The sequence below is a fragment of the Pholcus phalangioides genome, unplaced genomic scaffold (genome assembly GCF_987345545.1).
Source record: "Pholcus phalangioides strain wild (caught in Gottingen) unplaced genomic scaffold, Ppha-v1.0 ptg000015l_1, whole genome shotgun sequence".
NCBI lineage: Eukaryota > Metazoa > Arthropoda > Arachnida > Araneae > Pholcidae > Pholcus > Pholcus phalangioides.
Window position 1 is genome coordinate 88159899 of NW_028301608.1, and position 72089 is coordinate 88231987.

At 36.2% G+C, this 72089-nt stretch overlaps 1 protein-coding gene across 2 annotated transcripts; it reads left to right on the forward strand.

Moving 5' to 3' along the window:
- The first annotated feature begins 26314 nt into the window (after nucleotides 1-26314).
- LOC149076970 (uncharacterized) lies at nucleotides 26315-47974 on the forward strand. 2 transcript variants are annotated; one of them, XR_016194129.1, is made up of 3 exons: nucleotides 26315-26446; nucleotides 40498-41093; nucleotides 47583-47974. XR_016194129.1 is itself a non-coding variant. In XM_089244694.1 (2 exons), exon 2 carries the CDS (start codon nucleotides 40564-40566, stop codon nucleotides 41011-41013), a length of 450 nt encoding a protein of 149 aa, XP_089100820.1. In that variant the 5' UTR covers nucleotides 26315-26446; nucleotides 40498-40563; the 3' UTR covers nucleotides 41014-47974. The 2 variants fall into 2 exon arrangements, 1 of the variants encoding a protein (XP_089100820.1); XM_089244694.1 differs by having other exon boundaries at nucleotides 40498-47974.
- The last annotated feature ends 24115 nt before the right edge of the window (nucleotides 47975-72089 follow it).

The window sequence follows — 72089 nt, forward strand, 5'->3', positions numbered from 1 at the left end:
CAAGCATGCCAACATCTACACCACTGGAGGCACGACCAAAGATGGCAGGGTCGTGTCCCCCCCAGTGGTGTACTGGTGTACCCCTTCCTCTCTCCACCGTCCCACCTGGGGGTCGTTTGCTGAAGTTAAGAGAGGTACAACAGTGGAACCTCCCCTAACGGACACCTCCCGTTAACGGAAAATTTCTGATCCCCTGTCCCGTGGAATAGGACTTCAATGTATTTCACTCTCCGTTCGTAGACAGTTAAATCAGGCAAACTATGATTTTTTTTCTTCCAAACGATACTTTATTAACATTTTTTCATAAATCGAGAATTTATCTCATTTCTAATTGTTATTATGTATAATCGCAAGCTCGTATAGGTAAATATGATGATTCGTAAATTAATTACTTGATTAACTGAACATAACTATGGTCCATGATGCTGATCCCGAATGGTAATGTTGGGTGTCTGCGCATGTTGATACGTGTGAAGAAAGTCAACATTAAAAGACTTGTAATGGCTTTTATATACAGTTGAATCTCGTTTTAACGAAAACTTTTCCAATCCCCAAAAAAAGTTTACATAGGAACAATGAAAAAAAGCTGTAATTCCTTTATAACGAAATTTCGCTATAATGAAGTGATTTCTCCGGTCTCTTAGAGTTCATTATAATGGGATTCGACTGTATATGCTTTCTTCACACTTATTTTAATTTAAATAAATTTTTATTGCAATATGTGTGTAGTGCACGTATCATGTGCGGGTAAAAATAATTACTTGGTTTAATGAAGAGAAGAAACGTGGTAAAATTTTTTCCATATTTACCAGACTTCCTTTTTATTTGGGAATTATGCATAATCGCTGGTAAAAGTGATAAATGTAGTGAAATTTAATCGAATTTTCTTCACATCGAGATGATTGGTAATTATGCATATCCACTGGTGTATCACTTTTTACGTAGTAATATGTACATTTAAACCTTAAAAATGTATTGGAACCAATCGCGACCGAAAACAAACGTCGTATAAACGAGGTTCCGCTGTATATTTTACCTTCCCAACATAGCGGACAAAATTTACATTTTCCGTTATCGAGTAGTTCTACTGTAATGCCTCTACTTCAGCTCCTCACGCCACAGTGCATGAAATAAGGAAAGCAGGGTCGTGTCTTCAGTGGTGTAGGTGATATCATGCTTGACCGGTTTGCAAGAGGGGGCCTGGGTTCGAGTCCCGGAGGTGAAAAAGATAACTTTTTTTTCCGAGTTCACCTCGGGCATAATATCCACAATCTATCTGTTTCCTTTGCATTCATATATCTGCGAACTTCTACAAGAGGGGAAAAAAAAGTACCTATACATCCAAATATCGCAGCTGTACATCAAGAATCTCAGAAAGCACTATAACAAAGATAAGAAATTCCTTTTTTTGAATTTCGGAAATCTCATAGGCTTTCTTATGAAAACGGATATCTACTTGAGACTTACACATCGAACACAATAACACATTTCCAAATCCTATAGCGTTTCACAATCGACGGCGGTTATCTTCAAGTAGCAGACATTCCAACATGATAATACTGTTGCGGGTTCGTCCTCAAGGGATTAAGGCTCCGAAGGTCCTTTTTTTTTTTGTGCGTGTGTGTTATCTTCTTAGTGTTGTAACCGGAGGCGAAAGCCATTGGATTTATTTCGGTGAAAAATAAGATTTTACTCGTGGATAAGAAAGAAAGTCAACAGACAACGGATTATAGATACCCACTGAATTCTTATAAACTTATCTGAATCCGGCTTCTGTAACCGTACTCAGAGGATGTTTTTGAGATATGATATATCCTCTTCTATTTAGGGGGGAAAAAACATAGTTGCATGGAATTTTTGGTTAGAATAAAGCTTTTAGTAAGCCAAGATGAATGAGTCTATGTGCATAAGATTCCCCACCAATATATTAGGTTGCCCCAAAAGTTCTGTTTTTTTTTCCCCCGAAATCTATTATATCTAGTTTTCCACAAGTTCGAGCTACTTTTTAGGTACTTTTAAAATTCCATTCTTGCAGAATTTAGATTGTTTGGACATGAAAAATGGCATCTATCAGCAAATTATTTTCCCTCATAAACAATTGTTTAAAAGGAGCGAAACAAATCAAAGTGAGATGATGAATATATAGTGCCAGGAGTTAATGGACCGCTTGGGGGGGGGGGGACCAAAGTGATAAAACAATAGATTTGGCCATCTTTTTCCCTTTTTCGTTTTTTTCGGGGGGGGGGGGTCCCCCTAAGTTTACCCCTCCCCCCCTCCCCCCGCTACGTCCTTGGGGGGAATGTCATTAGAATGTTTTTCAAGGAGTCCGTCAGATTGGAGAAGAGATATTAACTTATTGTTTTAGCATTATTATCATCCGCTGAATATTATTGTTGAAGGGAGGTTATTATTCCGTTGCCTTCATTTTATTGGCACATGGGTGTAATGGCTAATGTCCATGATGTAAGGGGTTTCAGGCATCACCCTATATCGACAAAAATTCAAATGTTCAAAAATTCAATTTCTGTGCCAAAGAAAAGAATTTTGTTTGAATTTTGAAGTTGGAAATGGTATTAAAATAATTCTAGCGTATTCTGTAAAACAAAATAAGGGCGAAGTAGCCACAGGAGTATTAAAAAAAAATTCCTTTAATTTTTATGAATTTTTAAACCATTTAAGAATTTATGGGATTCCCTGTACTTTTTGTGCTTCGATGACTAAACGATAAAACCAGCGATTACAAGTAAAGAAAACCTAGAATGTGGCCATTTATAAAGACTTCTTGTAAATGTTCTTGTAATGCCACAAATTTTTTTTTAATAACCTTTTTAATAAACCGTAAAACTTCTCTTCTGCACACACCGGCGGGACAAAAGGATTCGTCCGTAAAAAAGGGGTTACCGATCAGGGGTTTGAAATGCGTACTTTAAATTATACAAGGAGGAATTGTAATTTGGCCATAAAAGAGGGCGACCGCATCTGAGGGTTGTCCATTAAGAGCGGGATTTACTGTAATTGTAAAAAAAACACCAATACACAACAGCGAATGTGCCTAATGCTCATAACAGTCACGACGACATAATACACATATATTCCACTATTTCCTGATTATGAATCGAAATAAAGCCGAGATCAATGCAATGCATAAATACTGTAGTTAAATACAATCTAGTCCAGAGGTTTTCAACCTTCCAGACACCGCAGGCCGCCAACTCGTTCTGAGGTACAGTCGGATCCCGTTTTAACGAATACCGATATAGCGAAAAGTTTTGTTTTAGTTATTCTCAAATTATTTTTCTCAAAAATTCTGAAATTATTTCTTTAATTTATTCTGAATTTCTATCAATTAATTCTAGAAATCTTTCATTAATTTCGAAATTATTTGATTAAAATTCTAGAATTAATCGTTTTTTCAATGTTTTCAACCATTTCCTGAAAATGATCGACCGAAAAGCTCCGAGTATCAAATGTGGCCCACGGGCAATACGTTGAAGACCCCTGAACGATTCAAAATAATTTTATACGCGATAACATAAATCTTCTGTTAATTCCACTTTCAGTTGCGATTCAAGAGCTTCAGTGGAGAAATCATACACCTCCTTCAGATTTCTCAAGACTCGGCGGTAAAGCCTTTTGATAACGCAGAATTTTGAAATACATAACTCTTTGTTGTTGAATATGAATACGATTCGAATACATCACTTGGAAACGATTCAATTGCGCCTCGTTGAGTTGCCATTGAGACTCAAAGGACTGTGATTAAGAGGTCTTTTTTAGTCCTCCTCCCTTCAAAAATACTTTCGAACGCGATTCCAATTCGCAGCATGCCCTCGGGGATTTCACAAAGGATTTCGCTTTTCAAGGAGAAGGAAAAGGGTTTTTTTTTGTCGTTCCTCTTGTTGTATCTATAGTACATAAATCACGGTCCCGATTGGCGAACTATTGTGGTACGATTCCTTAAATTTAGGTTAAGCAATCCCTCATATAAGATAAATATCTCTAGGGTAAGAATAGATGAATTCATTGTACAAACTGGGAAGAACTTTTCTCAAGACGTTTGCTTTGATCCGGATTTGATAATGTATAATTGGAGAAACATGAATCTCTCTCTCTTGTTGCACGTGCATCGTACGTGTGTGTGTGTGCTTATGCGTATGGATATTCTGAAAGTTCTCCGCTTAACGTGATAATTTCTAAAACTTTTCCCCCCGCTTAATCGAATATTGCAATTTACTCGTCAACTGTTAATATATATCAACCACTATGTAGCCTGCGCAATACTTTTATCAAATGAAGCATTCAGAAATTAAATAAAATTTAATTCGCGGAAAAAATCTCCAGAATCTTCATCTGTAATGTCACAGTTATCTTTAGTACATTTAATTATTTTATTTTTGTTCAGCCCCATAGAGGACGCTAACTTTTTAAATAAAAGAAAAAAAAATCTTCATAAACGCCATAGCTTCATGCAATGAATATCTTAAAATTAGAAAAGCTTACGAGAAAAGAAAGAATTTCTGTTCGTGAAACAGATGGAAAGTTTTGAATGCAAGAATAATAATATTAATATATATTAATAAGCTCAAACTGAAATTTCCAAACAGCAAGGAATTTTTCAAGTTCTGGTATCGAGCATTAAAAAATGTATAAGGATGAAATTGAAGATTTGCAAAAGAACGGAAGCTTAATCAGAAAGGAAGAGAAAATCAAATTCTCCGACGTGCACCGATTAATTTCTATTGCAATGGTTTTATGCTGAAAAATCAAAAATGCATCATTTAATCTCGCTATGATCAGGCAAAAAACAGGAAATTGCCGAAGATTTTGAAAACTGAGAATATACAGTATAAAAACATATATAAAATATGATAATTATAATTTTTCAATTTTAATTTTATTTCTGCTGATTCTCTCTCTCAGCAGTGAGCTAATTTGCTTTCTGGAGTCGCTTCGTCCTATACAGGGCGTTCCTAAACTCATGGGCTAAAGGTATCAAGGGAAGGTAAAATACACATAAAGAAGCATTTTCTGTATAGCAATGTGGGGGTCGGAAATGAAAAGTGTTGGCGGATCAAAAACCCAATTATAAAGTATTTGTGCTGCCTCTCCTGATGCCAACTAAAATAATTCCACTTTTCTAAGTGCAATATGAGACATTTGAATTTGAAAAACGGATGAAAGATGGGGGAAAAACAGCTTTAAATGCGAGGGAAACGGTTTAACCGCATTTAACGCTGTTTTTGCAGACCTGGCTGATAAGTCGCATTCTAGTGGCAATGTCAGCAATTGCGACCTTTAGCCTGAGTTAGGTCTGACCATTCATTTACGGTCCCGTTCACCACAACGAGCTCTGAGGAAAGATTGAGGTTCGTTGCCTTCGTAGCGCAGTGGTCTAGCGCACTCATCCTGTAAGTGAGAGGACGTGGGTGCGTTTCAAAAGCAGTTGAATTTTCTTTCCTAGTTCTCTTCCGATTTTTCTTCGCATCAGCCAGCTGTCGAAACCTTCGTAATATTAGCGGAGAGAGCTGTCGTCATCTTTGGACTGGTTTATTTGTTATTACTATTTTAAATATGTCTCTAGCATCCACCCTGTATATTTTGAATGCCTCTGATTAGAAGTGCCTTGACCTCGTAGTTTACTTGGGTGAATCCACCTAACAAAAAAAACTCGTATATAAAAATTGTGGTCTCGTTCAAAAATCTACTTCTGCACATAAAATTGCGACATATTTTAGACTGCTAATGCATTTCTGATGCCATCGGACGTCGTTAAAAGTCAATTTCATCCTACCCATATATCATGAATTTATGTAAAAAAATTTTCCCAATGTGATAACATACTTAAATTTTACTCTTTCTTCGGTGTCCTTCCATTTATTAAGTCGGTTCGGGTCCTTTCAAAAATGGCATCACAAAATTTGACTGTAATCGTGCAACTTTATTTTTCTGCTACATAATCGAGAATATATTGGAGTTTCATCGACAGTGATTATCTTCGATTTTCAAATTATGCCGTCATATTTGATGTCCTGATATGTTGTTGAAAAATATTGGTGAACTTTGATCATGACCCCCCCCCCCCCACACACACACACACACACACACACACACACACACACACACACACACGGGAAAGCTGATTGGGCTCCAGTACGTGATCCTTGGATGACCTCAAACCCAATTTTGTAAAAACGAACTAAGGCCGGGATTTACATTATAAACGTTTTAGAAATTTCTTTTATAAAACTTGAAAAATGCAGCCAATAAGCATATCGGTCGTGAGCGAATTCAGTTAACAGGCTCATTGGTCGTTTTCTCTCAAGTTTTGGAATAAAAAACCTTTTATGATACTTTTGTAGTGTAATCCCAGCCTATAACTACCAGGACATTTACAAATCAATTAAACTTAAGTGTCAATGGTGCAGTTCCACATCACTTAAGTCACCTGCGGCATATTTCCGGATCACTCCAGCGTCCCGCGGCACATTTACAAATAACTCGAGTGGTCCGCGACACAGTTCCAAATAATTTAAGTGACCCGCGCCACATTTCGAGATCATTCAAGTGGTCCGCGACATGTTTGTAAATAAATGAAGTGGCACGCACTCCTAATTGTCGAGTACCATTCAGGACCACAACAGGGGGGGGGGGGAGAGGAGGATGACTTCCGGACCTGATGCCCAGGCGCCGGAAAAGAGGGAAGTGAAAATTTCACCCACCCTTTAAGTCTTGAGTAAACGTTACGGGGTATGGGCACCAAAATGGCTGATTCTGGCTCACCAAGCATGTAGTTGCGGCCCTGGTACTATTGATGTAGAGCAGTGGTTCCCAACCTTTTTCAGGCGATGTCCCACCAAATTATCTCTGAAATAATGAAGTGCCCCTCCCTCGTATGTTTGTCGGACTCCCGGGGGTGGGGGTGGTACCGTCAAACCGAAAGATACCCAAGCCACATTGCCGTATGGCAATATCGGCTCATTGTCCTCACGGATTGGATACCTCTGGCAATTTATTCATAAAAAGATTACATTACAAAACATGCATTACAATCACAGCAACTATAAAATCATAAAATCAGTTGCGAGATCACAATCTACGTATACAATCGGAAATCAAGCATATAATCCTATATTACATGTTAAATCTTAATTCGAATATAAAATCCTAAATCGCATATTGATAATACTGATTTATTGAAATCAATAAATCAGAAAAAATTCATAATCGATTTGGGAATAAGGCCTTATCGGTTAAGTCGGGGTCTGCTGTTTCTTTCAATCGTTTCTCTTGCAGTTGTGTTCGGGGTATCTTCAGAGGTGACTATGGTAATACCGAGTGCAGATGACAACAATCCATGAACGACCTTCTCGTCGACACTCTGTAGTACCTGACTCACCTCTGAAGATACCTACCACAGCTGCCGGTGAAACATCGGAAAAAAATAGCAGAACCCGGCCTAACAGCCCGGTAAGTCCTCATTCTTAATTAACTCGTTGTCTGTACATTGCTATATGCAGAATATTATTTTGTAAAGGATTTCGTGGCCCTCATTTTATGGGCGTAAGGGGGGGGGGGGTCCGTGGACTTAATCTAGCTGGCACAAATTTTCTGTGAACCCTTAATCCAACCTCTTCCATTGAAAGAGAAAAGTAAAAGCAAAATGTTATATCAATAAATTGTTTAAAAATTTGAACTGACATAAAAAATGGAGGGAGTTTGGAAAATTCTAAGCCATAGAAAACTCAAATCCCCCCCCCCCCCAGAAAGCCAAATTGCCCCCTTGGTGGGGCTTGGACCCTACGTTGGGAATCACCGATGTAGAGCACTTATAAAAGATGAAACATTTTTTAGATTGAAATCTGCTATATTACTCTTATTTTCCCCAGATGGCAGCACACTATTGAGTTACGATACTATTAAATTATTGTAGTATTTGCTGTTTTATACGAAATTTTCACAAAAATTTAAATTTCCATCACGATCAACCAATCGGGAATGAATTTAATTGTCATCGTTATCATTTCTTTGCATTATGAATTTACGACTGAGGGGCAGTGCCATCTGGGCATGACCCGGGGGCCTCGGAAAAATTAGAAGTAGTTAAATTTTTCTGGAATTTTCCTGGTAGGGCCTCAGAAAAATGACTTGGCCCGGGGGCCCACGATGTTCTTAAGACGACGCTACTGAGGGGCCCACGGATGATGCTCGCCAAACATCGCTCCGGTTCGAGAATTGATGATGGGAGGTGTGAACCAAGGCCTAGGCTAAAACTTGTTTAAGGAAGAACACAAGTGATGCCTGATGCCCCGGGAACTTTACTAGTGGTGTGCGGCATTCAACCTTTAACCACTCCCTGTGCATGGATAGTATAGATCAGCTACGGAATAAGAAAGACCGCACCATCCAAGTGGTTGAAGACAGGGCTGTAGCTATAGCCATTTCTGTGCCCCGTGCAAGGATTCGAGTTTAGGCTCCTTCTGACCCCATTCTGGGCCCCCTCTTCTAAGTGGGCCCTGTGCGAGTGCACCTGCACGGCCCTGGTTGTAGAATCACAGCAGCCGAGGAGAGAGCGAGCGACTCAGGAACAGGGCAGAGATGGTACACACATAGTTGAGCATAGTTTTCTTTAGTGAACTGCATTTCTTGACCACCCACCAGTTTTCGCGATTAGTGTTTTCTCAGCAGTTTTAGCGATAGTTGGCAACTCTATTTGTTCTCTGACAATTCTTTAAATTATTTTCATGAAATAAATAAGCTCAGCACAGCTATTGTGGCATATTGTGTAATTTATACTTTTCTATCGGAATGACTTTAGCGGCGAAGATGGAAGCCACTGTGGGGGTCGAGTATTCATAGTGACGGCCTCGCATCGCGAGGACACGCGGTTCAAACTCCACCGGCTCCACAGTGGTGGTCGGCTGAAGCTGACTTTGTGTGGTTCCCAACTTCGAGGGGCGAATGCGAGCCGATCTCTCCGTTAAAAAGTCTCGCCACAGACAGCGCCTCTTCGACCACCTCTTCAGGCCTACAACGACACAAATCAAATCTCTAATCATTACACTTCACTCATAGTTCGAAAAATAGATGGAAGCACTACACATGACCAGCATCACACAGAAACAAACTTAACGTTATAGATTCACAACACTCACAATCACAGCTTCCAGCAGAGCGGCGGGCCATTTTCTGGTTAGGAGGAGTGGTACCGGATGGTACCCCTTGGCAGGACCGTCTTAAGAAAATCACGGCACCTCCGGCCAGGTGATTTTTCTGAGGCCTAACCTGGGAAATTCTCGAAGGTATCAACCAGATCTCATTTTTATGAGGGCCATGCACGGGTGGGCCCCATGCGTTAAAATGACGCTGCCGCTTGGAGGGGAGGAGGTTGTGCACCCCTGATCTAAACAACAACTCTGACATACGCTTGAAATGAAATCCGCATAATACTAAACCTTACATCCAAATTAAATGGAGGTGTTAATCAATAAGTACATCGGGAAAATGGATTGTAAAATGGATAGACCACCGATAGATGGCACCTCCATTTCCCACCCAACACCTCTGGTTGGAAACTACCGTACCGTAAGGCGATATATACACTGAAGAGCCAAAAAAACTAGTACACCTGCCTAATATCGTGTAGGGCCCCCGCGAGCACGCAGAAGTGCCGCAACACGACGTGGCATGGACTCGACTAATGTCTGAAGTAGTGCTGGAGGTAATTGACACCATGAATCCTGCAGGGCTGTCCATAAATCCGTAGGAGTAAGAGGGGGTGGAGATCTCTTCTGAACGGCACGTTGCAAGGCATCCCAGATATGTTCAATAATGTTCATGTCTGGGGATTTAGGTGGCCAGCGGAAGTGTCTAAAGTCAGAAGAGTGTTCCTGGAGCCACTTTGTAGCAATTCTGGACGTGTGGGGTGTCGCATTGTCCTGCTGAAATTGTTCAAGTCCGTCGGAATGCACAATGGACATGAATGGGTGCAGGTGATCAGACAGGATGGTTACGTACCTGTCACCTGTCAGAGTCGTATCTAGACGTATCGGGGTCCCATATCACGCCAACTGCAGACGCCCCATACCATCACAGAGCGTCCACCAGCTTGAACAGTCCCCTGTTGACATGTAGGGTCCATGGATTCATGAGGTTGTCTCCATACCCGTACACGTCCATCAGCTCGAAGCAATTGGAATCGAGACTCGTCAGACCAGACAACGTGTCTCCAGTCCTCAACAGTCCAGTGTCGGTGTTGTCGGGCCCAGGCGAGGCGTAAAGCTTTGTGTCGTGCAGTAATCAAGGATAATCACATTATATATACTTTCTCAACTGCTATACGAAACGCCATAATTATTGTTTTTCATCAATATATTCATGTATTCGAATGTATACCGCCGGTGAATCCACTAGTGCGCAACTGAACCTTGTATATTCAAGTGAACTTTGTACTTTCTCCGGACTTGATCTCGTCATTAGGTCTATAATATCCATATCTAAATAAGTCTCTAACTGGCAATGGAAAGTCCCCCCGGCTCCTTCAGCCTTGTGATATTATTAATACCAGCAATTGATCAATATTGATAATTCCCACTCACATATTTATAGTTCATTGGACCTGAATTTGTACATGTGTATCCCGTTTTTCATGTTCTATTTTCAGATTCGGACCTATGAAAAAAACCCTTCCAACAGAAGACAAGATGAGAGAAGTTGGTGTTGCAGATTGGTTGATGGTTGGGGACACAGCACAGTGATGAAGGCGGATGGCTCGGAATGTTTTCGTTGGCCTCTTGCGGGCGATCCGCCCGAGCTCCATGGCGGGGGTTTCCGGGGGGGGGGTGTGATTTTTGGGGATGTGATTGCCGTGATTCGGAGGCGATGGGGGCCTCGGCGGGGTTGGGCCCTGTGGCTTACGGTGTTTTTTTTTTTTTTTTTTTCCAGCATGGCCCAGCCGCAAGGTAGCCTGCTTATATCCCACAAGGGACAGAGCGGGGGCCATGTTTGGTGTTTGCAGTAATCAAGGGTACACGAGTGGGCCTTCGGCTCCGAAAGCCCGTATCGATGATGTTTCGTTGAATGGTTCACACGCTGACACTTGTTTATGGTCCAGCATTGAAATCTGCGGAAGGGTTGCACGTCTGTCACGTTTAATGATTCTCGTCAGTCGTCGTTGGTCCCGTTCTTGCATGATCTTTTTCGGCCGCAGCGATGTCGTAGATTTAATTTTTTACCGGATTCCCGATATTCACGGTGCACTCGTGGAGTGGTCGTACGTGAAAATCCAAATTTCATCGCTACCTCGGAGATGCTATGTCCCATCTCTCGTGCGCCGACTATAACACCCCGTTCAAACTCACTTAAATCTCGATAACCTGCCATTGTAGCAGCAGTAACCGATCTAACAACTATGCCAGACACTTGTTGTGTTATATAGGCGTTGCCGACCGCAGCGCCGTACTCTGATTGGTTCCATATCTCTTTATTTGCATACGCATGCCTGTGTACCAGTTTTTTTTGGCTCTTCAGTTTATATGACCAGAGCTGGTGTGCGGTAAAGTATAGCCTCTTGAATAGGGCTATTCTTAGGGCGAAACGATGTCAGTCCCCACTGTTCATACGAAGGCGTGGATAACCAAGCGGAGATCGAGTTGTTCGGATAGAAAATTGACATTCCTCTGTGGGGAATCGAACCACCAATCTCTCACTGTCCGGGCGAGTGTTCTAACCATTGAACTACATTTTCATTCCTTAGACCATATGTATGGAGTGGCATCGTTTCTCTCTATATGTCGCGTATGAGGAGTAAGAGGGGGTGGAGATCTCTATATGGCGCCATCCAGGGGGCTAACGTCGTAAGAGCTATTAGCTGAGCTAGGAGGCTGTCCATGCGCAGTCTCGTTCAGCATTCATACATATGCTCTAAGGAATGCATATGTCCGTCCTCTGTAGTTCAATGGTTAGAACACTCGCTCGGACAGTGAGAGATTGGTGGTTCGATTTCCCACACAACAATGGGAATTTTCTTTCCGAACTACTCGATCTCCGCTTGGTTATCCAGGCTCTCGTACTTCGTAATGTTAGGGCTCCTTACGATAAAGTAGTCGTCACGTATATACACTGGGCTTTAGCCAGCACCTCATAGAGATCTATCTCTAGGAGGTGCTGCTCTAGCACGTACGCAGGAGACAAGAGAGGTGCGTTGCACATTATTTATTCAATAATTATCGGTGGTTGGAGGGGTGGGGAAGGTCAGCAGCCCTCAACACAGAATTTGTCTCGGCGTCTATGCCTCGCCGGTATGGAATCCGGCACGAGCATCGAGTACTGTTGGGTGTTACACCGAGCATCATGGTGGTTGAGAGAAGAAAGTTAAAAAATATTTCCATTTTTTTCTTAAAATATTTAAATTTCGATATTTCTTTCAGAGCCGCGGAAATTCCTCACGACAAGTCTCAAGGATTTTTAAAATGAAAAAAAAAGAAGAATAATTCAGAACGGGAGTTAATTTTTTGTGCGTAGGAGAATTAATTAGAGACGGGAATTTACATTTCAATTAATTGACCTCGAACTTTACGAAAGTTTAAAAAAAAAACTTTCATAAAGAGTGAAATTTAATTTCTGGAAAGGAATAATTTCGCGATATTTTAGATAAATTTTTTGGCAGACGATTTCGATTTTCTAACATCTTTTAATTAATTGATTTCGATCCTCCGAGTTATTTTTGTTTAGTTCATTTCCTAATGTAAAATTTATTTATTTATTTTATTATAAATGTTGTTTATTTTCTTGATACCTTTGGTATTTTCTTAAAAATACAGAAATATTCGTTTGAAAGTTGCTTATTCCAGGAATTCAATATATATCTTCATGAAAATTCTTCATAAAAATTCTTCAAAAAAATACTTCAAAAAAATTGAATGAATGAGCTTCACCACTTAATTTCGTTCCTGCACCAGCAACCACCAGAAAAAAAAGAAGCCAATTTTGTTTTTCTGAAAATGGTATTTTGTTAACTTTTTTGTTGAACTTGAAAGTTAATAATTCCGGTATATGAAGGAAATTGTTTTCACTGTTTTACCCCCTCCCCCCGTGATGTCTGAATATACAGGGTGTTCAGGTTAAAGGTATTCAGAAGTAACTGCTTATAGTGAGAAAACCACGCATGATTAGTTATAAATTGAAGTGGCATTCAGAACCGGTGTCGGTAATTCTGCCGCCTAGAGATAGGTGGCACTTTTTGGAAGTGCAAGAACGGAAGTGTGTTGAAATGAATTAGGCATTGAGTGTGTAGAAAAGCATTATATTAAATTGCGCTTTTTTTATTTATCCACTCGCACTTTCCCTTTAAAAATTATGTAGATGATTTGTGCGCGCGCGAGAGTAAAAACCACCTTCATAATAAATGTAGTAAAAAAATGCTACCACTTAATTATGCGACCCTAGGCAGCCGCCTCGTTGCCGGCCCTGGTGGCATTGATGAGGGTAATTCCTCAAATTTATATTTACAAGTTAGTAAAGTTGAATGTGACACCCTTGAAGGCTCTGTAGATGTCCAAATAGTACTCAGTCTCTTGCCAAGTTTTTCATAGTATTTGAGGTTTTGTAAATCAACTGCTGCAGAGATACGATATTTCAAATCATATTGGGAGGCCCCACATTCCACTCAGTTTTTTTACACGGCGTCTAACACGCATCACTGATTTAAATGTCATTATTCTAAGCACCGTGGACGCATTGAACCTTACGTTGTGGCGTTAAAATTCTACTACTAAAACGCACATGCACCTCGTTAACATTCCTCTGAGAATTCCTAACGAATTGGCACATCTCTGAATATACCGGGAAAGACTATTGTGGTGGCTGATGTTTTTTTATTTGTATAGTAGTGCAATCTGTTTTGAAACTTGTCACTTGTTAAAAGTGACATTAACAAGAGTGCGAGGCTTTTGTACGGAGAGCTTCCTTCTTTCTGTTTTAGAACCTGCTAACAAACCTAAGTAGTGTTACCAGATTCGAAAACTGAGAAAGGAGGACGCCTTTTCTTCCTTCAAAAAAAAGGGAAAAAAAGAAACGTGCCACCAACACAATAATTTTTCCCAATTAAAAAAAAACCGAACCATTATACACGTTACGGCAAGTTGGTAAATCCAGTCCATAAGCACCGGCTATTATGCATAATTACCAACATTTTTGGAAGTTCAAAAAAATTTGTTTTTTCACATCTACCAATTATTATATGCAATCCCCAGCTCGTGTTGACAAATATGATAAATCGTTAATTAATTATTTAAATGTACCGGAAAGTTTGCTCAAATTTCAGTCTAAGGATTCGTTCAGTGATGTTGCTTTTGTTTAAAAATCTGAAGAAAGCTAGCATTACAATGCTGGTAATATAGTTTATGTTTTTTTATTCTTATAACACTTATTTTCATTTACCGTATTTTAATGTGTATAAGGAACAATTTTTGCCGAAAATTGGGTCCCAATAATAAGAGGGGGGTTCGTTTTACGTGTATAATATTATAGATTTATCTTTTGAACTTTTTTTTTTCTTCAAATTTTAAGCCCAAAAAAGCAGGGGTTTCTCCTTATACACATCAAAAAACTGTAATTTAGTCTTTAAAGCAAAATATAAGTGTTGCATCCATGACGTACGCGCGAAACTGATAAGTGGTTGAATTTAAGTACAATTTTCGCATGATTTCTTCTCAATATTTATCATATTTCATATTTACCAACTTCAATCGGGAATTATGCGTAATTGCCGGTAAAAGTGACAAAAACGTAGAAAAATTTACCAAACTTACCGAAACGATCTGTGGTTATGCATAATTAAGCTTGTTCAATGTTACCGTCCATTAGTTATTTTTTCCCCTTCAGAATTTCAGACCAGGCGGAACTGGGGGGTCGGGGGAGTAGGATGATGATGACCAAAAAGCTATACAATAGGTTTGGACTTGAAACGTCTTGACATTTTGACATATATGTCTAGCACAGACATATATGCATTGATTTGGAGATTTGGAGAGATTTCAGAGATTTGGAGCAAAAAAATATAAAAAAATAACGATCCGTCTCCCCTCGCTTTCAATGAATTGTGTCCATCGTCTGGTTGGTTTTATTACTTCGCTTGGAGCAGGGAGAAGTTGTTTTTAATCTTTTTGGCGTGTTGTTTTTTTTTTGCCAAAGGAATCAGCATATAGTGTTGTTTGCATCCTACGTATTTTCTTTATTTGTGAATGGAATAGGTAACCGTCCTTGCCATTTCAGTACACGGCATCTACTGTTGGTGACCAAATAATGGTATTCTCATAATGGTTATTGCAGTTTTTTTTCCCGAGCTGTTTTTCCGACTGTTTTTTTTTTAAATGTTATATTCGGGAAAGCTGGGCCATGGTTAGAATAGCATCTACCCCGCTTGGAGGCAACTTGGATTCGCCTGGGAATTTCGAGGGCGTTGGTCAAAGCGTGTAAACTTGTGAGAGGAGAAAAAACACGCACATACCAATTAAGAGATATATATATCTCAGAGTGCAAAAAAAAAATCCCATGTATAAAAAAAGAAAGTGATTCCGGAAACTGGGAAGATTCGAAAAGTGAGAAAGGAGGACGTCTTCATCCTTAAAAACGTCACTTTTCCCAATTTTCACAACAGCTAGCGTTACTATTCTGTCCAATGAAACCTGCCACAACAATAATTTTTCTCAACAAAATCGCTAAAAAAAGGAAAAAAGAGAAAAAATTGTGCGAATTCCAATGAAGAAATTTCTTCATTTAGAAACATATTTCTAGAATTACGTTTCAAATTCAAAAATAAATAAAATTCCCCAGAAAAAATGAAAAATGATTCTGGAAACCTGAAAAGAAGGACAAAAAGACGAATTTTCCGAAACTTAAGAGAACGCTTGAAATTACAGTCGCCCCCTTCCCCCGTATTCGCTGTTTCCATATTCGCGGTTTTTTTCCTTTATTGGAATTTTTTTTTTGGAAACACTCAGTAATCGTCGTTCACGTGTTTTGTTTACAAAATTTGAGTTGTGCGTGTTTAGGATGGCTCATTTTTCTAGTGCTACAGATAATGCTTCGGAAAGACAAAACAAAATGGAAGGTTTATAAGAAAAATTGGATATATTGACTATGTTTAGCGAAAGTAAGTCAATTGCTGCTATGGTCCACCATTACGGAATCAACGAATCTACGGTGAGATATATCAAGAAAAAGGAATATGAAATTCTATCAGCCGTGGCTGTAGCTGCACCTGGGGCAGCGAAAACTTTGCATCGCCCACGAGATCCATGTGTTTCTGGTACTGAAAATGTTGTTTTTTGTGTGTACAAGACTACTACAAAAAAGGTATTCCAATTGATTGAAATGCTATAATGGAAAATTCGATAACATTTTAAACTTTTATAAAGGGAAGGGCTGGTGAAACGTCTACTTCATCAAAATTTTATGCAAGTAAAGGTTTGTTTCATAGGTTTAAGAAACGATTCGGATTACGCAATGTAAAAATCGCTGGCGCAATGTAAAAAAAAGTAACAAACCTCTGCCGACCAGGAGGCAGAAGAGAAAGGATGTCAAAGCTCCCATTATTTTGGATGAACAATAAAAGGGCTTGGACTATGAAAACACTTTTCCTCGATTGGTTTAAACCAGTGATTCCCAACGTGGGCGTTAACACCCCCGGAAGGGGGGGGCGGTAGAAGCTACGGGTATAACATAGGATCCTATGGGTCGGATTGCGTTGGGGGGCGATGGGAGAAAAAAGGTTGGGAAACTATGGTTTAAACGGTGTTTCGTTCCGAAAATCAGGAGGTATCTTGAGAGTGAAGACATGTCATTTAAAGTTCTTTTGATACTGGATAATGCTCCTGGACAAGGTCAATGTGTTCGAAGCTGATGGTGTGGAAGTCATTTATATGCCTCCTAATTAACATCTATCATTCAGCCCCTTGATCAGGGTGTAAAGCGAGCATTCAAGGCTCACTATACACGCCACTCAATGGAGATGATTGTGCACGCAATAGAAGATGCCAATGCATAAAATTTCTTGAAGGTATGGAAGAATTACTCACTATCACTAATGTCATTACTGTCATAACTAGAGCCGTGACAGATCTTAAGTAGAAGACAAATTCACCATGTAATATAGTAACATAGCGAAAGTGCTTCGCAAGTTCAAATCAGCAATAGATTATTTTCATGACGTACGTTCTTTACATGTAGGAAGATTAGTAGAGGAAGCCTTGTCAACATATACCGACATACTTGATGTTGAAGAAAAAACATGATGAAGAAGAAAAAACAGCAAACAGAAACCACAACACGTTCTTTCAGAAAACATCGCCAACGACTCCCCCCCCCCCCCCCCCCCTGCATACTCTTTTACATTCCCTTCTATCTCTGCGTCACTCTGCTCTTCTCATGATGATAAACGAGCCAAACAAAAAAAACCTATGGTTTCGGTTATTCGCGGATTTCCGTATTCGCGGTCACCTGAGGAATGTAACCCCCGCGAATACGGGGGGGGGGGGGGAAGACTGTACGTCAAAAAGGGGACATGTATAAAAAGCTATATAAGCTCGATGTTAAGAATACCAAGTTCATGATGAATGTGTGTGCTGCCATCTACTGTAGAACTTATCAGGTTTGAAATGTTAAATATAATGTATGCGTTGTAATGTATATTTGCTATAAAATTCTTCGTTTTGTTTTAAATAATAAAAAAAATATTTTGTAAATAGTAGCATATCACAAACAATTAAAACTATTGATTACTCTAAACAGTATATTATAACCAAACAATAATAAAAATCTAATTTAAAAACATTTGCCAGGTGCTTGAAAAAAAAAGTTTGGTGATTAGAACCCCGTATCACCAATTATGATTTTCCGTCACATTATTCCTGTCATGCAAATATTGCATAATCTTTCACGTCGTCAAGCATCCATCATTAGAATTGAAGTTTCGTTGCTTGAAATTTATTCCTGAAAGTCACTGAGAGAGAGATACTCTAGGACTATTAAACGGTAATATTTTTTAGATAGTTTGTCTTCAAAATTTTCGAATTTTATCAATTTTTCCTTAAACCAACAAGAAAGAATCAACATTGTTTCATTTGTTGCGTACTTAGCATTCCAAATTGATACGTAATTAAAAAAAATGTATTTATCATACCAATGCAAAGTATTTTATGAGTGTATATGCTAGACTGAACATATTTCTTCAAGAAAAAATACGGGAAATCATTATTACAGATATGGGATCCAATTATGGCTAAAAATGACGTCAAGGTAAACGATAATTTCAGCAATTTTCGCAGTAGACTGCCAAGCAGGGTTGATAAAAACCGTTTTTTTGGTTTAAACCGGTTTTTTGTTTTAAATGATATTGACATTAAAAACAATAAAATTTCTGAAAAATCATTCAATTTAATTATTTTTTGCTCAACTCAATGGATTACTTTGTGTGTGTTTGAAAATTCTTTCAATCATATTATTAATCATATAATATAAAGATATTTTTCTCCAGTTACTGTCTGCTTAATTAGGAAGCTATTTTGCAAAAACTATAATAAAAATTAGGTGAATATAATGTATTTAATGAAGCATAAATAATGCAGATTAATTAGCGATGATTTACGATATACAAGGTGATTATAACTAAGGTTCTGATTTGAAAACACTGTAGAAAAAAATAACGATTGTCAGAATGACTTAAAAATTGACATGAATATTGCTGAGGCAATGGGATTTTATTAAGGAAAGGGGTAAAAAAATACTTAAAAATGTAAAATTAATGACATCATCCAACACGTGGGAAATTTGCTCACAGAATGGAAACAATAGCCAGTCATGGCAAAATGATAACTTAGTTATAGAATTACACGATTTTATAATTCATGGAAACAGCACAAAAAAGTGAAGTAATTGAACTATAACTTACTCAAGAAATGTCAAGTATGCTGTCCACCATGTTCTGGTTATGAGGTGAAAGCACAAAAATTCTTGTTCACCAACAGATCAGAGTATGCCATGACCATGATGTGAATGCGCTTGCAATTCACTTTTATTAAACCAAACGCGCCCCCACGTTAATATTCCTGAGGAACTACTAACATATAGATTGATGCGCTGAACCTTGCAATTCACCAAAGTTTGCAATCTGACTACTGTTCATAACATTTTGAGGTACTCCTCACAGCCAGAAGTTTCAAGGGTTAACTCAATTTTTTTTTCAAGTGAACTGATGGCCGGCCAGGTGTTGTGCCATCCTATTATTGTCAAAATGGGTCTTCAGCAGCTGCTTTGCTGGTATTGCAATGTGAATCTTGATAGAAGTTGTTCTATCCACACACTGATGCTGTGGAAGTGCCGAAATGATGTGGTTGTACTGCTGGCCAAGTACAGCATCATCTACTTGCACATTTTGCACTACTTGCACTTTTTTTTTCTTTTGCGAAAGAAAGTTCCATTGCTTCAGGAGTATCCATGCAAATTTTCAAGTCATTCTGACCAGTACTTATTATATAGTTTTGGAATCAAAACTCTTTAATTATAATCATCCTGTATATAGCTGATTATTTTTCATAAATCTGTTATTACTACTATACAGTAGAACCCTGATTAACTGGGCCTAACAGTGAAAGTATAAAAAAACAACAACTATTGAATATTAAGACTGGGACTATATACAGTAGGAGATGTGCTACTTCTTATGGGAAAGAAAATGAAAATATCTGTGAGGTAATGTAACTACTAGTACACTAGTCTTTGTCCTTTAGGGACAGCTGGTGTCTTTATTGGATTATAAGACCACCTGTGTGTGTGTGTGCCCCTAGCATGATAGTGTCACTACTGTTGCTGTTTCTTTGTGAAGGAAAAAAACAAAAAACCCTGAGAGATAAAACACCATTACATTTAGATGTGTGATGCAATTCTTATTCACACGAATTTGCTAAAGATAGAGCATTAGAATGTAGCCAAAGGTTGGAAAATGTATTAAGAATTTAGAAATTTTGGCTTCTGTATATTTTCATATGAATAACTAAGATATTTCATATGAAAAAAAAAAAATATATATATATATATATTCAGGTCACTTTTTTGTGAGACTTTTTGAAAAAAAACCCACTTATACCATCTTAGGCCATTTAAAGATATACCCCAAGAATATAAAATGTGGTAAAAATGAAAAATTTTGGCTAATAATGAACTAATATGATACTTTTAAAGGAAAAATATGATACTTAGGCCACTTTTATTTAATTTTTTGAAAAAAAACCAACGTGGTTTAAACCAAACAACCCTGCTGCCAAGTATTGCTAAAATCCCTTATGGTGGGAAATACAAATACAACGCCACAACAGGCAAAATGCCCAACGAGGTGACTGAGAAAAAGATGCCCATAACAAAAATATGGATGTCATATATTTCAAAAATACAGCAACCCAATTAAAAATGGAATTACAAACAATATATATGCATGATGAAATATTATACAATGCCCATAAAATGTATTTATGGTTGTCTAATTCTAAGTATGGATAGCTTCTCGATTTTCCCCAACATGTTTATCCTGCAAATGAGGCACTACTGCAAATTGCAGTTAAAATAAAATAAAACCTTTTTTTTCAGGCATGTTTCATGTTCTATTCGCGCTGCCATCTCCGTTCCATATTTTGGTGCATGAAAAGTACACAACAATGTTAATATTTACTCAGCAACGCGCGCTATTTGTATGTACCAAGTTCAGCAAAAAATGACTTTTCGATAACTTTGTAACTGATGAAAGTTTGGTGAATTGCAAGCTTCAGCGCTGTTCTGGTTATGAGGTGAAAGCACAAAAATTCTTGTTCAACAACAGATCAAAGTATGCCATGACCATGATGTGAATGCGCTTGCAATTCACTTTTATTAAACCAAACGCGCCCCACGTTAATATTCCTGAGGAACTGCTAACATATAGATTGATGCGCTGAACCTTGCAATTCACCAAAGTTTGCAATCTGACCACTGTTCATAACATTTTGAGGTACTCCTCACAGCCAGAAGTTTTCACCGAAAATTCCTTTTTTATTTTTAAATTCTTGGTACAATAGAATCTCTGGATAGTGGACACCCATGGGACCAAAACTTTTGTCCGCTAACGGGCAGTGTCCACTAATAGGGAGCTACGATATACAGTGGAACCTCATTTATAAAGGTCAAAATGGGATCCTATACATTATAATATTGAAATGTATATGTTGCTGTAAGAGTCACACACCGGTGGTTAGGCATAATCACCAATCGTCTCGATTAAGAAAATTTGATTAAATTTCGATACATTTATCACTTTTACCCGATTGTGCATAATTCCCAAATAAAATTGAAAAGTCTGATAAATATGGAAAAATGTATAATTTTTCTTCTCATAATTAAACCAATTAGTTGTTTTTACCCCTACGTTACACGCACAATTCACATATTTAGATATTTAGCAATAAAAATTAAATTAAAATAATTGTGAAAATATTCATAGTAACATTTCAATCTTGTAAATGTTAGCTTTCCTTCACACATATTAACAAATAAAGTAAACATTAGCCTTACCGCCATTAGTATACACCATAGTTTTTTGTCCCACAGCCCCATCTTCAGAATTTTTTTCTCCCATCGCCCCAGACGCAATCTAACCCATAGAATCCTACGTTTTGGTTTTCTGTGGTTCCCAACTTCGAGGCGCAAATGCGAGCCGATCTCCCCGTTAAAAAGTCTCGCCACAGAGAGCAACAGTCCTACAAACAGTACAAATATTCAGTCACTACACATCACTCACTTCACTTCTGAGATATAAATGGTAGCACTGAAAAATCATACACAACACTAGACACGCACTCAAACTGTTAGGTACACACACTTAACTTCCGGCACAACTCACTAGGTAGAAAATTGCCTATGGCGATAGACCTGAGTTGTGCTCGGTTTGAAAAAAAAAAAAAGAAAAAAGAATCCTACGTTACACCCGTAGCTTCTACCGCCCCCTTGGAACATTCTATCGCCACACTCCAGAGGGCGTTAACGCCCACGTTGGGGGAAATCACTAATATACACCATCCTGGACCATAGTTATGTTCAGTGAATTAGGTAATTAATTTAATTAACTATTTATCATATTCGCAAACACGATCTTGGAATCAAACATTATCTTAATTGAATGTATTAAATTCTCTGTTTATGACCAAAAACTAATAAATTTGAGTTTATAAAAAAATTAGTTTTCCTGATTTTGCCGTCGACTATCGAGTGCCCGCGAACGGGGAATGAAACACATCAAAGCCCTTTTTTTTAGGGGACCGGGAATCACAGAAAAGTGTCCGTTAACGGGAGGTGTTCGTTAGAGGAGGCTCCACTGGAGATGGAATTTATCAAAGATGAAAATCTTAATGTTATTATTTTTCGTAATTCACAAAAAAACGCCCGAATGACTGCTTTTTCGGTAAAAGTTTGCGATTTCAATCTAAAACTTTTCATTTCTTTCATCAGAATTACGTAACTGTCGGACACCCTTATAATTTCCGTGAATTTTCTTTTCTAAGACTTCACATAATATCATGATCGATTCATCACGTGTGTCCTCACCATATGAGAGAAAACTTTTCAATAATACCACCGTCTCTTTAAAGCAGGCCGGTAAAAGTTGACGGCAATTTTGTGTCTGACAGTTCCTCGTGAAGATGTCCAATCCATCTTTGTCACCGGCTTTACTCATCCGTTCGAGCGACAGCGATTCCTGTTCGTATATAATCCGGCTTCCACTAAACTCTTGAGTCCAGCAATTTCATGTGAGCAAATAACACTTTTTTTATGCTATAAAAACTCCATGTATACAGTGTGTCCTGTAAGTGCTAATGCGGCCTCTATCTCCTGAATCGTCCGTCGTAGAGGTATAGTTTCAATTTAAACAAAATGTTCAAACGACATTCAAAAATCACACTTTACCAGTTTTAGAGTGAAAATGGCGTCACAAAACAAAAAAAAAAATAAATAATAATAATAATACTAATAATAATAATAATAAATAATAATAATAAATTTGTATAGGGTCTTCTTGTCTCCTAACTTCCAGTTAGAAAGTTGTTGCCCTGTCTTTCCCGAGGCCAACAGAAAAAAAAAATTATTGTTTCTAACTGCAATATTCGCTAAGATATTTGAATTCGAAAATCTGAGAAATGTTATTAAAGAGCAGCAAAAACTAACGGACAACGCTTCTTTCCCTCATTTACACGCTGTCCTTTCCCAAATTTCCTCCGTTTCTCGAATTCGAATATCTCAGCGAATATTGCACTCAGAAAACTTGTAACTTTTTTTTTTGTTGGCCTCACGAGAGACAGGGTAACAACATTCTGTTTGGATTTTTGAAGACAGGGTGCCCGTATAAAAATTTATGTTTTTTACTTTGTTACAGCAATGTATTTTTTTTACCCTGGAAAGTTGCACAGAATAATTTTTGAAATTCTTTTGACCGTTTTTTTTTTAAATAGAAATTATACCTCTTACGACGGCCAATTAATGAGATAAAGGCCACATTAGCACTTACAGGACACCCTGTATAATCGGAAATTCATTCGAGAGTGATATATAATAAAATTGATACAGCACAGGATCAAATAATTGCGCGGGTTAAATCCATGAAAGATCTGTTTCTGGTGGAAGCCCCAAAAAGATTATGCCTCATGAGGATTTAAATGTTCATTAAGTACTATTAACCCTTTTAGCCATGACTAGCCCGTGGCCTGCGAATTAAATGTGGCCCTCGGAGTCATCTGATGTAGCCCGCGACCTCAAACCTGATTTTGTAAAATTGAACTGAGAGTTACATTTTTATATTATATACAGAGTTATATTTACGAAACACGTAAGTGGTCTACGGCGCAGTTCCAGAGCACTCAAACGGCCCAATTAAATTGCAAATCACCCAATTTACCCACGGCACTGTTCCAGATCATTTAAGTAAGTGGCCCGCACTCCTTCAAGTTGAGCATCTTTGCTTTAAGTCATTTTTAAAATTTTCCTGATCTGTATTATAACTGCTACAGTAGAAATAACTTAACCTTCTAGATATCGCCACCTATTATTTTCAAGAAGAGTATTTTTTCCGCGATTGCACATGAGCTGATAAATGTCTCTCCCCCCCCCCCCCAATACTGAAAATAACAGTAAAAAAAACTCTATCGTTTTCTGTTTCTTATGATGTGCACATGTATTCCTATAATACCTCGAAGAGAGAGAAAGGAAAAATATCGTCACACTTTCCTTCTGTTATCAAACTTTGAACAGAAACCGACCCCCATCCAATGACTTGGTTTTATTGTAAAAACAACTTCAACTCAGTGGCTGGGACTCGAATTTGCCGAAATAAGAAGGTTTTAAGAAGGCGAGATATTTTAGTATTGCTGAAATGAAAGGCAACAAGTTTGACGAGATATCTCGTCATAGACGCTGTAAGGGTTAAATAAAGTTTAAACCAAACTTTCATTAGTTAGAAAGAATAAGTGAAAGAATTTATTCTAAAATAAATGAAAGAAATAATTCCCGAATTGAAGAAAGAAATAATCGTAGAATTTTTTAAACAATTTCAGAATTAGTGGAAAAATAACGTAAATCAATGAGAGAAATAATTTCGTACTTTCTGATAGAAATTATTTCACAATCAATAAAAGAATAATTGCATGATTATTGAAAGAGATGATTTTTCGAGATATATTGAGAAGGAAAATAATTTCTCAGAATTACTAAAATAAATAATTAAAAAATCACATTTAAAGTGATTTAATATAAAAATTAATCTCAGAACTAAGTTTGTAATAAGTTATCTCTTTAACATTAGTTTGATTCTAACTTCGTTTTTCTAATAAAGATTCCCTGCTGTAAACGGCAACTTTGATTTTCTTTGACAATTTATTTGGAGATATCCCATATTTTTATGAAGGGAATATGATCAGCCTAGATATCCACCGTGTTGTGATATCGTATAACACCTTTCTAGGCGGCCCGCAGGCCGGGGCGTTGTTCCCCCCCCGGCTTCCGGTTTAAGATATCCGACTAGATTCGAGAGCACTTTTCTATAAAATGAAGAAAGAAATGGACTAAACATTTACTGAAATGAACTTCAATAACATTTTTTTGATAGAAAGTGTCCCAAATGATGAAAGCAATGATACATTTTGGACTCTTCCTTCACGTCATTTTCTATGAAAATGTCAAATTTCAAGCAAAATTTATGTGATATTCCAAACCCAATTCTAAAAATTCTATGAATGGAATATTTTGTTATTTTTTTCACTGTACATTCAGCTAATTTTTGAACAAAAATTTAAAGGATTGTATGGTATGCTCTCGAGTTACACTCAAATCTGTTAATGTACGTGTGGATTTTTTGAAATTTCATTTTACATATCGTGCATAAAAACCACTATAATTAGACAAATATATGTGGCAGACCTTAGATTTTGGTTCATATCCTTAACAATATGTAGCAAAATATTATATTGAAATTCTGTAATAATACAATGAATAGATTTTACGAAATAATGTTTCAAACTCTAGTAAAATTCCAAAAATAGCATTCTTCGTTTAAAGTTGCTATTCACGGATTACTTACACGTGCAACACTACATGGACGTAACTTCGATTTTAAGCCTCATATGTATACAAAATAAGACCTGTTTTGGAATCACAACAAATAGGGCTTTCATAAAAATATAAATTAATTTATGTGAAATGTCACTCGTATATATCTACCGAAATGACATTTTCAACGTAGTCGGATAGTTTAAAAGGTTAAAGCAGGAGGGCGCACTCAACATTCCTTTGAAGTAGGAAAGTTATTTTTCACCACCGCTTTTTGTACCAAAAGAAAAATCAGTTGTTTATTTGATCAGTCATCCAATATCTAGATTAATTGCTACCACGACGCAAACAACAACAAAAATCCAAATCTCAGTAGTTCCGTCGCTAAAAACCCCACCCACATCAATCATCCGGACGAAAAAGGTTTCCCGGACTACAAGGCCTACGTCACAACATGATTATCAGTAAATCTTGCAGTTCCTCTGGAGAGCGAGAGCGAGGGAATGTCTCTTGACTACCGACTTCACATTCTCCTCTTGGTGAATCGCGCACTATTCCTGATCCACACACTTTACAGCCACTTCCCATTCCGGTAGAGGGGGAAAAGCAAAAGGCTTTTTCCTCTCCCACCCACCTCCTCACCGTTTTAATAATTCCGTAAACGCTCCGGGACATGCATTCCGGAAGAAGCGTCGTCCGAGAGCAGTTGCACCAAGAAGCGTTTCTCCCCGCTCTATATCTCTTCGGAAATAGAATAAATACTCGCTTCTCTATTGCGGATGGACGGGCGGACAATCGCGTGCACGAGCAGTACGCGTTATTGAACGACGATGTAAGTACTTGTTGATACGTATATATAACATAATTTTTTACATTTATTTTACAGAAAGTCATGCCATTTGAAATATTAACTTTCCAGATAGAGTCACGCTACTCCGAGTTGCACGATTTCGGAGTTACGCGATTTTCTATGAAAAATGCACGTGTCCGAAATTTAATCATGATCACGGGATTATTGCTGAAATAGTAGAGATTTATATATTACGTGCTAATTAAGTAAATAATTGTTTTATTCGATAAGAGAACGTGATGTGTTATGAAACTACGCTGAATTTTGAAAGGCTACAATCCCCTATGTAAATTGGGAACTTTGAAAGGATTTAGAAATGAAATCCCTAAGCTTGTTTTTCAATATTTTTGTCATGAAAACATTTCCCTATGCACCGCCGCGCAGTATAACATTGGGCCACCATATGTAATGGTACAATCAGCATTCGTAATACATATTTGCTGTGAAAAACATGCGAAAGAAAAATTATAATACTTTGTAAATGAGAAAAATGATGGTTTTTTAAAGAAAAAATATAATAATAATAAAAATGATATTAAATAATAATAATAATAATAGTATGAAAAACAAATACAGTAATATGAAAAATAATAGTAATAAAAAATACAATAATAATTGAAGAAAATAAAAACAACCGAAAAAAGTAATAAAAAGAGGGAAAAAAATAGTGGAGGGAGTGAAAAAAAAATAGTAAGCATATAAATACAGAAAAGAAGTAGAATATAAGTATGTAAAAAGAAGAAGAAAACGAAATAATATATATATATATGATAGAAACAACACGAAAGAAAGAAATCAGAAGCCTGGGTTCTTAATGCTATGTAACAAATCTTCGAAAAGCACACTCTCTTTCGCGTACACCAATTTTGATGGTACCGGTGGCCATTGGATTGACAGTTTTCGCAGATCGCGTGCACACAATTGCAGTTCTCTGAATTCTCATATTTGAACACTCAAAGATTAGATGTTCGGGATCCTCCTTTTCTTTTCCACAACTGCATACAAGTCACTCTCTACCAGATCTCTTAGGATTTGAGGCTTCCTTATCCGGTTGAAAACTGGGTGAGATAGAAATCACAAGAAAAGTAAGGTCGCTTCAATCTATATTGTACGGTTGGGAAAAAGCGTTTAGTATATTTTGCAATATTGGATCTTAAATATTTGGTGTTCCAACTTTTTTCCATTTCTCTGCAGTAGAGGTGTTTCCAGAACGAATATGGTGTTTTAAATATTTTAGTAATTTTTTTTTCATATTATTATTATTATTTAATATTATTATTATTTAATATTTTTTTTAATATCATCATTATTATTATTATTTATTATTATTCTTGTAATTTTTTTATTATTATATTTTTTCTTTAAAAAAACCATCATTTTTCTCTTTTATAAAGTATTATAATTTTTCTTTCGTATGCTTTTCACAGCAAATATGTATTACGAATGCTGATGAGTAGTGGAGGATTTCCCCAAGGCTTGTTTTGTTACCGCATTCTTACAAATAAAGTCAGCATTTCATAAATGAAGTCCAAAAATAGTTTGAAATATGAAGTATTTTTTTTTAGTTGATTTACGGGCCCTAGTGAAGTTCTGGAACTTACCCACTGGCCAAAATTTGTACTCACGTGATACAGCATACTGAGAATAGCAACGTTAATATACTACAGCAGAACCCCTCACATTTTATGATAACATGAGTGAAATAGGAAAGGAAAAACTATTTGGGGTGGGGAGAAAAGTTTTATTTAAGTAAAATTATTTATTAATTAAAAGTTTTAGAGTATTTTTATTGAGTTTGTAACATTGATAGCAGTCAGCTCTAAATTTTGGTACAATAATTATTAACACTAAAAACTCCACTGCTCAATTAGAAATGAAAACAAGCCTCCCAAAAAGGGGAAAATGGTAAATTATGGGTTAAAACAGTTTATTTTCTGAACAATTTTTTGGGAATTTTAGAAAGTGCATTTTTAGTGCCCTTTCAGTACAAAATACGACTACATAGGGTGCATAGGCAACAGCACGTACGACATTTCACTGTCGAACCGTTGATCCTGCAGACATATGCTTCCAATTAGAAAAATGTATCCAAATAACGTGTAAGACCTCTGATACGTCATTCATGTTGCAAGGGGGTTGTATAGTTATTAAAATTAAAAAAAAAAAGCTTTTCATACGGACGCCCTGTGCTCAAAAATCTAATCAGAAAATTACCCTGTCTCTCCTGAGGCCAACGAAAAAAAAAATATTCTACGTTTCCAAATTTCACTTAATTTTTTAAGTGTTTTTTAAACCAATTTTTAAACCAACGATTTTTAAACCAACATGTTTTCATGGGGGTTGGAACCATAGAGTGTTAACAGTCACCTCTGTTTTACGGACGAATATTTTTGTTCCCCCCGGTATCCGTAAAAGAGGGGTTTACTGTAAATCGAAGAAATGAACTAAAAATTTTATTACAAAAACTACAATTAATTATTAATAGGGATACAGTAATTTCATTCTTATCGGCATTCAAAAATTTTTTGTTATATCACCTTAGAGACTGAAAACGATTGAGATTGTCGTCGTACTGTATTTATGTGATGCGTATTTTTTAATGAATGATTATATTCCAAAACCGTCGCGTTGAAATTCAAGTGTATTCAATATTTAGTGGACAATAGTGTATAATTTTTTGCGGAAATATATTTTTGTTTATTTTACGGACATACTAGAACGGTGATTCCCAACATGGGCGTTAACGCCCCCCTGGGGGCGATAGAATGTTCCAAGGGGCGGTAGAAGTTACGGGTATAACATAGGATCCTATGGGTTAGATTGCGTTGGGGGCGATGAGAGAAAAAAATTTCTGAAGAAAGGGGCGACGGGACGAAAAAGGTTGTTAAACTATGTACTAGAACATGCACCGTGAATGACATTTTTCCTCATTAAAATTGTAGAATAAAATTCTCATATCAGTCGTACAATATACTTCAAAGAATGTGTTTAAAATGTGCAAATTTTGATTTTCTTTCTCTCCTGTGCATTGTTTTAGTGCCTTAACTCGATGAAGCTCTCAAGCTACAGCAATATTTATGATCTATTTTTTGTATTTTTAACGAAACTTTTTTACATTATCCGTTACATTTCTATGTTTTGGTGGTGCAATCGAATTCCGTTAACGAATACCGATATAGCGAAATAAAGAAGGCGCTTTTTCGAACACTTCGCTAATCCTCCAGATAAGTTTACATAGGAACAATGCAAAAACTTTGAATTCAATTACAACGAAATTTCACTATAACAAAGTGATTTCTCCGGTCTCTTGGAGTTCGTTATAACGGGATTCGACTTCATATCTAAGTTTTTTTTTCTGTGGTACCCAACTTCGAGGCTCAAATGCGGGCCGATCTCTCCGTTAAGAAGACTCGCCACAGAGAGCAACAGGCCTACAATGATGCAATTATTCAATCATCACACTTCAATCATAGAGAAATGGGTAGTAGAGCTACACATAACAAGCATTAAACGGAAACAAACTCCACGTTAGGTTCACAACACTTGGTACATGTTGGAATACACGTGTATATTCCAACATGTACAAGTCATTAAAAGTTCCGCAGAGGAATATGGACGAAGTGCAGGTGCGGTTTAGTAGTAGTGGTATAACTAATTTAGAATGCATTATGGCTTAGGAAGTATATGCATAAAATAAATTGAGAATCTGTCAGGTTACAGAATACGTCTTCTGAATGAGATTGCTTTTAATAGGAAATGGTCCCCTAATTTTTGTTAGTAATTCGGTGGATATCGTGGATAGATTTTCAGAGAAAGGAGAATCATTCAAAATATTTATGGAATGTTATTACCATGATTAAGCATGAGTTAATGCAATGACCGCACGTTATTATTAGTAAATTACGAGGCGGAAAATTTAATATATAATTGACCTGAATAAAACGATTAATGGCGGTTCCGCGGCACGTTCGCCGTTCTACCGCACTTAACAAGCGGGCCAATGTGGTGGCCTATAGTAATATATAATTGTACAAAACGTGTTTTATCAAAAGTAATTTTACCTTAAAAATATGTCGCGGTTTGATTGAAATTACGGAAATTTATCAATAATTGATTTTGGAAGAAGTTTTATACTTAATTTATCTTACTGAAGGAATTAATTTAGAAGAAAATGTAACAACGTATTCATGTCGTCATAATTATGCGTGTTTCGTATTTTACCGGTGCTGCCATCTATGTTTCCATTTTTTGAAGGGAAAATAGCAGATGCTTTAAATTTTGCTTGTTATGTAAATATCGTGTTGATGGTCCACTTGTTCTCTGCGGAGAAACTTTTTTTTTTTTTCAAATAAGAGACCGCCACGCTCATTATAATCAGTCTACAGTGAGAAATTACATCCAAAAAAGAAAAAATCCGCTGATTTAAAACAATTATTCATACTTTGATATTTATCTTACTCTTTGAAAGACAGATGGCAGCACCTCCTGGAAAATCTAGGATTCAGATGAAGTACCATAATGTTAAGATTTCCAATATCATGTGAGTGTAATGCGTTAGCAAAGAAAACGTTTCCCAGACGCGAACACCGTCTATGGACCATTATCACAAGACCAACCATTTTGCAACTTAGATACATGCAAACACCAAACATGGCCCCCGCTCTGTCCCTTGTGGGATATAAGCAGGCTACCTTGCGGCTGGGCCATGCTGGAAAAAAGAAAATGCCCCGCTAGCCACCAAGACCACTGTCCGACCTCCAACCCACGGAAAGGAATACAGACACCAACACCAAACATGGCCCAGCTCTGAGGCAGATTACCCAGCGGCTGGGACATGCTGGAAAAACTATCTTGATGTTCGGGCCCGGCAGGCATCCCCGGCCCGTAAGCCACAGGACCCAATCCCGCCGAGGCCCCCCATCGCCCCCGACTCCTGGCAATTACACCCCCAAAGTCCCCGGAAACCCCCGCCAAGGAGCCCGGGCGAATCGCCCGCAAGAGGCCAACAAAAACATCTCGAGCCATCCGCCATCATCACTGTACTCTGTCCCCAACCATCAGCCAATCTGCAACACCAACTTCACTCATCTTGTCTTTTGTTGGAAGGGTTTTTTCATAGGTCCGAATCTGCAAATAGAACATGAAAAACAGGATACATGTACAAATTCAGGTCCAATGAACTATAAATATGTAAGTGGGAATTATCGATATTGATCAATTGCTGGTGTTAATAATATCACAAGACTGAAGGAGCCGGGGGGGGACTTTTCATTGCCAGTTAGAGACATGTTTAGATTTGGTTATTATAGTCCTAATGATGAGATCAAGTCCGAAGAAATTACAAAGTTCACTTGAACATACAAAGTTCAGCTGCGCACTAGTGGATTCACCGGTGGTATACATTGGAACACATGAATATATTGATGAATAACAAAAATTATGGCGTTTCATAGCAGTTGAGAAAGTATATAAAATGTGCTTATAAGCAGGTGTCCGGGTACAACGTCAGAGTTTTTATAACAGATGGGCTGTGGGAATGATCTAGACAAACAGCGATGCCACGAAACGTAAGATATATAGCGTACATGATGATATTATGTAAGCATTAAATAGTATATAACATGCATAGTAAATATACATGAAATGAGATAAAATTTAATTATGCTTACAGGACAACATCTGCAAACTACGCATGATTCAATAATAAAAATTTTGTGAACAATTCAATCAAAAAAAAAAATTAAAATTCAATCGACAATGCAAGTAATAATAAAATTCAATCAAAATTCAATCACAATCAATAATTCAATCAAAAATAAAATTCAATCAATAATTCAATCAAAAAAAAAATTCAATCAATAATTCAATCAAAAAAAATTCAATCAATAATTCAATCAACAATTGCGCTCAGCCCATCAAAGCAGAGCAGAAAAATTCAAACAGGATATTATTAAACATTGAATCTGAAGTAGATACTTTGGATACAAAAAATATATATGAACATGGAAAGAATACATATTGACATCACTGACAATGATAAATTTCATTAAAATATCACTATACATATTTTATAGCACATGGGGTTAGGAAAGACGTCGCAATTATGGTACATAGTCTGAGTCCGAATCAGAGTCCAAGGGATCTTCTCTGTCTTGATATGCCATAGGTCTCGGGAAGATGTATAACTCTTGATTATTTTCCATAAAGTTGATAAGATTTTTAATCTTATTATAACTGCCAGGATTTTGGAAGACCTTCAACTTCCAAGACTGTGTATCAGCAACAGGGATTTGTAAGTGGAAGTCTTTGGTGAACGGGCAGGCTGTAGAGTAGTGGATGACCGTGCCCTCCCCGCCACATTTGCATTTCTCAGTCTGTCGATGAAATCTCGCCAGATATGCTGGGAAAGGACCATGTTCGGAAAAGAATATAACCATTTCCCTGGTCAATTTCCTATATCCGTATCTTGCTGTGGGGAGGAGAGCATATATTTTCCTGCCAACTTTGCGTTCTGTCTGCCATCGATTTTGCCACTTCTGCATCATTTCCTCAGATAAGATGTTCTTTGCCCATGACTTAGGGAAGAGCAGCGAAAAGTCAGACGTCACTCTTGCAGTCGCAGCTTTTGCAAGTTGGTCTGCCTGTTCATTCCCATATGTTCCTGCATGAGCTTTCACCCAATTGAGACTGATTTGAGGATTGGCACACAGAACCTTTCTGATTTGCCTAGCGATGATGTGTTGAGACAGGGGATCCCTGATTGAGTGGAGTGATGAAAGTGAATCTGTGAAGATAGATGTTCTCTTCTGGAGTTCTTCCGCTTTCTTAATAGCCATAAGTAAAGCAAAAAGTTCGGCTTGGAATACTGTGTTATTGGTATTCAATTTACAAGACCATCTGTAGAAGATGTCATCTTTCTGAAGGATAGTAAAAGCTGCTGCAACTCCATTTTCCGTCTTTGAACCATCGGTATAGATGTCGAAATAGGGTTTTTTAAACAGTTCAGTGTCAGTCGGATCTGCAGACATTTGTCTATCATCAGGATATTCTGCCGGGTGTCTCGTCCATCCGGTGATTTTCCTTTGGATTTGAGTGTGACTGATGTGAGTTGCATCTTGTAGTTGGATATTGCGTTTGTTCCGAAGTGCCCCCATTTTAGCTTCGTACTCCACGATATATCTTAGTGGAGGCAGACCAGCCAAGATTTGCAGGGCGTTTGTTGGTGATGTCGAGTAAGCTTTGAGGATGTACAATAAGCAACCAAACTTAGATACATGATTAAAACAAAGCCAGCGTAATGCCAATTCGTGAATGCAACTTGTTTGGAGTATTATATTAATGAACACCTATGATGAACATCACCGAATTCCATCGAGCACCTCATTGCCCTTAAGCAACGTGCTTTAGATGCCCCTGTTAAGCACTTCGTAGGGCATCCTAGTTAGACTGACTACTACTTCTTAACCGAACATGCACCTCGTACACATTGTCCTACGGAATTTCTAACGAATCGGCCCATGCCGGAATGTATGATCTGAGTGTATGCTTGGCTCTAACGTATTTATGTTGTCGACTTGCGCTTGTTTCGTGTTCTTCCACTGCACTAAAGATGGAAATGCTTGAATTTTCATGTTTTGTTAGTATCCTGTTGTAGGCCTGCCTGCTCTCTGCGGAAAGACTCTGTTTATGTAGATTATGTAGTCTTATATCTGTTTATGTAGACTGCTTATGAGACTGTTTTTGTAGATAACTTCTTCCAAAAGCCAGTGTATTGTCGGGAGTGTTGTTTGTTTGTTTATAGTGCTGTGTATTTACGATCACTGCGTCGATCCCACTTTGCCGTATGCCTATAAAGGCAGAACCCATCGGATTTAAGATCTTCACTCTTCTAAATTTGGAAGACAGATAATAGCACCAGCAAAAACACGTGCCACGATCACACACACACAGATATATATATATATATATATATAGATAGATAGAGAGAGAGAGAGAGAGGAAGAAAATTAATTTTACATATGGGGCCATTCAAGTATTACGTAAGCAGATTTTTAGCCATTCTTGACCCCCTCTCCCCCCCCGTCAGCAAAATTTCGTCAGCAGCTTAGAATATTTCATATCTTCAAAAAGGGGTGGTTGATGACGTAAGCAACCTTCATAAACCCCTCTTCCCCCCTTGCTGACGTAATACTTGAATGACCCCCTATATAGATTGATTGGTATTATAGTCGAGGTGCCGTGGTGCCGTTATAACAGAGTTTGACTGTGCACACAATACCAAGTTCATTTCAAAGACAAGTTTCCAATAAAGAGGCCGTTCAATCGTCTTAGTCCAATAAACAAGAAAAAAAAAGCAATTAGTATTTATCCTTTTATTCTTTGGAAATTTCTATCCAAGTGCTTTCGAGACGAATGATTAATAATGAACGTAATAATTATCAGATGTACTTAATTCTCTAAATTTGCAATAATGAGATAATGTTAAAGACGATCGAAAATTTGATAAAGTTCATCTTCGATGATGGAGATGAGAATCTCTCTGTAGATAGAGAAAGAAATGAATACAATGAAGTAATGAAACAAAGTCATTGTCTTGGGAAATAGAAAAGGAAATGGATCCAAAAAGGAATTTCATCATCAGCTTCTTCAAGGTCTCAGTTTCGTCTGAGGAATAATTTGAATTACGAAGGCTTCTCAGAGTCTCGTGCGTGTCTGTTGATACTGTTCTTATAGCGTACGAAGCCGAAAGAAACACCATTAGTAACAAATTACGAATGGGAGCTTTCCCGGGGGATTGTGTGCCTGCGTTTGCTTTGTTAGTCCAGTTTTTTTGTACATGAATGTAGATATTTTCAAAAAGTAAATTAGTTACTATGTAAAGAAGTCATTTTCAATTTCAACATCAGTATTTTCCTAAAATGGAAAGAAATACAACGATTACTTTTGCACGACTTTTGCTGTTGCGATATTTTTCAGGGTGGTCACTTAATTCCTGTTGTTGAATTTTACTGGTGAACCGCTTATTGTAGAAGCATACTTCCAATTAGAAAAAAAATTATCCAAATAAAAACGTGTAAAACTCAGATACGTCATTCATGTTGCAAGGGGCTGTATAGTTATCCAAAAAAATTTATTTTTAATATATGCATCCTGTCCTCTAGCTTCCAATTAGAAAGTTGTTGTCCCGTCTCTCCTGAGGCCAACAACAACAACAAAAAAAAACTTCCACGTTTCTAAGTGCAATCTTCACTGAGATATTTGATTTTAAAAAATCGGAGGAAAGTTGGGGAAAGAACAGCAAAAACTAACGGAAAAACGCTTCTTTCCATTATTTATGCTGTTTTTCCCGCAACTTTCGTCCGATTTTTGAATTCTAATATCTCATCGAATATTTGTTGCACTTGGAAAAATGAAAATTATTTTTGTTGGCCTCAGGAGAGACAGGGAAGCAACATTTTATTTGGGTTTTTGAGGACAGGGTGTCCGTATAAAGAGTTCATTTTTCATTTTTATGTTAAGAACCAACTCCTAGCAATATTAATGGCGCATTTGAGTTATCTCCACACACTCGTTGTTCGGATAATTTTTCTAATTGGAAGTATGCCTCTAGGATTAATGACTTGACAGTAAAATGGGGAAAGGAAAATTTAGTATGAGAATGAATTTTTATTTGCAAGTAAAAAAAAATACACAACAAATATTTAAATTCATATATTTATTTATTCGTTTAGGCCGGAGCTCAGAATTTGTACAGAAAATTACTTTACAAATAAATACATAAGTTTAAGGCAACATCGAAGAGAAAAAAAAAATGACAAAGGTAAATACAGAGAGAAAGAAAATAATATTTAAACTCAGTGGTGCAAAAGGCGTAGGGAGACGGAAAAAAGTACATTGTGCAAAAAGGAGTGATTACAGAAAAGGTATTAAATGCAATAATACAACAAATATGTATTTAAGAAAAACAAAACAAATTATGATACAAAATATGTGTGTGTGTATAATCGAGTAAAAATATAACCTAGTGTTGAGCGAATTAAAAAACAATCTACAAGTTCACAAATATCAAACGAATATCAGCCCCAAAGGCAGCTGAAATATAAGTGTGATAATATATTTATATATAAACATTTTATCATCATCAACATCCTTATATCAACATAATACACAGGGTGATCAGTGAATAAGCCCTTATTTCAAAATTAAATATCTCTACAACAAAGATCAGTAGAATTATGCGGTAAACGGTACGTTTATTAGCAAAACTGTAAGAATGTTGTACAGAAATTTCGAAAATTTAGTTTTTTTTTTTTAATTTTTTAAAATTTAAAAAAAGAAAAAACAACGCTGGAGATTTTGGGGTTCCGAAAATCCTCACTTGTGTGAAGAGAAACCACTGCATTCGCCTAAAGTTACTGCATGGGCTGCGGTATGCGCCATGTGTGCTGACAAATTGTTCCAAAATTGTAACGTAACGTTCAGTAGTAATCGTTTCTCGCACGAAGAAGGGGCCGATAATGCCTCTGGAGCATACCCCAGCCCATGCAGTAACTTTAGGCGAATGCAGTGGTTTCTCTTCATACAAATGAGGATTTTCGGAACCCCAAAAATCTCCAGTTTTGTTTTATTTTAATTTTAAAAAATTAAAAAAAAAACCAAAATTTTCGAAATTTCTGTACAACATTCTTACAGTTTTGCTAATAAACGTACCGTTTACCGCATAATTCTATTGATCTTTGTTGTAGAGATATTTAATTTTGAAATAAGGGCTTATTCGCTGATCACCCTGTATATATGTGTGCGTGTAGACATATATACAAAAAAGAATTATTTTAAGAAAAAGGGAAAAAAATTGAATTTTATGAGAGTGAAATAGAACCTATGCAGTGGGTCTTCATCAGGGGGAACCCCATGCATGGTTCGAAAAGTGCGTGTCGTCTTATTTGCGACCGGGACATTTGCGACCGAGGAGAAAAACGTAGTGTTTGCGACCGAAAACACGGGGAAGCAGCTAAGGGACGATGATGGGGATCTAGGTCGTCTCATCTCTTTCCATTCTCAGGCATTTTCGGGTTGACCTTTAACCTATGGCCATCTGCGAATTTCCCTTTTCAGCTAGAACAGGAAATGAAGAAGGGTGAATCACGGTACGTGTAACAGCGCCCAAGTTCAAAATTTTCGAATCAGTTTTTACTATCAGTTTTTTTGTTACAAATCGGCTTCCGGAAAGTGTAGGCGTTTCTGAACGGTGGCTATGCTTAATTGCATTAAAAATGCCAACACTTGTTAAACGAGGCCTGCCTTCTCAAAAACATGTTGGACGAAAAAAGACAATGAAAAAATGTTAAAAATACAATATTAAAAAGAATATACACAGAGCTTCAGATTAACAAGCTCAAAGAAGCATGACAAAAATAAATAAAATATACAAAGTTACAGGAATAAAATAATTAGAGTGAATATTTTACAAGAATATCCTTGTTAGGTAAAAATGACAAGAGTTGTTGGAAGTGGCGGCTGCTGACGTCATTGCGCAGTCTACAACGACGCAAAAACGATTCCCGGACGCACTCGAAGAAACCAGGTATGCTTTTATACAGACGACACTCGTGTATCAGTTAGTTGTCTGTTTCAATGAGTATCGTAAATGGACTCCCGTTATATCGAGAGACAGCGATTTGACATTAGCGTAGAGACATTTCCAAACAAGACGAAAAATATCGCTGTAACGGGATTCCAGTTTCCGTACATGGGTATTTACCTCCAAAATGCAAGGGTCAAAAATCGTTCTTGCTTGGTTTGTCAAGAAATAGGAGACATGTATTTGTATAACGTACCTTTGAGTCATTCTGCTGGTAGTTATAATGGTTATTTATCCATGAACATCTCACAAATAAAAATGGAATGTTTAGGAGTTGCTTAGAATCATCAATGCCTAAATGAGCTCAAAAATACACAATGTCCCAATACGGTCGAGTAAAGAGTTAATAGCGGTATATGCCATGTCTCGCCTACTCTGGATACCTCTTCTTGGACTTGTATCTAGAAACGAAAATCTTCTAATCCAGTATCCATCATCTTCAGTATCCAGCCCGTAGCAACATTGAAAACGTTGAGAAAAATGAACTCATACTGACGACGACACCCGTGAAACTCTCTTTCAACCGCATATAATATTTCTATCAGTCGAGAAGAGACATTATTACTCAGCGTTGCCGAGACGTGAGAAATGCCACTTTTCCCCTATTAAGTAGAAAATATTCCAGCTACAAAACTCAACTTACAATTTCGCATAGGACATTGACTCAATTGCAATGAGTTAATCGTACAATAAAACGAATTACATATCATAATCGCAAATCTTACCCCGCGTTAAACACCCTTTGCATATCATTATTTGCATTTGTATCTTCATCATTTATGTAGGAAACGTTTAAACCGTTTTCAAATGTATTTTATTCCTTGCATTATCGATTCAATGATCGCTTAATATTCTTGTCTTGCTTTTGAGACGCTACCGATTTGATTCGAATGAATATTTACGAGTATCTCTGGTGTATAACCTTTTTTTTCGTTGCTCTAGGGAGCAAAAACCTCATTTAAATAGTGAAATTCTCGTATATGCTTAAGAGTACATCGACGTAAACGTGAGAAAACATATTGGAGTACGCAGAGCACTTTCTATAATTCTAAATATATCAAAATTTGTTCTTATAATGAATGCTATATAATAAGTAGATTGTTTTTTTTTTCCAAAATGAATTAAAATTTTATTAATAAAAATTTCTTAGTAGGCTTTTATGATTTATCACAGTATGCAATCGAAGTCCAGAAGCAGATTAAGGTCGGTTTGGTTGAGGCTCCGGACTCAAAAGGAAATATTGGGGTCCCTTAAATTACAAAGAGGTGTAAAGTTGAGGTTGTTTTCGGAACCTTTCAGAAGCCGGGGCAAAGGGCGTGCATACGACGCACACGCTGTTAAATCCAACTCGGACTAAGTCGCTTCACTGCCTAGTTTGTGATGCAATATCTATGAAAGTAAGACTATTTTATTATTGTCCCAGTTAAATTTTTGTTGTTGTCCCAGAACTAAAAAAATCATTTGGAGGAGAACGAATGAAGCATATTTTGCAAGTTGTTTTTTGACTAGACAGTTTAAATTATGAAGGGTGGACTAGAAGTCTTTTCACATTTAATTTTTTTAAATATCACATTTTAATATGAGCGCCACTTTTTGCAGCTCAGGCTGCGTCTAAACGGTTGAAAGGGTGCTCATGTTTCAATGTGATAGTTTTATGCAACGTAAATTGTTAATCATGCACTGTTTGGGTTGTATTTTATGTTATGTTGAGGTGTTTTTGTTTCACAGCGCAGATGGCACCACTGCACATAACAGGCATCACGCAGAAACAAACTTCACGTTACGTTCACGACACGTACACACACATTCCGGCTTGTATCCATTCGTTAGAAATGGATACAAGCCCCCCCCCCCCCCCCCGCTGCCGTCGCCACTGTGCTGGTCTGCTGAAGTTGGTTTTTTACCGTGGTTCCCAACTCCGAGACGCGAATGAGAGCCGATCTCCCCTTTGAGAAAGTCTCGCCACAGAGAGAAACAGGCCTACAACGGTATACTATACAATCATTATACTTCATACATAGTTTGAAAGATTGACGGCAGATGGTAGCACTACACATAACAAGCATTACACAGAAACAAACTTCACGGAAGATTCACTACACGCACAAAACACATTCCAACACAATTCGTTAGAAATTCCGCAGAGGAATATGGACAAGGTGCATGCGTTGTTTAGTAGCAGTAGAGCATTTCGTGATTTCCTCTGTGGCAGTTATAATGGGGATCAGCGAAATGTTAAAATCCGATCAAAGGGTTAAGGAAGCGAGAAAAATCGCAAATGCCGCTGAGAGGGTTAGTGTGCTTTACATATGGGATAACATAACGCACTGTGTTTTATGAGTGGCTGGAGCAGGTATCGAATTCCTAATTTCTCTCTACTCGATTATTTCAGGTGACCTCAGCATTGATGGATGCGCAACTGCCTCTGAAGGCAAAAGCGATCGTTTTTCCTTAATGAATGGAGAATTTGACTGATCTCGCATACACCGCCGATACTACTCAGATGAGGGTCATCTCGACGACAGAAAGGACGAAGATCACGACCCGCCTACAACGACCAGCTGTGCACAAGGATATCTTGGACATGCACGCGAACAGCGAGTCCAGCGCGTTGCTGTACGTCCTCGTCGTCCTCGCTCTGTACATCCTCGCGCTCTCTCTAGTCCTGAATAAATACCTCCGGACGGAACATTACGAGAGCAGATTGTCCAGGTTGTACGAAAACTTTCTGAGGAGGGATTCTTTTCTGGCGAGATGGTCGAAGAGGAGGCGAGAATCTCGTCATTCGTCGACGGTCAGTGTGGTTCCGAGTACCCAAACCTCTGCCGTACAAACGAGCAGGGACACCATCACCGTTGTTAATAACAATCTCGAGGATGAAGATTCGGTGCGGATGACGAGTGTTTAATGAGAGGATCTTCTGCTGATAAAAACTTTGTTCTGAGCGCAGATCATACTAAAAGATCAGTTTCAGCTGATTTATGCAGCGTAAGTACCGCATGAAAAATAATTTACAATGTATAGTAATGTGTGTCGCAATTTCAGAACGTGTCAGTTACAGAACAAAATTGCTTGCTATTTGATACCAATTGATGTGTATCATGTTCATAATATATTGCTTTAATATCGATATTGACTTTTATACAAAATTTGAGCGTTTTATACTATTGTTCAAATTGTTCATTGTTCGTATAATAATATACTAAGTTCTTGAAAATTTCGACATGATTGGAACACATCAGGGAATATAAATTAGAAGCAAATATAGTATATACTTCCTTTCAAATACTTCAGGTATACAATATACGTATTATACAGGGTGGTAACTATCGACCGTCCAATAATTACACGTGTGATTCCTTGTGAAAACTAATATAGAAAAGTGTTTTTTTTTTTTGTTTTTGGATCTGAGTGATTAGTAATGAGTTATAACACTTTAAAAAAAATTGATGACGTCACTTCAAAATCCTGCCAAATTCACCAATAATAAACGTAATTTTATACAACGTTCAAATTCAAACGTTATTCGTACATCAAACGTATAACTTGCCGTTTTTGGAAATGCTAAAAATATATTAACCCCCACACAGAAATCCAGAAGACGAAAGAGATATAAAAACATGTTTGTTTTTCCTCACACTTTTCAGGAAAGAGAATAAAACGTTTTTTACAAGTCAATCAGAATATGTTCTTTGCATCTCACAACGCCAGCCTCTAGAAATGTTGATCAACATGTAATCTGATTAAAACGTCAACGTAAAATAACGATCGCGCAGTAAACACGTACGCACTGTATGCACCTTCCCTCAAAAAGTTTGACTTGATATTGAAGGTAAACAAATTGCCACATTTTGGCAAAAAAGTGTTTATTTGGCTAAAAAAAATTTCAAACAGATCTCATTTGGCTAACACTTTACAAATCTGGTGAGAAATTTGCCAACATATAGGAGACGAAGTATGTTATACGTTATAACAAGGTTATAATATATAACATGGAGGGAAAAAGTGCCAAACGCGAAAGATGGCCGAACTTGGCATCTCTAATTAGATTGAATATTTCGGTTATTTTTCAAAAAGTGACAACCCGCTGCTGGCGGTAAAATATACCTTCGTTCAGAGAGTTGGGCACATAACTGACCGTTAGAAAAATGACACGTCACAAAATTTCAAAGCCTTTAACTCACTTAATATTTGTCCGATCTGAAAACGGAAAATACTTTCCTATATTAGTTTTCACAAGGAATCACGTGTGAAATTATTCGGCTGTCGGTAGTTACCACCCCGTATAAGGTGAATAGTACAGTGTTTAACCCGAAATAACTTGCAAAGGAAGAGAGCTACAACTATAAAAATTAGATGACAGTAAAATGACAATGCCAAGTGATGCAGCAAAAAGGCAGTGCCTCCAGCTGTGAATTTTGAAAGTTTGCGTTTGGAAATTGAAAACACAAAGGAAGATAAAGCAAAAAATCGAAATAGAAATTTGTTTTGATATCCTTTTATTAAAGTAAACATTTTTTTTTTGGATATGCCGAGGTGAACTGGGAAAGAAAAGTGAATAGTCGCCATTGAAATACGTAAAATAAATGCGCTTCGTTTCTGTGTCAATGCTTCAAAAGAAAAATAATTATTTTTGAAGAAATATATATGCAAAATTTTATCCACTTAATTGCGTGTATTATAACGCTTATGCTGTGAATTCTACCACAATATGGACATGTTTAAAATGAAATACGATATTCATGTTGGGGGTAAATCGAGAAGTTATCCAGACTTGAGAAGAAAACAACCATAACTTCTATGAGCAATTCATGATATAATCTCCTCACAGTTTTTAGTTTTTTTATGTGTGCTGCTGTGTGGTCGCGGGGTCATCGTGCTGGACTCTCATTTCGAGGATTCAGATTTGAGTCCCGTCGACGACACAGTGGTGGTCAGCTCAAGTTGGTTTGGTGAGGTTTTCCAAATTCGACACGGAAATGTGAGCCATCTCCCATTTCACAAAAAGGCTGTCCGCAGACAGAAGGCAGACCTTCAGCATGATGCTTACATAACATGAAAAAATTCAAAAATTCACCGTCTTCACTTCAAAATATGGAAGAGATATTACAGTACTAGCAAGGACACGAAACAAGCACAATTCTCGCAATACAAATATGCATACAGTCGGAACAGACATTCGGCATGTACCGATTCGTTTTAAATGCCGCAGAGGGATGTGTACGAGATGCATGTACTGTTAAGTAGTATTAAATTGTTGATGTGAATATTGTTTTTCCTTATTTTGCGGGGGAGGGGGGGGGTTGCTGTATTTTTAGTTTGTTTGGCATTCGTATTTTTACTGGCATTATTATGTTATGTATTTATTTTTTCCTCAGCCTCTTCGTTAGGCATTTTGCCTGTTGTGGCCCTTGAGTTTGCATTTGTATCAGCTTAATGCAATCAAATAACATAATAGAGCAAGTTAGTGTCGAGTGTGTTCGAAGAGACTACTAATACTATTACTAAACCACAAATGCACCTCGTCCATATTCCTCTGCGGAACTTTTAACGAACTGGTACATGTTGGAAGGTCCGTGTACATGTTATGAACCTAAAGTGAAGTTTGTTTCCGTGTAGTACCTGTTATAGTGCTGCCACCTGCCATCTAGTTTCTGAATTGTGAGTGAAGTGTAATGATTGAAAATTTGTTCGAAGAGGCTATCACCCATTCTGTAAGGTACATGTTTTTTTCCTCCAAAACGTCTCCTGCCAGCACAGTAATATTTTAGACATTTTACAGGTGACTATTTACCATAGGGTAACTGCATCTCATTCTGTGCTAACTAAATGATATGCTCTATATCTTTTACACTAAGTGTAAGTTTGGCTCCATTATTTTTTAATCAGTTTTAGATTCTCAGTTTTTCCAACTTCCGAAATTCTCTGCAAGAGAGAGAGAGAGACACTGCATCGAAACGGGCGTAGTCCACCATTTTGTTTCGTAAATTTCACAGCTGTAACTCTCTCCATGCACAGGTTTTTTTTCAAGTTAAAGGGACTCTCCTATGTACTCAGAATACCTAGCGATTTCTAAGAACGACATTACACTACAAAAGTTTCAGAAAAGTTCTTCTATTGGACTTGAAAAACTGAACCAATAAAAGTATCGGTTACATTCGAGTGAATGTAAAAAATCAATAGACTTATTGGGTTTTTTCAAGTTTTATAAAAGATTTTTTATCAAACTTTTATAGTGTAATACCGGCCTAAGACAAAAAGATGGAATAACTATTCTTTGTGAATCGCTTGTAATAAGGAATACACAGAATTAATATTTATATACTATTGATATTTCTTTTTCTTAGATTTCGTGTGAAACTATCATCAGTATTATGGTTTATGTCTATGTTACGATAATTCTGTTGTGGTTAACCGGTTATTATACATAACCGCCAATCATTATGGTAAGGTTTGATAAATTTCCCAAACTTCATTTTACCGGCGATTATGCATATCACTCCAATGATAAATCCTGCTAAATTCATTACCATTGTCAGTTATTATGCATAATCACCGTTTCGTATCAATGAATATGATAAATTGGTCTCATTACCAGGATAAGATTTATTATTTAGATTACCGTACTTATGAGCCAGTCTGAACCGGATATAATGAACTCTGATATAACGAATTTTTCGGAGCATCCCCGAAATATTTCCTAGGCCGGCATTAGGCTATAAAAGTTTTGTAAAAGTTCTTTGATAAAACTTGAAAAATGCATAGCACAGTCAGCAAGCCTATTGGTTGTATTTTTCATTTCATAAAAAAAAACCTTTATCAAACTTTTATAGTGTAATCCTGGCTTTATAATTAATTCCTATTTGATGAATTCTGAAATCGGACTTCTATATTACGAATTCCAATTTTACAAATTTTTCTATCCCACCACGATATTATGGTCTCTCATTCAACAAATTTGCCGATCGTACTCCGATATAACGAACATTCATTTAACAATTTTTTGATTTATCAGAGTTTTGCACGGTTTTTGTGTGTATACGATCAGATACCAATATTACGAATTCCTATTTGACAATCGGACAATTTCTACAATCGGACCTCGATATAACTAACCCCTATTTAACAAATTATGTGATTTTACCCCCTATGTAATGAACTCTCATTTAAAACAGCCAAGTATTAAAGTATGAACAATCGCCGGGTAAAAGTGATATATTTTTTTTGTATTTATCAAGTTTACCAACTACGCTTGGGGGGGGGGATGCATAATCGCTGGTAACTGTGATCAATTTATCAAAACTACCGAGACGATTGGTGGTTTTGAACAATAACAGATTATTATACATAATAACTGATTTCTCCCATTTACCGTAACATATAAATTATTAGTTTTATTTGATTTAATTACTAGGCTAAATACTATACTTTGATCGTTTCGAGAAAAAATGCATTGAGAAGATTTTTCGTTCAATAATAATAATAATAATTAATTGAGTCCCACTGAGGAAAAACTGTTAATGAGCTGTATAATGGGCAAATCCCGGAACTTTAAACGATCGAAATGTTCCTAATAATCGTAAAATTTTTAAACTCAGGTACTCTAGAGAGTTACCGAAAAATTGGGAACAAGATGATATTGATTAATGCTAGACTCGTTAAAATTTTGCTCATAATCGCTTTTCAAGTCATTATCTATTAGCGAAAGTGAAAAATCGAAAAATTTACCAGATGGCGCAGAGTTTATAAATTATGATGGAAAAAAAAGAAAATTAGAAATAAATCGATGAAAATAAACACATCCTTTCCAAAGAAGTGATATTTTTCATTTCCCATCCTAATTATCCTTACAAAAATATATAAAAAAGTGCATTGGAACAATATTTAGAGATTTTTATTGATCATTTACATGATCATTTCTTAATGAAAAATATATGACCGTAAATGTGCTAATCAGATAATGCATTGTGAATCCGACCCATTCTGCCAAACGAAAATAGGGAGTAGGGGTGATAGACGAGCCCAAGGGGATCATGAAACACCCGTCCCCTTCCCACCAACCTTGTCCTATCTCGAACCGTTTTCGAGCTGTGGTGGATAATCGTGAATAATAATAATGAAAAAAATAAAATGTACCAAGTCTGAAAATACCCAGAATTTTTGAAGTTTCTGAGAGACCTACACGCAAACTGAGCGCGCATTTGGAAAGCGCAGGAAAAAATCGTATAAAGTAATTCCAATTTCATTGAAATATCTGGATTTAATGGCGAGCTACATGATTGGCGTAGTTCAAAATCGAATTGTCGCAAAAATTTTTATAATGACTAATTCCACAAACACCCTTCTAGCTACAATCGGTAGAATTTGCCAAAAGTTTGCCCTTTCGTCCAGCTTTCGGAAAAGCTTAGAATAAACGAAATTGGCCTCCTAGTTCAGGAGGCATTTAGTCTTTTGTTTGCAATATACGTCACTGAAAGTCTGCTTTCGTCGAAGTAATTTTAGTAGGTTTTTTGGCGATAATTCGATTTTTTTATTTCACTGATCTCTCAGCGCTTGTATCTCGCCATTAAATACGGATGTGCTGTAGATAGAGGTAATGTTGTCACCTTATAGGATTTTTTGTGCAAAATCAAATTGTCGTCAAAATTTGTAACCACCAATTCCGAGTTTTCGTCTAATATCTACTGTACTTCGACAAACGCTGATTTCAGTGATGTATTGCAAACAAAAGACTAAATTTCCCCTGCACCAGAAAACCGATACGCGGTTTGTTGTAAGCTCTTCCGGAAGCTGTTGCAATTCACAAGTTTTTGGCAAATTTGACAGAATGTTGCTAGAAGGGTGTTTGCAGAATTGGCGATTAAAGATTTTGGCGACAAAATCGACGGTGTTTTGAACTTTGCCAATCTTTCAGTTTACAGATCTTTCCGATACTTCGACGAAATTGGTGTCACCCCTCTTATAGCACCTTTTCTGTTCTTTCCAAATAAGTGCTTAGTTTGCGTATAGGTCTTTCAGAAACTTCACAAATTCTGTTTTTTTCAGACTTGACGCATTTTTTTTCACAATCGATTACCCACCATAACTCGAAAACGGTTTGAGATAGGACCGGGTTGGTGAGGACGTTGTTCCAAGATCCACTTGGGCTCATCTATCAACCTTCTTTCATTTAGCGGGATAGGTCGGATTCACCCTGTAAAGCCGTTAGGTTAGATGATTGGACAAATTAAACTCAGGTTGAGCTTAACAAATAGACACACTTTATATTATAATGGTCTTTTTTTTTATTTCTTACGTTTCTTTTTATAATGGGAATTTTTTTTATAACGTATACGGAAAATTTTATTGTAACACCCGGCTTATTTGTGAATGCAATTTTTTTTAAATTATGAAAATAAAATTTGAATTTGTAACATACACTTATTATTAAAACTTCATAGACACTTTTTCATAACTGATGTTTCGATTTTTCAATAGACCGATCAAGATTTTACCAAACGATCTTGAAGTCACGAAAAATTTTAAAAAGCAATAAAGGATTGACAAAATGTTCAAACCGGTTTTCATAGACATGCACAAAAAGAAATGGGATTTTCTTCAAATAAAACAAGCAAAACTATTGCCAGAATAATCCAAAGGGAATCAACACTTGGTACGTATCCACGGAATTGAACGGACGGTACGCCGGAAAATTCCAGTCTCTTTGTTGGACAATTTGCCTGTTGTGGTTTCTAATTTTGTATCTGTATTTGTGTATCTTTGGCCAATAGGTGCTTCTCCAGGTGTATCTGTCTATGCGATATTTAAACAGATTCTTCGTTACATGAATTAATTACTCACACAAATGAAGAGGCCACTTATTTATTTGGATTGTAACTATTTATTTTTAATTTTAACTATAATTTATTGATTAAAATTTAATTAAATATTGAATTAAATTTAAACTTAGTTATTTAAATTGTAATCTATTTTTTTAATTTAAATATTTATTAACTACATTCGGAAAGTATTACTACTATTAGTAATATTTCGGAAAGTATTTTTTTTTATTACGAGGGAAAAACCGGAATAAAATTTTGTGCATTTCTCAGAATTACGTTTTTGATTTATTCCTTTTTTCAACTTCATATACTCCTTTTTTCCCTTCGAAAAATCATACGTAAATTACTTCAAAATAACACGTACATAATTCTTAATAGTACGAATTTTTATATGAATTTTACATTTTTCATAAAATTATGAAATTAATCGAAAAATGTTATATTTAACTTTGTATAAAATATAATTGAAAATAATATGATCATGATATTAATGTTGATAAAAGCACTTTTTAATGAGAAATTTGATTTTCTATTCAATTCTCTTTGAAATATATTAGTGATTAAAAATTGTTTATATACGTTTCGCCTACTTGTACTGTAACACCTGATTATTATCACGTTGGAGAAAAAAACAAAATTATCTAATAGGTATTATCCATACAGGAAATTTTGGAATATTTACATTCATTCAGATGCGGCATTATTATCTCTAATTTGATTATATATGTAATAACAATACTGTTTATGTGTAAAAATTTCTTGATATTTGTATACGTGTAGTTTTAAATTTGTATATTTCTTACAAACATCTTAACACTTTTGAAAATTTTTTGACATAGTATTTCGAACCAGAAATATGGTTTGTTTCATTGTGATGCGGTTCTCATGCGAAAAATAAATTTCTTCAATATTTGCTTCACTGAAAGTTATCATTGTCTTATGCCGCTACGAAGATTAATGTAACACACAAGCATTGTTTATGTGCATACATTATTCGTGCACTAAATTGTAAGTCTATAATAGTTTTCGCTGAATATTTTTCTTGCCATCATTGAACAAAAACTCAAATAAAGTGTTGCTGAAAGTGTTTATGGGTCTCAATTTTTTTTTAAAAATCATCTTCTAATATTATCGTGTGTGTAATTTGAATCTTCTATTCTTATCGTATGTGTGATATAATTTTCTATTCAAAAAATTATTGATATGAAATTTTTTGTTTGGTCCTTGGGTTCAAAAAATTAATTTATTTAAAAAAAATCATGTACTGACATGTGAACCAGAAAAAAAATCCATTCTTTTATTACCAAAATTTGCCGAGCTATGAAAGTATAAATTCAATGAATTTCCAGCATATTCCTCACCAGAAAACGTGTCAACCAGCATAATTGTGTGTATTCACCCCTTATATACTAGATGTCTTGAGTACTTTTATTTGCGATTAGTCAAATCATAAACAAGTAACATTCCTCATCTTGATTAGATAAGACATTGATCCTGCTGTATGTTTTTAGATAATAGACAGTTCTCACAACCCTACAATGAGATATCCAGAGTTAACTCCTGAATGTTTATAAATAATATTTGTCTTATTTTCCCCAGTGAGAATCTTATTTGTCTATGTAATATAGATTCCTCCTCTCTGATAAGATATTTCCATTCCTGATAAGATGGTGTTTGCTGTATGATTCAATAACACAATGCTAATTTATGGAGATGCCCCTCTCTATCAATCAGGCAGCTGGATACAATGTAGAGATGATTTTTAAACAGTAAACTCATGGACCTTTGCGGGGAATCGAATCACAGTCCCCTCACAATAAAGACCAATGTACTAACCAATACACTATTTTATAACTGGTAATTTCATTCCTTGGAGCATATAAGCACTGAACTGGACAGTGACAAAATAAATACGACTAATATCCAGTAATTTTCCTTCCAAAAAAATCATTATTCCTATCTTGTATCAAGTTACCGTACCTTACGTGATGCGTAGAACGATATAATATATATATGCAGGATGTCTGAGCTAAAGATATCCCAAAGACATGGCTTATAAGGAGAGAACCACCCATGATTAATTATGATTTGCAGTTGCATCAGGCAATTTGATGCTTGCTTGAATGAATTGAGGCTTGAGGGCTCAAGTTTATTTGCAAACTTATAAACTTCAAAGTGAGCCCTATTAGTTTCTCTGCAGATGCCCAAACAGTGCTCCGTCTCTTGCAAAGCGTGAAGTAGCATTTGTGTGTGTGAGTTGTTATTAAATTAAATTCTGCAGCGATACAGTGTCGAAGGCTCTATATTCCACTCAGATCCTTCATGCTGTTTAATACACACATCACTGATTCAAATTCAAAGACTGATGACTGTTCACTGACCCTTAAGTTGTAGCATCCCCATGTTAACAGGCAGTAAGCGCGACTGCTCTGAAAAGCGTCGCACAGCAATTGATGATAATGCATTTGAGCCTCCTTGGTAGAAAACTTGGAACAAATCCCTATCAACCGCACAGCACTTTATAACTAAGCATGCGTGGTTCTTAGTGTAAGGGAAAAATTAATTTTGGATTAATTTAGGCTGGAAACGGCTAAAGGTCATGATCACCAGGGCTAGAAGGTATGAGTGCTTCTGTAGCGTATTGGTTGGAGCATTCGTAGGGATTGCGTGGAGAATGTGATTCGATTCGCCGCAGAGGCCTGTGAATTTTCCCTCCACAAATCATCATCTCTACATTGTATCCACTTACTGTCTCCCTAAACAATGCCCATTGTCTCATAACAAGCCGTCAATCACATCTCCAATTTATTCAACTATTTCACATCTTCAGAAACGAACTAACTTGTTTCCAAAAATGTCGATAAGATGGCGAAAAAATGTGGTTTTTCGCTCGCTTAGATGATACTTGAGAGCCATCAAAAATAACTGAAAAGAATTCGCGAGCCATTCAATTTCGAAAAATCTCATCTTGGATACAACGTTTCCTACTCTCAAAAACAAATAATATTTTTTCTTTATTTTGTGTTTTCCCTCTGTCTTTGCATATAAGATAGATTCTGTTGAATAAAACTGAAAACAGTTTGTGGATTGGCACGTCCTTGTCAAAGTTTGTGATGCCTGTAAAAATTGCTCTCCGTGCTGTCCCTATGGAAACACTGTCGTATTCCTTATCCCGCCCCCCCTTTATTCTACGGAAAAAGAATAAAGCTCGGGTTTGTCAAAGTTTGCTGATTGTTCCTAAGGAAATGGAATTTTCAAATTTCTAGACAAGATAAAAATGCTCGGATAAAACTGAAAATATGCGTAACGTTCTCTTCTCTTTCCCTTTCCCACAATTCCTTTCTATGTCAATGTCTTATTTATAGAATATTGTAGACATTTCGACAAAATATAAATATATAATATAAAAAGTTCGAAAACAAAATAAAAGCACTCAGTGGAGTAAAAAGTAAAGAAACTGTGCCATGCGCTGTACAAATGTATGAGTGCAGTTATTTTGGTTTTTGAGCTATTTTATTGTAGTAGAGTCAAATGTATTTCCACAAAATGATATACTACTCGTAAAAGCCATTTTCGTTTCCTACAAATAATTTACTTTCAAACGGAATAATGAATGACTTTATGTGTCAAATATATATTTCAAAGTTTCATATAGAAATCTGTATTTGAATCTGCTGAAGTTAAACGGTACATAAAAACTTCACGTTGCACCCGGTTTATTCAGTACCATATGTTACTGCCAATTTCGTTAAATATCCAATTGTCCATCCAGAACATGCGTAGAGAAGAATTGGATGAACAATCGCCTTATAAAGGAGATTTCTGTTGTAACAGCTTGCTTCTGGGGAAGCATATTTTGTACAGCATGTTAGTGTAGCCGCATTTGCCTTCCTGATAGTGTCCTCTACATCAGTGATTCCCAACGTGGGCGTTAACGCCCCTGAACCTTTCTCTCCCAACGCAAAGGGGGGCGATGGAATGTTCCGGGGGAGGCGGTAGAAGATACGGGTATAACATAGGATCATATGGGTTAGATTGCGTTGGGAGAAAAATGTTTCTGAAGAACGGGGTGATGGGACCAAAACTGTTGGGAAACTATGCTCTCTGCATCAAAGTTTCCCAACCTTTTTTCTCCCATCGCCCCCCAACGCAATCTAACCCATACGATCCTATGCTATACTAGCTGCTTCTATCGCCCCCTGGAACATTCCATCGCCCTGAATGAAATAATGACTTGACACTGCACAGGCATCCGTAAATACTTAGGTGTCTGGCTGGATACTAAATTTAAGATCCAAAAGCATGTAGAGCAGTGATTCCCAACGTGGGCGTTGTTCGGCTCTCGTTCCCTGACGAGAGCTCCTAGGGCTAGGATGTTTATGCACTAAAAATGGAACGTCATTGTTGATTGGTAAAAAAATCCTGAAATTCAGGTTTTCAACCAATCAGCAATGACATTGAATTTTAGACCATAAAAATACTAGCCCTTCAACGACACTGGTGTGTGGCTGTAAATGGATTAATCATTTGAATCGGTGTCAATGATGGTAACGCGTGCGAAAAATTGGCTAAAATTGGTAAATGGGGGGAATTTTTAGCGTTTGTGGGAAATTTTGAGTTTTCATAAAAAGAATTATTTATTTATTTTAATTTTGTGCAATTCTTTTCTAAAGCTAAATACCGTACTTGGCTAGGTATTTTCACATATAGATGGTCGCACATTAATTCTGAATTTCTAGGGAAAAACTTACCGTATATACTCGTGTATAAGTCGAGTTTTTTTTTGTGGAAAAATTCGTTCCTCGTGGGGAATCGGCTTTTACTCGGGTCAGAATTTGAAGAGAAAATATCGACCTCCAGCATTATTGGTATGGGATATGTTCACACCCCACGAAACGGATAATGTCGAAGCCGAGGCAAAGAAATCGAAAACATCATTGGCTTTGATACCAGGTGGGCTAACGTCAATTGTACAGCCTTTACATGTGAGCCTCAACAAGCCTCTCAAAGACTATTTGAGGAATTTGTGGATCGAATGGATGAGTTCCGATGATAAAGAAACTACAAAAATTGGTGCCTTGAAGAAACCTGATAATGACCTAGTGTGTCAATGAGTACATGAGGCGAAAAATTCTGTTTCTGCCGATCCTTCAAAAAAGTGTTGCGTCAGCAACGCGATGGACGGAACTGAAGATGATATTCTCTTTGAAAGTGCAATGGCGATGACAGCCCAGATGAAGATAAAAACGAAGATGCCGCACCCCTTATGATGATCTGATGGATTACGATGAGCTTGGAGACTCAGAAGAAACGGATTAAAAAGTTTGAATCATTTTCTATTGTAAATCTCCGCAAACTATCCATTTTGCATGAAAATAAGAATTTTTTCTCTAAAATGCACGGAGTTTTTTGGGGTCGGCTTATACACGGGTTTTCAATTTATTGCGGTTTTGGTGGTTCTGAAGTAGGGGGGTCGTCTTATATACGAGTCGGCTTATACATGAGTATATACGGTACTCAAAGGGAAATTTTGGCTGCATGAGATTATTTAGTGAAACGAAGAATTTTTGTTCATACAAAAATAAGCAATGGTTCAAAATAATTTAGACTGCATCAACACCTCTCATTATCATATTATTTTGCTAAAACTAATGCTACTTTAGATAGGAATGATAAATGCTTTAGGCCATATTTTTATGGGGCATTTTATAGGGCATATTTACAAATTTTTAACAGCATAATTGCATTTTTTATATAGAGCGTATTTGAAGCTTTTTTAGAGCATATAAAAATCCTAGCCCTAATCATAATACTTAAATCGACTTTTAAAGAGACTTCGTAAACAGCTCGGATACGTGCAGAAAAAGTTTGTGCTTCCGCATGGGAAGTAATGAATACATTGAATGAAAGGCCGAATACTATCCAAGTAAATAGATTCACTGTATAAATCTTTTATCCCTGATTTATTTAATTACTTATTTTTGAACAGTATGGATCTCGTACTCGATACTTCTCAAAACTCTATCAAAAGGATTCCGGATCGTGCATATTGTTCAAGAGAAGAGAAAAATCGACCCACGAAGATGTTTTCGCACTCGCCCCCCCCCCCCTCCCCAACACAAAGTGACGGTATTAACTAGGAAATTAGTTCTTAGAGATGAAAAATAGTCAAGGTACGTGCTGGGAATCGTTACAATAATTGAATCTTCTCCTTTTGTTAGAGAAAGCATCTGCTAAAGACCGTATTGATTCGATTCGAATAAATCTTTAGAATAAGATAGAGGGAATTTCTCTAACCAATTTTCCATTTCGATGACCATAAAAGAGCGTTTTTTCTTCAGAAATTCATCTTACGGTCAATAACTATTTTTGAGAAATTTTTTAGCAGAAAAACTGTTGTTACGTATAATTATTTCCTTGTTTGTTGCTCGAGATCTCGAGAAAATTCTTCAAAAAACTAGAAAAATGTTGGGCTAAATTTTATTTCAGTATCTTCAAAGAAAAAGAACTTTATCACCAGCATTAATACTCACTGTACGGGCCAATATTTGCTGAACAACTGATAAAGCCTCTTAATCTGTTCTATTAAGCCAATGGAAGCATGATCATGTATCGCCAGAGACATGCCTCGGGCAGAGAGAATAATTGTAAATAATATTTTAAAAACTATAATAACTAAAAAATGTTACAAGATCAAGAAATGTATTTCCAAGCAAAAACTTACTGTGAAGGTATATTTCTGTCAACTTTGAGTCACATAATGTATCGAATCGACCCACAAAGGTGTTTTCCCTTAACACAAAGTGACGATATTTACAAGAAAATTAATTCTTAGAGATGATAATAAATCAAAATACGTGATGAAAATCGTAATCGTTAAAATAATTGAACTTCCTCCTTTTGTAAAAAAGGAAGCATCTGCTACACACAGGCCACGTTCATCCGATTCGAATATACAGTACAATCGAGAAAAAAGTTCTCACCAATTTTCAATTTCGATGATCATAAGGTGTTTTTCCTCAAGAAATATTTCTCACGTTCAATATTATCTTTGAGAAATTCTTCAGGAAATAAACTGTTGTTAATTAATTCCTTGTTTTTGCTGGAAATTCCGAGAAAATTTTACATAAAAGCTCGGAAAATGCCTTTCTACAATGAGCAGAGGATGTCGTGCCAAATTTGATTTCAGTACCTTCAAAGAAAAGAACTCAAACATTAGGATTGATACCTCGCTGTATACTATACACCACAAGAGGAAAGACCTGGAAAGCAAAATTAGATGTATTTAGGAAAGAGAAAATTCAACTGCCTTTGCGGGGAATCAAACCCACGTCCTGGGTGAACGTCTTAGACCACTAGGCTACAAAGGCAACGATCATCTTAATCTTTCCTTGGAGCTCGTGAGCACTGAACGGGACCGTACATGGACGGTCGGACCAAACTCAGGCCAAAGCTCACAATTGCTCACACTGCTCCTCGATTCACAATTACTGATTCCCCGCAAAGGCAGTTGAATATTTTCTCTCTTTCCTAAATATATCTTCGCATCAGCCAGCTGTTAGAAACCTTCGTATGGATAGCGGAGAGTGACATCAATCATCCTTGGATAAGTCGCCACCTGGTGGCAGTGTCAGCAATTGTGAGCTTTGGCTTGAGTTTGGTCTGACCGTCCATGTATGGTCCCGTTCAGTGCACACGAGCTCCAAGGAAAGATTGAGATATTCGTCGCCTCTGTAGTGGTCTAGTGGTCTAGGGCGTTCACCCGGGACGTGGGTTCGATTCCCCGCAAAGGCAGTTGAATTTTCTCTTATTCTTGAATTGACACACGAAGGTGTTTTCCCTCAACAAAGTGGCGATATATATGTTACGGTAAATTTGATAATATTGTTGTTATACATAATTAGCAATCGTCTTGGTAAATTTGATAAATACTGAAAACGTTATCAATTTTACCGATAATTATGCATAGTAATCAAGTGTCATTGGTAAATTTATGATTATGATCATATTATATTATGATCATATTATCATATTATATTATGATCATATTATCATATTATATTATGATCATATTATCATATTATATTATGATCATATTATCATATTATATTATGATCATATTATCATATTATAATATGATAAATTTATCAAATTTAATTCACTTTTAATTTTTATTTTGATGAAATTTATCGCCTTTATCTGTGATTATGCATACTCTATGATGTGATTATGAATACTCTAATGTAATTGGTGAATTTGATAAATATTAAAAAAATTACAAATGAGTCTAGTACGTGTGATGAATAAATCGGGCCCCCGATATAACGATATATAACAAATTTTACGAACATACCTCGATATTATGATGCAATACATGCATGAATTATCATGCATAGTTCGTATATAATGTACTACGATTTATCATGTTTAATAACGACGCGATGTTTGGGTATTATGCATAATCACCGGCAAATATGACGATATTTTTAGTACTTAATCCTCGTATCCAACAACGCTTGGGTACGACATATAATCACCGGTAAAAGTGATAAATTTAGGAAAATTTACCAAAATGTTCAGTGATTATGCATAATAACCGGATTTATCACATTTACTCAACGTACAAACTTTTAGGGGAGGTAGAAAACACAAAACAGAATCACATAGGAATGTATCACAATTTTTTTTTGTGTGTGCATCACTGTGGATAGTGAGAACTTTGAGCACTTGTTGTGAAACTTAACGTGTACACATACTGTCCTCGTGTAAAGTATCGCTAAATAAAGAGCTTTTCCTCGCCCATTATTTGCTTGTCATTTCTGCATCTTCGTTTATCCTCCAGCTAATCATGTTGAGGGGTTTCCTGTCATACATTCCTATGTGATTCTGCTTTGTGTTTTTGTGTTTTCTACCTCTCCGAAAAGTTTCTATGTCGAGTTTTCAACCACCCTATATATATTAACTAGGAAATCAGTTCGATAGTTAGTCAAGATAAGTGATGAGAATCATTACAATAATTGGATTGATTCGATTCAAATCTATCTTTGGAATGAAATCGAGAAAAGTTCTAGCCAATTTTCTATTACGATGACCATAAAAAAAAATTTTTTTACGGGAAATATTTCTCACGTTCAATTATTCTTTCAAAAATTCTTCAGAAGAAAAGCTGATGTTAATTATCTCTTCTTTTTGCTTGAAATTACGAAAAAAATTCTTTAAAAATCTTAGAAAATATCTTCCCGCAACTGTTGTCTATAGACAACAAAGAAAAACGAAATTAATAATTATAATTAAAGCAATTAATACAAAGAATATTCAAAATATCTTTTTTGATAAAAAAATGTATTTTTTTTTGAGAGGGAAATTCTTTTTTCCCATTTTTTTTGCTAATTGCGTCGTTAATTATTTGCTGAAGTAAACATATTATTTTGAAAGATATCAGAAAATTTTTCTACAACAAAAATACGTTTTTTCAGATTATTTTGATTTCAAATGAAATTGTAGTAAACAGTATTTTTTGTTTTTAGTGAATTTTTTTTTGGAATTGAAATTTTTTCTCTTATTTAAGTTTTATGACCTTTTTCTGATGTATTTTTTGCGAATCTTTGTTTTCAGTTTTTTCACTATTGAAATTTATTTTAATTTTTCACGTTTGAATTTCTTTAATCTTATTATATTTGAGTAACTTCTTACGTGATAATTAAATTTAAATCATATTTTTCCGCATGTGGCAAAAAAAATTCACGTGCGATTACTTAAATAATGAAAACCATTGATTCGTTTAATTTTTTAAGGAAAATATTGCTTTCTCTCGTTCATTGGGAAAAAAGTTTCAAAAGTTACTCGAAATAGTTTGTTGAAATTATTGTTGGGGTGATATTGTTCACCAACGTTTCTCCGTGGGGTAAATTGTGGAAAAATGGTTGTGTGTTGAATGAAAAATCGTGGAGAAAATTGTTGAAACAACACTTTCATTAATTATATGTTTGAATTTTGTTGGCAAATTGTTTTTTTAATCTTGTTTAATGATTTGCTAAAACTTTGCTCATTAATTATCTGTTTTAATTTTGTTTATTTCTTCATATTTTGCTTAATTAATCATTTCCTTAAATTTCGCTTATTGATTATTAATTATTTCATTAAATTTCACTAATTAATTAGTTATCATTTGATTCATTAAGTTTTGATTATTTCATTATAATTTATTTTCTCATCATTTTTTTAAACTTTGGTAACTAATTATTTCTTTAGATTCTGTTCTTAACCTAAGAATGAGAAGTACTTAACCCATTCGGATCCCAATGGCTTCCGAGATGGGTCGTCTAAATCCATTTTCAGCCAGGGATTCTTGAGCTATAGGTTACGACCCAAACTCGATTCGCAGGGGCTTCCTACAGGAGTCATACAACTCTACGTGCAGTCTTATTATAAACTCATTTATTGCGTCATTGGTTTCACTAATTTCAACAAAGAAAATGTACGGTTTAATTGAGGGACAAAAGAAACTCGTTTTTTGAAGTGAAACTTCTTTAGGCGGGGTAGTGAATTTTCAGATCCACGTCAGAAAAAGTGAAACCGGGAAACGGAAATGGCGTAACCTTTTCTTTCCTTCAATTGCAAAAGTGAAACGGAGGAACGGAAATAACGTCAGCTTTCCTTTCCCTTAAAAAAGGTTGCCTGAACTATTTTGTGGTTTGTGTCGGAGAAAGACAGTTTATTATCCCCGCCCCCTTCCGTGAATCGTAGGACGTCAACTACGGACTACAACCTTAGACACACGGTAGATGGGCGATGCACACATTTTAGAAGAAAATAAAAATTTGTTAGGGTGGAGTGGGAAGGAGTGTGCGTTTCCATACTTCGATATCTTGCGACTAGTAAAAGAGGGATGTAAGGCGAAGTGAATCTAGTCACGTGAAATCGTACTTGAACAACCTATAAGTTTCACTTCTATTGCGAGATTCTCACGCAGTTTTTTTTATCTTTTTTCTTGTCCTTTGATCGATGATCCCAAGATCAACTTCGTGACCCATGGGATTGTTTGTCCTATGGATTTGATGTTGTTGCTGATTTTGGGTCGCTTCTGAAAAAGATTTAAGAACCCATGTGTTACAGCCTATGCCATTTACTGGCTAAATAGGTCTAGAAAAATCAAGCATCAAATACAGATTACAGGCCTATATACGTATAACAAGACATCAGCAAAGACCGGATCGTTTGATTTTTAAAGAAACGGTTCACTGGAAGCAACAAACAGCGAAACAGCCATCTTCAACTTCCTCACATAAGAACATCGAACGCATTTCTAACTAAAAAGACGAGTGATTCGCGGAACTTTCATCGAGATTCCCTAAGTGAAAAGAAAAGTATTTCTTCAGAAATAAATTGGACATTTCCGATTTACTTTTCAATGTTAGATAGGTCTTGTAAAGAAAAAAAAAATACACACAAACAAGGAGGCAACACGATACGTACGTAGGTAAAGAATTAGGTTTTCTTCTGACGAAACTGGGGAAAAGAAGCATCTGCTTCGAGAATATAAAATATATATGGTAGGTTTTCAAAAGATATAGGAAATGTATAAAGATCAAAACTAAAAATGTTACGTATAGAAATGCATATAAAAGATACCGTGAAAACGGAAATGATATACTATGAGAGGTATTTCTGGGGGTTCCATTTCAGAAAGTTCTCGAATACCAACTAGGAGCAGTAAGCGGAATAAATGCATAGAAAGTGAGAAAGATGGAGCGAAAGCAAACTTATATTTCAGGGTGAAATTTATGTTTTTCTTTGGGGTTTTTTCTCCTATTATGCTTTCTATCAATGGGTTGAAGGGAGCACGATTTCTATGATACGCAGCAGTGTCAAAAATCGATCAAGTTCTAGATGTTGTTGATTCGTATCAGACATATTACTCTGTACACGATACGAATAGTAAGAGAATGTTTCAGTATATTTTCCACATGTATTTTTCACTCTCATCTCTTTTCTTAGAACGTCGGCAGTTACCGTTGTCTTCATCAGGATGAGACGAGAGTACCTTTTATATCCAAAATAACCAATTTCTCTTATTTCAAATGCTTTTTGCAGGGTTGTAATTCAAAAATTCTCGAGAAAATTTTTTTTTGTGCCCTCTTTCCCCCCCCCCAAGCCTTTTTTATCTTCTCAAAATGTCGATCCCGAGAAACAAAAGAAACTATAATAAAAGAAACTGTACGTCCCTTTACGAGAGTGAATGTTCGACTTTCCATGGAGGCAGAGATGGTTTTTTTTTTACCAGGCTTAATAGGGATTGATGGATCCAACACGATGACTGTTACTAACAATCAACCACTACATACGTGATAATTTTATTGTGTAAAACATTTGGAATAATTGGCAACTATAATGTCGAGTTAAGACTTATTAAAAAATAAACTTCAGAGAATGTGGTACTGGCCTCTAAGCACATCCACAGAAAGTTGTCTTCAGTATGTACATTTGATTATTTTAGTTTTGTTGCCCGTTGAGTCTATAGAAGGCTCTAACTTTCTGAATATAAAGTAAAAATTTTATGTGTGATTATTGTGAGAATGTAATTTTTCATTTCATTTTGTTATCTGATTTATTCCAGAATCTTTATTAATATTGATCCTTCATCAGTTTTCAATATGTAAACTATTCCAATGGTTCAACCGTAATTGAATTGTCCCCGCGTAATCGAATAGCTCTCGTAATCGGATATTGTTCTCTAGAACCGTTTATCTCTCCGTTTAAACGGAGAGATAAACGGGGTCTATAAACTGTATACAGGGTGGATACTATCGACTGTCGAATAATTACACGCACCTTGTGAAAAACTAATATTGAGAAGCGTTTTCTGTTTTTTGATTCATGTATAGTGTTACAACGATTGTATGCATAACAAATCACACGATGTATAACGATTAACAAATGTATAACCCTACGAATGAGGCCCCAATCTCCCTCCTTGTCTTTCGAACTTTACTCCGCACGACCGCACCCTTCTGGGCAATGAGATAAAAATCAAGTAAGCGACAGAGCCTGGTCGTGCTCGGTCTGATCTGTTTTTTGATTCGACCCATAGTTAATGAGTTATAACGCTTTAAGCACTTCGCTCACAAGCGATTGGCGAGAAATTCGAATGATCTCTGCTGGATGAATCAGTGATAAATACAATACAAGTGTTGAGAGCCTATAAGGCGGTATTCACCGACATGGTTTAAACCTGTAGTTAGAATTTTTGGATAAGAGATCAACATAGATCGGTTAAAACCCTGAATTTAACCAATCCGTGTCGATCTCTTATCAAAAAATTGTGACTATAGCTTAAACCATGTCGGTGAATACCGCCCTTAAGAGCATGTTAGAAAAAGGAAGAAAAAAAAAAGTAGAATAGAAAGGAAAAAAAAAAGCCAGAGAGATGATAAAGGAAAACAGTCACCCTCACTTACCTGTTTTCTTCCCCTCTTATGTGCTTATACAGTATGTAGTGAACCTATTTCACCTTAGAAGTTTTCTCTCCTCATCACGGAGATGAAAGAAACTACTTTTCGTCATAGGGTTGCAACAAAGTTTTGTGGTGATGAAGAGAAAGGAAAAAAAACCCAGATAAATTTGTTTGAATTTATTCCACTGGAGTTTGAACACAATATTACGTCCTTGATCGTAAAATGCTTAAATATAAATTGTCTCTTCCAAATCACGCCAAATTAATCGAACGGGTATGAGATGTACTTGGAAATTTTGAAGGGTAATAACAATGCTACAGAAATCAAGAAATCTAAAGATGTGACAGCCAGTTTTTTCCTTGGTTTTCAAATTTTTACACAATTATAGCCAAAAATAAGAATGTAAGAATGTTTTTTTGATGTGATCAAGTTCCACAAATTCTGTGCTGATTTGAATTCGTCGCGTATTTAAATTAATAAAATATCACTAAAAATTTTGAGACGTGATTTTTTTTTTCCAGTTCCAATTTAGAAGTTTTCGAAGACTGTCGCACCACGGTTTTGATTGCGATTCTTAACAAAATTAACTTTATTACCACAATAAGCTTGTTGAATGTAATAATAGCAATAATAGTATATACATTTTCAACTTCAGTATTTCAAAAAAAAAAATTTTTTTTAAATTGGTGTTCTTTTCTTGCACGTGGAAAATATAGTATTGAGAATTTTTAAATATAGGGAAAAAAACTTAAGCATAAAAATACTTTTAGCATCGCGAAAAATGGAACACTTATGTAATAAATATGCATAAAGTTATTAAAAATATACTTCTTGCAACTGATGTAAAAAAAAAAAAAGACTGAAAAAAGTTATTATACTTTACGTACAGTATATGGTGGCCATCATTCTGAAACCTTTACACAGGTTTGACCCTTACACGATTTGAAAAATATTCAAAGAAGAATATTCAAGATTGTCGAAACAAAGTAACTGAATGCACAATATTTCGGTTGGCGAAACGACGAATGATTTTAAAAATAAATCCAAAGTAAAAAATAAGCATTGCGCCATAAATGGTCTCAGGAAAGCAATGATACAATTCAGTAGAAACCATAAATTCATTGAAAAATAAATAAATAAAAAAAAATAAATGCTCAAAACGGCACACTTCGTTGAAATTTATTTTTAAGTTTAATTCTTCTTATGAATCAAAATGATGTTCTATCCGACTTTTGAAACATGCTTCCACGTGATTGAATCCCACGAAAATAGCCGAGTTCAATTTTCTTAATGGACGCGTTATGCCGGACGTTTCAATTTATACACCAGCATAAAACACCAAATTTTTATAACCTCGCGTCAGATGTTTTCATCTTGCCGGTTGACGCAAGAGGATAGATACTATAGTCATTTTATGTAACGAGACCACGTAGCGCTATTCTCTATCAAAGTGGCCATCCGGGAACTTGCGTTGCAACACATATAAATAAAGACCAAAATGCAGCATTTGTATTCACGGTCTTTGTTTTTCCTCTGGAATTTCGTATGCCGCCAGCTTCACGTATATGAGTTCAAGCGACTGAACGCGGAAAATATGAAGCCTCGGAAAGTTATTCTCGGGAATGATCAAAAATCTCATTTCCTACGTATGTATCTCTTAAATTTTGGATGCACGAAACACACACAACCTTTCTCTCTCTAGGAAAGTATTATTATTATTTTGCATTATGGAAACAGAAAACTTTCATTTGATATAATGACAAGAATGTTTTGGCTGGTCTCTAGTTACAAGTGAAATTTCACTTGATTGATAAAACTTGATTGCAGTTTGAAGACCGGCTGATGTCTCCAACAGATTATTACTGTACATAAACTTTATACTGATATTATACCATATGTTGTTCATTTCATGCTGAAAACCGGTTGGAAAACATCATCTCAAAGTACTATAACAAACTGTTTCGTTTTTATTTGATAGGTAGCACCAGGACGTCCAATCGCAATGCGGTTTTTCCCTGTATAATAATAGATTATATTATTTGCTGCCATCTACAAAAAAATTTTAAAAATTGCACGTCGATGTGGGTTTTCTGCCACAGAACACCCTATTGCCAGTTAGTTTCAAGTTCAACTGCATTCGTAGCACCAATGAGTAATTGCTGAAATTCTGCGATAAACTTTAAGGTATCCGACTATGTTCTGGAATATTTTTCTATACAATGATACTGGAGTGAACTTTAATAAAGTTTTTTTGATAGAAAGTGTCCCAAAATGGTGAAAACGATAATAAATTTTTCACTATATTTGTCATTTTCTATGAAAAAGTCATTTTTTATGTCAAATTTTAAGCAAAATTTATGTACAATAATATTCGAAATACGGTTGAAAAAAGTTTTATGAATGAAATGCTTTGTTATTTTCACAGAACATTCAGCTAGTGATGGTGCAAGTTATGAACCAAAATGTAAAAGACTGTGCGGTATGCTCATAAGTTACAGTCAAATTTGTTAATGAACGTGTGAATTTATTGAAATTTCATTCTACATATTATATGTTATAACATAAATATACAGTAAAATCCGTTACAGTGCCCTTCGATTTAACGCCAACTCCGCTTAACGCCAAAAAATTTTCGGTAAACAAATTTACCATATATAGATAATTACACACGTTAATTTGTGATTGGATATGGTAGTTCAAAAATAATAAAAAATATAAAAATGGATATTTTCGAAAACCATACCACAGTTGTCGATTGCGGGGTTCCAATAAACCATCAAAAGTACAGTAACCGGTATTATGAAGAATAAGACTTACACCGGTGTAAAACAGGAAAGTGAACAATACATCATACCATAAATTTTGAATTTTGTGCTTCACACAGGTTTAGAACCAACAATCAATTTTATTTGAAGTATTACAGTGAATAGTTTTCTATTTATCTGATAGATGGCAGCACAGTACTAATTCGACGACGTTTCTCCTACATAGAGTATAAATATGAAATATGATTAGGCAGAAGTTAGGAAAATTTTCTTTCATTATTCCCCCCCCCCCGTCCTTTCCCAAATTATTTCTCCCATTTTTGCCGGTCCGAGAAATTGTTCTCTCAATTTCAACTTTTCCTAAGTAGAAAGAAAAGTAGACAAAACGTACAAAAAGGAGTCTAATGGTTCTCGCTACTGAACGGAATGTCGAAGTTTATCGTAGATTTGCTTTAACAAGATCAGTCGGAAATCATCCATTTGTTTTTGCTAGCAATTGGATGCAAATTGTTTCGACTTATGCCTAAATAAGGTGCCCTTTCATTCTGTAGGCCCTGGCTCTCGCCAATATATGTATAATGCTTGGGTTATATTGGAGACCTTTATTTTTATTTCAAACCCGTCAGACCAGACGCGGCCCAGCCTAGTGAGTTGTGACGGAAGTGTAAGTGTGTGTACCTAACAATCTGAGAGTGTGTATCTAGTGTTGTGTCTGTTTATTCAGTGTTTCCATCTATATTTCAGAAATGAAGTGAGTGAAGCGTGTAATAATTGAATATTTGTGCCATGTAGGCCTGTTGCTCTCTGTGGAGAGACTTTTTTTTAAAAGGGAGATCGAGGAGGAGGGGGATCGACTCGCATTCGCACTTCGAAGTTCAGAACCACAGGACATCAACTTCAGCCGACCACCACTGTAGTGACGGTGGGGTTGAACCCGGGTGGAAATATATATATATTTTTTTCAAACCGAGCACAACTCAGGTCTATTGCCATAGGCAATTTACTACCTAGTGAGTTGTGCCGGAAGTGTAAGTGCGTGTACCTAACAGTCTGAGAGCGTATCTAGTGTTGTGTATGATTTTTCAGTGCTGCCATCTATATCTCAGAAGTGAAGTGAGTGATGTGTAGTGACTGAATATTTGTACTGTTTGTAGGACTGCTGCTCTCTGTGGCGAGACTTTTTAGCGGGGAGATCGGCTCGCATTTGCGCCTTGAAGTTGGGAACCACAGAAAACCAACTTCAGCCGACCACCACTGTGGTGACGGTGGGGCTCGAACCCGGGTCCCCGCGATGCGAGTCCGTCATTATGACCACTCGACCACCACAGCGGCGGGTGGAAATATTGGAGATTTATCCGAGATTTTCTATACATTTAGTTAATACCTTCTTCTGATTGTTTTAGAAATGTTTCGACATTATGAATTTTTGGCTTTTACCGGTGGCTCTTTAATATTTTGTCTGTACGCTTTGGTCTAAGTTACCAAATTTTTGAAGAGGGTTTTATTTTTTTTTCAACGGAATCCACCTGAAGACTTGACTACAGTAAAACCTCTCATTTGCGGACACCGACGGGACAAAACAAAAATCCCTCAATCAGGGGTTTGAAATACATACTTTTATTATACAACTGGAAATTGTTATTTGGTCGTGAAAGAGGGGTAACCGCCTCTGAGGGATGTCTATTGAGAGAGGTTTTACTGTATTCTCACTTGAGATTCATGCCGAAATGCTTGACCATATGTATTTTCAGTCTCAGCCCAGTCTTTAGCCAGTCCAAGCCGATCTCCTCATATTATTACTCCATATCACTTTATATGTTGGCTTTTGTGAAGTGGGATAATGCACATAATCCCTTAATAAGAGGGTTGCGACCCTCTGGGTTCCATTACAAAAACTGTTTGTCTTGATGTGTGTTCCATTACTCTTCTTATTTTGGCGGTAGACTTTTGAGACACCCCTGTTTCTGGCATCCATTCGCTGCGTTATTAGTCCGTCAAAACGAACCTATTTTTACGTCATTCGGTTTCCTGCCCCGGTATCTCATATACATTGCTGAATTTAAAGGCGTCTTCACATCAATAACTAAATCACGAATTTCGGCTTAAATTTAATTTTTAATAAACAGCTCTTTATTCAGTCTATAAAGTGAAATTGTCTATGCATATCTATCCGAGTTATCAGGGATTATAATTAATCTCGCACTGAGTTCCGTTAATTCCTCCGCTGGATACATTACCCATTGAAGGCGGAAAAGACCATCAAATTTAATATCACTCGAACATTTAATATCTATCATATCATGTAAAATCGTTAATATAAAAATTTCAATATTAAAGTACGGCAGAAATATTTACTAAGCAATAAATACTATGAAGAATTTCCATAAAAAGTTTTTGTTCTTTTTGTGAGCATTTAATATGCATGAGTTAGATGAGCAACCACATCTATGGAATATAATAATGAGTAACAAGAATATTTGTTTTAGGAATTGAGGATAATTAAATGATAATGTACTGAACACAACGAACACAAATTCATCGAATCCTTACTAATTGTATTTTTGTTCCATTCAACTAAGTAATGATAAATTAATCATATTATACTGCGTTGTACACATGGCGTTTAAGTCTAATATTAACCAGCATAATATATTAATGCTCTTTTCAAGATTCGAGATCCTAATAAATTCCCTTACTTGCATCACAGATGGCAGTATAATATTAAATATTTTAATATCAATATTGAATAAGTAATGCAGAATCTATCTGTATATACTATTATATAAATAATGCATATTACTGCAATGGAATCGGTGCGATTGAATACGGTTTGCGTAAACGTTATTCTTACGAAGGGGGATTTTTTTAGACGTAGGGAAGAAATTTAGTTCAAATGTTTGTCGATAGAGGACGGTGTACAAAAAGCAAATCATAGAATTGCTTCACAGAACCTTTCTTCAATCTATTCAGTGTTCGGAACATTCGTAAGGCTTCAGCTGGCGATTCGAAGGTGAGGTAAAGCAACTTCACCAATAGTGCGTTATCTATAATGATCGACATCACAATGAAAACTTTATGTGCTTCCCAGTAACAAGAAAATTCAGAAATAAACGGTTAATCGTACACCCTGCATTTCATAGGACTGTGATTTACATTCCAGTTATTTGCTTTCTTACAGTGTCCTCTATCGACAAAAAAATTTAACTTTTTCTATACTCCGAAAAAAAGCCTGTTCGTGAGAATAACTTTTCAAATCAAATCAAATCAAATTTATTCATTTCCAAGGTACAGAGATTTTGATTAGTTTAAAAAAAACATATTTGTCATCCAGAGGCTGTGATGTCTGTACAGATGATTGAAAATTTACATAATAATTAATGAATAAAATATATAAAATATATGTCATGAACATGAAACAAAAAAGAAAGATATATACAACAGAAAAAAGACGTAAAGATAAAAAATCAAGAACGAAAAAACATACACAACACAAAAAAGACAAACATCTTAACTCATGGCGAGAAATGTAAAACAAAACATTAGATAAAATATATATGAAAAAAATGAAACTCGCATAGACAAACACAAACAATTTTTTTTAAATTGAAAAAATACACATAATTAAAGTGGCGAAGCTAAATTGAATAAATTTTATTGCACCTCCTAAAAGGTCAAAATAAGAGTCTACATCGTCTATTGTAATTAATAATTTGAATGTTGATTTTTTTTCGCAAACCTTATTTGAATTTATAGTTTATTAGATTTTTATGAGTTTTTAGATTATTTATGGATCACCTTGTATATTTAATTATTAATTAATCGATTAATTTGTTTAAAATCAATAAGAATTTTTGACAAAATAAAATAAATAAATGGAACCGTTGGCCTAATGGATATCTGCAATGCGGCGTAACGGTCATCTGGAGTCTTCGCTTGCTAATTGTGTTACCCCCAGTGTTACGTCTGCCCTCTTTTTAATTTTTTTTTTTTGAGTGCAATCTCTGTGGCTATTTAGCTGCTAATTTACTGGATTTCAAGGTAAGTGGTATTGTATGCGTCTAAAATGGGCCGTACTTGCCCTTTTGTGAACTCAAATCAGGTGGTGGTTAAGAATTTGTGTGTATGGGCTAGTAATGCCTTAGAATGTAGTGTCACTAGAGAGAAGTTTGAAAAATTACTGGTTGACTTTGTTGGGGAAAAAAAACGTTTGGGAGATAACCTGAGCCATGTGAGTGATAAGTGTACTCTGGCTCGAGAATTCGATCTCATTGTGTTAGCTGATTTCATTAACTGGGAAAATGCAGTGTCAAAGCAGAAGGAAACATTTTTTGAATCTTTTGTAATGAATTCAATTACTTTTTTTGACGCCCTAAATTTTGATTCTTGTCGACATGCAATGTCACTCACGTTCAGGAAAGATGCTGTGACTTCCACTCCAGTTAGTGGGGGTGCAAGTAATAATGGGAAGAAGGGAAAAAAGAAAAAAATTAGGACCAAAAACATTCACAATGATGGAAATTCCAACTTTCAATTATGTAAATCTTTTGATAGAAACATCTCCAAAATTGGTCGATATAGGGAGGATGAAAATCCTGTACAAGATAAAAACGTTAAATCTAGTGACTCCTTAAATACTTCTAACGAGTCAACTTCGGGATCATCTACACAAAATTTGAGCCATCGTGATAGTAGTAATGAGTCGACTTCTACTGGTACCATAAGTGATTGCAGTTTAACGGTAGAAACTGTCAATGGTTCCTTCGAAACACAGCTTGATATTGTTCCAAAATTCCCTAAAAATATTACTTCTTGCGGTAACAAGGATGTGGAAATTACACAAACGGTAATATCACAGGAGAAACAAGAAAGTAATTTGAATAAGAAACAGGTAACACCCTCTAACACTCACGAATATAAAATTACAACAAGTAACGAGGTCTTCCCGGTTAATCTTGGGCCTAGCACTTCCGGACAAACAAATGCATCTAATACACATAATAAGACCACTCAGGACCCCATTGAAGCACATATGCTCACGAATGCTGTAAAAAAAATCGCACCGGGAAACGCTTGTATAAGTAATGCATCTGATAAATCAAGTGATGATAAGGGATTCAAGGTTGTTACTCGGAAAAAAACTAAGACACATAATTACAACATTGATATTAATAAAGGGACAAACAACGGAAACATATCAATCTCTAACCCAACTGGAAATGCCCCTAACTTCTCACGTAAAATTAATATTCCGTCCATTATTCTCACAGAATGGGGTGGAAGCTGGATTTCTGACTTTGCAGCTGCCAAGAAAATATGCGAAATACCTCCACAATTTAAAGCAACGGAAAACACAATTGTATTTCAGGTCTTCACTGAGAAAGACCATCGACAAATTACGAAATTTTTTGATGACAAAAAATTTCGATACTTTACATATAACACTCATTCGGAACGAACACTAAAGTTTGTAATTAGGGGACTTCCAACGAATGTGAACCCGTTGGAAATTATTGCTGACTTGGAAAAAAAACAATTTAAGCCGGTTAAGGTGTCAAATATGAAAAATTACCATACTGGTAGATGTCTTCCCCTTTTCTTAGTTGAGGTACCTATTGCTGACAAAAACATTGCTAATATTATGGAAATAGCTGAAATTCCAATAGAAATAGAAAGATACAGAGGCGCTCAAGGACCCATTCAATGTAGGGTCTGTCAATTATATGGGCACAGTTCATATAGATGTAAAAATACACCTACCTGTGCATTTTGTGCCGGATCACATGAGACCAGAGATTGTAGAGTTAAAGGTAACTCAAGGATGATTAAATGTTGTCACTGTGGGGGTCCTCACACATCGACGTTCTCTGGATGTAAAGCCCGGCCAGCATTAAATAAAAATAGAGGAAGATTATTCCTTCCTACAATTCCGCCAGGGCTGCAAGGATCTCCTATTAGGAGAGTGCCTTTGACTGAGAAAAATCTTCGCACTGAAGATGAAGATGTTGATAATTTGGACACAGGGATAGGTCCAATTACAATTACTCCACAAGCAACTAAAAAATCATGGAACATTACTATAAATGACAATATTTCTGATGAGCAATCTCAAAATGAGAATTTGGAAAAACAAACAATTCTACACAACACAATTAGGAAAGGAACTCATCCATTTGCAAAAAATAAGGGCAATATCCCAACAACTGCAGAAATTAAATTGGATCTTATTGAAGCACATTCACGATTAATTTATAGGAATGTGTTACATCAATTGATTACACAAACTTATAGACACAATATTACTTCTGACTCTGAACTATATGTTGATGTAATGGATAACAGAAATAATACAGAAACAGAGGTAAATGAAGAACTGTATAACAATCCTCTGAACGCGGAATCAAACACAAATAACACATACACAATTAAGTCTATTGATGAGGTAAAGTCCTTGAGTAAGTCAAATTTCCCAAAGGGTAACAATAATTCCAACTCATCAGCTGTTCTTCCTGAAATTTTACAATTTAATGACCTACTCAACACTGTTTTGAGTGCCGCTGGAATATCTAGTGACAAAATAAGTCAAATAAATAAAGCTTTGATTGACATTCTTTCACAGCCCAACAATTAGCACAACAAGAAATATCTATACCAGGCCATTACATATTATGGCCTGGAATGCTAATGGTCTCAAAGACAACTTAAGGGAATTAAAAGAAAAATTATTCAATTATCAAGTGGATATCTTACTTCTATCAGAAACATGGTTATTGCCCTCACAAAAAATCAAAATTAATGGTTACACTGGCGTCAGAAAAGACCGATTACATGGTAGGGGGGGAGGAGTAGCTGTATATGTGAAGTCTGATATTCCATTTCAAGAACTACAACTTCCCCCTTCCACTCAAATGGAAGCTACTGCTGTCACTGTTTACATAGATAGAACACCCATTTCTTTCTGTGCGATGTATAAGCCCCCCAATAATTGCATAGATATTTCCTTACTAAAACACTTATTCAGAACAGGGCTTCCAATTTTTGTAGGGGGCGATTGGAATAGTAAAAACGATCTATTCTTCAGTAAAAAATCCAACAGATGTGGTCGAGTGTTAAGAAAATTCTGCCTTGATAATTTCCTAAATATACATTCATCCACTACACCAACACATGTACCACCTCAAAATAGATATCAACCTGATGTAATTGATTTTGGCATCTCCAAAAATATTCTCTTTGACGTTCAAACTTACACAAAATCAATTCTCAGCTCACCGCACAATCCAGTATTTTTTATTATGGATTTTCTTCGCTCTTGCACCAGGAGAACAATTAAACGGATTAATTGGGACATGTATAGACAAATTTTAGAAACAAATCAAACAGCAGGGCTGACACTGAACAACGCTCAGGATATAGATGAGGCGGTATCACATTTAACACAAATAATACAAGCTGCATTAAATGATTCATCTACAGAAGTGCTACAGCCTGAAAATAAATATGGACTTTCTAGAGAAATCATGCAAAAGATTAGACACAAAAACAAAATACGTAGTAATTGGCAACGCTTTCGTAGACGTTCAGACAAAATTACACTAAATCGTCTCAATCGTGAGATTAAAGAAGAAGTGCAAAATTTTGTAAATGGTAGGTTTACCGATTTTGTAGAGAATGCTACCTCAGAAAACGGAAACATATGGAAAGCATGGAATCTTTGCAAACCTGGTGGTACTCGTATAATCAATAAAATACAAGGCCCCAATGGTCAGGTTTTTTCAGCAGAAGAAATAGCTGAAACCTTTGCTACCGCCTATGAAAAGCAATTTACACCCAATCACGTACAACCGTTAACGACTCAAGTTGAGCTCCGTCGTAGAGTTGCTCGTTATATACACTTTCACATTAATAATAATATTTCCACCTTTGAACCCACAGATTTGGCTGAAG

Bases quoted from the DNA above. Each gene is read 5' to 3' on its own strand.
- LOC149076970 (XM_089244694.1), top strand. From the start codon at position 40,564: ATGGAGAATTTGACTGATCTCGCATACACCGCCGATACTACTCAGATG.